The sequence below is a fragment of the Argiope bruennichi genome, chromosome 5 (genome assembly GCF_947563725.1).
Source record: "Argiope bruennichi chromosome 5, qqArgBrue1.1, whole genome shotgun sequence".
Lineage (NCBI taxonomy): Eukaryota > Metazoa > Arthropoda > Arachnida > Araneae > Araneidae > Argiope > Argiope bruennichi.
The window spans coordinates 75,533,261-75,600,471 of NC_079155.1; the positions used below are offsets into that span (position 1 = coordinate 75,533,261).

Here is a 67,211-nt window from a genome sequence, read left to right on the forward strand (position 1 = left end):
TATGGTTAATTTTTGGAGAATTATTTTAATTAAAAGAATAATGATTTTCATATACGTATATTTCTATTCATGAAGTTGTTTAAATATTAATACAGATTTTAAGAAATCCTTAACAAACTGATTGAGTTAAAAATGTCTTGAAACGTGAAATTAAATTGCCCGATTTTTAATAGAAAATTTTCGTAATGTGTCCTGTCTAGGATCGCAAAATTTCTAAATCCGCCGTAGTTCACTGCTGCATTTTGAATGTTTATTACTCCATACCAAAGTATTTTAAAACATTATCTTTTGGCAGGAAGGACTCGTCACTCTCGAATATTTATCCCTATTTCCCGCTGCCCTTAGAAATAAACCATAAGGTTTTAAAACGATTTATATATATAAAAAAATTGTTATTTATAAAAATGTATACATTTTTTAATGGTGACATATTATATTAACTGATATATTTCCTTATTAAGGTTGCAATAATTGGCTTTGGGGAACTTTTAAAATTTGTTTATCTTTTTTTTTTTTTTTTTTTTTTTTTTTTTTCCTCCCCGCTGTTTCTCAAGACAGCAAGGACTTTAAATTGATAATTGTTGCTTTAAATGATACCTAATGCAGTACACTCTTTTGGATCCGACACATATGAAACCGGATATCTGTCAGATTATCTATACTTATATAAAGCTCAATGTGTGTGTGTTGGCTCTGTACAGGCCAGACCGTTTAACCTACAGCAACCAAATTTGGTACATGTATACTTTGGAGGTCGGGAATGTGCACCTGGGGTCCCTTTTTTTGAATTTTTAATTAGAATTTTAATTATTAATTAAAAACTAACTTTCCCGCCAAAAAAAAATTCATTTTCCCCACCGCCAAATGAGTAAGGCTTCCGTTTTTTTTCCCCCAACAGTAATGAGGCTAGGCTTAAGATTTTTCGGCTGATTATTTCAAACGATTCTGTTTATTTTCTTAATGTTTGATGCCTCTAAAATAAAACGTTGTTCATTAATCGACCTCTCAGATTAATTCTGAAGTACTTTTGAATTAAAATAAAACAGAATAAAGGAAATTAAAAATTTATAATCTGCATAGCGTTACCCCAACTGGCGTAGAAAAATTCACGCATTTGCGTTACCGTAACTAGCGTTGTAAATTCACGCATGCGCATTGTGTTCTGATTGTTGACATGACAACCAATATCAACGGACGATTTAAATTATTTTTAGATTAGTTGCATGCTTTTGTAATTAAAGTGTATTTATGTTAGTTATATATTTTTTGTGTATGCTTATAGTTTTAAGACCATCGTCTTTTAAGTAGTTTTTTTAACCTGTTTTCAACCGATTATTTTAAACGATTCGTTTTATTTTTTTTTAGTGTTTGATGCATTTAAAATTAAACATTGTTAATTAATCAATCTGGTCATGATGAATCTGAGAAAATTTTGTTGACAAATTTTTGAAATATTACATAAATTAAGAAAGATATTCTTTAGTGCCCATAAAGTTTAAACACTCAGTGACTGTTTTCAATAATCATATTACAAAAAAAATACTTTGTTTCAGTAAAAAAATATTATTATATTAATTGCAGATTAATCCTTTCCACTTTAATTTAAAGTATAAATTTTACGGGAACTAACAGAAAAATAGAGAGATACATATTACGTTATGACTGAAGGCGTTTATAATATTATGAGTGAATTATATGACTATCAAAATTGGAAGTTTTAAAATATTTTGATGAAGAAGCTATTAAAGTACGAATTGCATAAAATATTTAATTATTAAAATTTTAACGAACATTAAGATTGGTGAACCGGCTGGTCGCCAAAGGCGGCTATTATAGAATAAAATGCACATCACTGAATTATACAATGGCACATTTTTCTAAGTATATGAAACGAGACAACAATATGCTCAGGAGAAAAATACTATCATAAAACGTTCAGTAGGAACATATTACATCAAATCTCATATTGAAAAAGTAAAGATTTCAAGTTTTAACAGGAAGGAATAGCTCATCACCAAATAACATATTCCAACAAAATGCATCTGTTAATCTACTGAATTAAAAAAAATCGATTAAAGCAGAAAGGTTAACCCGTAACTGGAGACGAGAGTCAAAATGACTCCGCGTTGTTCATTAGCTCTGATTATCACTTGGTATTTTCTCTTTGAATACCATCCTCTCCTTAGTACCTTCAAGTTGTTCTTTCAACAGTATGCTGGCAAAAATCTAAGTATGAACACGTGCGTATAACCCAATAATTATTTTTCAAAGTTTTTGTTGTTATTTCTAAGGAGTCATTGACTCCCATGTCTTTGAAACTGCTTTTAATTTGAATTATGCAAAAACAATAAAGAATTCTAAAATATTGTATTCTTCATTCTTGTTTGTTAAATTCTAACAGTTATTAACATTAGTGTACTTCCTTAATATATAAACAAAGTAAATACTCATTAAGAGATTGTTTAGGTTTTTCTTCTAACATCTTTTCAATATTTAATATTATAATAATTAACGTTTTTAATATTAATATTTTCGCTAACTCCATGATTTCCAGAATGTATTGTTTCCAAAATAAATTCTAACGCTGTTTTTAAAAACAAACAAAATAACAATGGAATCATTTTGACTCCATGTATTCGGCCGCGTGAGGAAATTCACGTTTCCAGTTACGGTTTAAAAAATTTTTTAAAAAAACATCTGCAATCAAGGTCGTAAAATGCCTGCAATCCTTTCAGGGGAATTAGCAGAATAGCCTCAACATAAATGTATAATGGGATTTTATTATTTACGATGGCAGAAAAGATCGAAGTATTAAATTATAACCGAATCAGGAATACAGACTCAGCCATTGGGGGGGGGGGGAGGTACCTTTAACAACTCCGATTCCAAGAACTAGATTGATTTATGTTGACAGACAAGACACATTAATTTATGACTGGATCAGGGTTACTTCTGTTAATTCTACCTAGAGTGAAAACAGAAATGAATTATGTTCGTTAAAAAAAAGACAAGAAAACATCAATTTGCCGTGAAATTTCGGTTACTGATATTACTATAGCGTTTGCTCAGAAAATTTATTCATTCCATTATATTTTACTATTTATATAAAAAAAAAAAAATGGAAGGAAATTTCAAAACCTAATATGGCCGAAACCTCCAAAAAGCTCTTATTCATTTTTTCCCCAATATTGGTTTAAAACAGAAATGTATTTTTTTTATAGATGGTGAAAAAGTTTTCTTTTACTACTGTTGTGTCATGAGAACATATTTAATCTGCATTATAATTAAAAAAAGGAAAAATTAAAACAGTAACAAACTTAATGCAGTATTACAAATTTTAAATTGAAGCATTTTTGTAATAAATTTTTCAATGTCCATAAAAGGATTAAATTGATTTTATTTTTCTACAGTAGCCGGAAATAAGAATTCGTCTTTTGATATTTTGAAGAATGTGTTCATTTCTCAGTCCAAATCCGAAAGAAAAAAACCTAATTATATTTGTCTTTGAACACGATATCCCAAAGGAAACGAGCATGACATATAAAATTCGGTATACGTATTTACCGTATATTCGGTGTATTATAAATCTAGATCACCAAAATTTTGAAAGAAGTTCATTAAGGCAAGACAAATCTTTTTCTTTTTTTCCGTCCGTGATCATGCGAACAGAATAACTTAACAGAAGTGGTCTTAACCTAATTTTCTCTTATACCCTAATAAAAGCACTTTTGCAATATTAACTGCATGGCATTGGCGAACAATAGTTATAAAAAAAGTCAGCGCACAATTTTTGGTGATTAATCATTAAGACATGGATAATGCATAATAACTAAAACTCCGAAATGTGTATTTTAGCCACCTTTCAATTGATTGAAACTAAAATTGAACGCAGAGTTGCAGTTGTAGTTACAAAATCACAAATCAAATTTCATATATCTAAGCTACAGCACTTTTGAGTTGCCACGGCATTTACATGCTTGTGAAAGTAAAACCGACAGGCGGTCAAACTCACAGTGAATTTCGTCCCAAATTTGATAGATTTCTATATTTTGGATGCTAGATCTCTGTACCAAATTTTAATCTTCTATATCTCCTTGATTGTAATTATCGTATTCACTTATATTTGGATAAGCTGACAAATAAACTTTCTCTGAATGCTTTTCATTCAAAATTTGATAGAAACATAAGAATTTGGTGTTAAGATCATATAACAAATTTCATAGCGCAGTGAAAAGTGTTTCTGAGTTATGGAGTTCACAAACCATAGGACAAACATAATGCTAAAAATGTGTTTTCAAATATGGACCTGGAGTTCCAATTTTTTGATGATTACAATATTTTTTCTATATTTCGTATAAGAGAAAGTAAAAAATAACAAGTGAATAAATAAAATCGGAAAAGTGGTTTGAGCATAACATGAATTTTAACTGAATTTTGCAGTTAACTTCTAACTAAATAAGAAGAGAGTCTAAAATACTTTAACTATTCTGTTCTCTATATTGTAACAAACCTGTGATGTTACTTCCCAGTACGGTTAGTTCCATTACTGGAAAGACCGTTTTACGATCAGCTCTGTTGGATCACGACCTTCGAAAACACGAAGGTCGTGGTTGGATGCCGAATCAGTGATTCCAGGGCTTGGAGACCATTTGGCGACAAAATAGATAATACTGGAATCTTCCAGAATTTTGGCGATAGAGCCGCTAGGAACCGAGATATGCTCGACTGTTCGAGAATCTTCTCTGCCATGTCTCGGGAACTATAAAAGGCCACGCGACCGACCTGGAGGCAGTATTTGGAGTTAACGTTGGTTAACAGTTGAACGAGTTCTCTCTTTGAATGCTTCGATGTTGGGCTGTTTGTGATAAGTGCTGCTGTGTATTGCTTGTGTGAATCACGGCAGTGAATTTGTTGTCTGCGTGCCCGTGACTTCATGTTAATAAAGTTATCATTTGCAACCGAGGATTGTAGACCGTGCGTCTCCGTACACCCACTACAAGCGAACCCGTTAACTTTACTACTTAGTGGACGAAGTTCCGTAACAATATAAAAAGGTGGACGTAAAATAAATTTTATAACGGGAGGAAAAATAATTTTTGTTTTTATCTGTAAAGCAGTTGAAACAATTTTTGATATTAATTATTCCGAAGAATAATATAATACAATTTAGAATAAAAAAATATTTATTTTCAAAAGCAAATTGTTCTCCATGTTATGTTTAGCTCAAATTACCTTAAATGCAATAAGAGAAAGTTTGAGATAAATATTTCTTCAAGCAAATCATTAGTTAATATGCTGTACATCCCCATTTAAATATTGTTCCTATTATAATGTTTTTCAATTAAGTTTTAATCGGATGGAATTACATCTTATTTCTTTATTCAAGGTAAAATATTTATTTCTTAAATTATCTATAAAGTTTTGAGCAAATAATTTGACAAATTTTCTAAACTAGAATATTTTTGTTTTTTCTCCTTTTTTAACAACAAAAAGAAATCATTACAATTTATTTATGGATTTTAACTTATTTATTTTTTGTTTCATATGCGGTTTTTTTCCAATTTATTTTATACAAAAATGTAATTGTCTTATAATATTTTTCGAAAAATTAATTTGGAACGGTCACATACTTTAAAACAAACAAACAAAAAATCCTCTTGAGAGTTTTATCCTCAATTTTCTACTCTATTTCTTTATAAAAGTGCCATTTAAAAAATGTGATCAAGAGCAGTTTCATCTAGAAGATATGTTAATAAACGTTTCAGTGTTTAGCAATCAGGATTATTTTAACATCTACACTATTAGAAGATATCGATCAGATTAGAAACGAACTAATAAAAAAGCCCTTGTATATTACTCAGTTGGAACCTGATACTGAATTTAACACTAAATATGTCATTTCCTTATAGCATTCTATCTTCCTGAAGCTACGGACTACATATTAGACAAATGTGATATCTTGTAGTCACTACAGAACGTGACTAAGCTGATCGTCTAGTCGAATGGTATTTTAACCCCCCCCCCCAAAAAAAAACCCCCACTTTTTTAAATTTATTGGTTTGAGTTGATTATCCAAAATAAACCTGAAATTTAAAACCTGTATAAGAAGTAGAGATTCAAATACCGTTTTCCCGAGTTTAAATAAAAAAAAAATATTCATAGTAATCTGAGATGAAGCGTTTAAATAAAAAAGTTAAAGGTATTTAAAAAAAAACAACTTCTAAAATGAGCTATCGAAAACTGCAATAGCTGTATTAAGATAGAAGCAAATTTTTTAAAAATGGCAATTTCAAAATATATTTCATTTTTTTTTTTGAAAAATTGGAGTAAAATATTTGGAATTTTACTTAAGTATATAAGAAAGAAATAAACGGTAAAAATGTATTTCAGGTCGATATATGTAGCAATTTTTGAAAAATTCCGTTTTATTCAAAACAAAGAGATTTATTGAAAAAATCCTGTAAATACTTTCTATTAATCAAACTTTGCGAACTAAATAAATAATAATTAAAAAAAATCCTATTCTAAAAATGTTGCTCTACGCTTTCAAACCGCATCAAGAGGTCGATTTTCTCAAAATAGAAGTGAAAATTGTAGTTAATGTGTCTCAATTATTAAGTCCAAATACATTTTCCGATTTTTCTTTTAAATTTAATTTTCGATGCTTTTTTTGGGCGGGTGGAGAGAAATCAACCATTGTATTACTATTTAAATTTACAGACTATTTAAAATTACAGAACGCTTTTAAAACATGATTTTTTTTCTCATATTAATAGATTTTTTTAAATTTCAGGATTAAAAATGTTTGGTGTTTCAATTTCATTTATCCCTTATCCGATAACATATCAGAAAGAAAATTTAGAGGTCTAATTTGGATAGCCAATTCAACTTAAACTAATTAAACTGTTATGGATTTTTTTCTCTGAAATTTGGAGCTTTTCAAGATAATTACACTTGGTTATTATTGTATTTTCTTAGTCTACACAGCTTCGTAATATCCACATATCAAATTGCATAAAAAATATAGTTGTGGAGATATAGATACTGAATTCGAAAAATTTCATATGACAAGAAACGTAAACAAAAAGCTGTTCAGTGTAATCAGTTATTTTATTTCTAACTGCTAAAGGAAAATTTGAATTTATAACTGTTTAAGAGCAATTATTTATCATTATCATTACTTAACTGCCAAAAACAAGATGAATTATTTTTCCTGTTTCGTATACAAAGATAAAGAACTGAAGTCGTCAAGAAATTCGACCTCGATATTTAAATGAACATTGATGTTTGAGAGTCACTTATCATCACGAATAATGCGAAATTGTTACTCTCACGAGAAACGGACTTCTGTAACAAAAGTAACACACACAAAAAAACTTTTTAGCACAATAACTAGGTATTATTTTTTAATAGTCTTCTTCGCAATTAAGTAGTTCTACGATTAGAAGATTTACAAATATTAAATAGAATTTTATCAAATATATTCTAATATTTGCCACGACGTGATGATTATTTTGGTGGAGCACCTGGATTCGATGGTCCTTAATCTCCGAAACCTTATAGCTGATTTAATTTAACCTTGTTTAAAAAAATAATGATCTAAACCTAAATATTTTACTGCTTGATTAGCTGTTGATCTGTAAAGGAATTATTGTTAATTAAAAAGAGAGAGAGAGAGAAATAATATTGATAAATAAAATACATAAATAAATAATAAATAGATAATATTAATAATTATAAACAGTAATTAATTAATAATTAAATAAAAGCAAAATATAATTAGAATAAAATAATCTGGATGAATAGGGTGATTGCTTAGTTGTCCGCTTTAAATGTTGTTTGCACGCCTTCGTCGATTCTGTCAGGGCGCTGCATGCAGGACCTGTACGGTTATTGATCATTTACCTTTTGTTGTTACTCATTTGTATTGAAAAAGTTTGATGCTAATTTTTTGAAGTAATCCGTTTTTGTTTGTATTTTGAGTTCTTTGAGTATGTGTTTGTTTCTGGTATACCATGGTGCTCTGGCCATTTCTCTGGTTAATCTATTTTGCGTTGTTTCTAGTTTGTTTATATGAAATTTAGCTGCCGCCCCCCATACTGGTGACGCGTAGCTCATTAATCGCCCGATTATGGTATTCTAATATTTAGCAAAATTAATAAGAATTTTAATTCTTTTTTGCTAACTTCTGAACTTGAGCTGAACGCGAGTTAAACGGACAAAAAACAAACATAATTCAGTTTGCTTCACAGGTTTTCTATTTTAAAAAAAATCTTTAAGCAGATTTGTTTTCAAGCCAATTTAAAACGAAGAACAGACGATATTCAAGATAATGTTGCAAATCTTTTGTAAATTTGAAAATGAGTGCTGTGAATTTCAGACTTCAATGATATCAGCTAATGTCACTAACTGTAGAAGAAAAATAATTTGTCATTTCACGGATTTTAAATTTTTTTTTATTGCATATTAATACTGAAATATCAAAGATTTACAATAAATAAATCTATTGAACTCAGTTGATTTACTATGTAATGATTTACTCTAAAACCAAAGGGAAAATAATTTTTATGTAATTCTGTGTGAAAGCAGCTATTTCACAAAATAGTTATTTTAGATCCGATTATCAGATGCACATTTCAGCAATATGATATTTAATTTATTTCTATTACAATATGGAACATATCACATTCGCATTTTGAACAGTTAATTTGCGATTGCATGGAATAGTATATAAAACTAGATGTTAGATGAATTACGAATTAAACTGTTATCTGTAAAACTTAACAAGTTCATGACGAGTTTCAGCTCTCAAATGTACCCAAGGAGTTAATGAGCTGAAACGTATCAATTTACATATCATAATATGGGTTTTACTCCAAATCTAGTAATAGAAAAAAGTGCCACTAAGAGGCTTGGCAAAATATTTGTTGCAGATTGAAAGCGTTTATAAATTTTGAGATTTTTAGATATTAAAAAAAATACTTTACCTTATCTCTACTAATAATAAAAGCTAATATTTGTGTCTTACAGGAAAGAGTTGCCAAATGTTTTAGATATATACTTGAAAGGTGGAAATGTACAACCTCGGTGCAATATAGTTTGAAAATTTTTTAATAATTAATATTAATATTCTGTTTATACTAGTATTAATTCGTTGATAATTTCCACAAAACTTGCTTTTTAAAATCCTTCTTAAAAAATCTTTTTCGTATTATCAAATAAGCTATTGCAAAATTTTGTTAACACTTTTTATTGTTTTAAGAAGAGTTGAACCTATTTAACTGTTCCTACAAATATTTAATCTTATGTCTTTTTCCTCACTATTAAAAACTAAGAAATAAAAAAATATTCATTTTTACACAATCCTTAATAATATTATACATTTTATTGCATCATTTTTATTAAATATACTAACAAAGCTTTCTAAGATAATAGTCACTGCACCCACAGCTGCGCCTGCGTTTATTCTTCGTGCATGCATGCAAGAAAAAATGCATACAATTTTACATTATAGTCTTGGAATTCTATTTTCAATCCTCTAATGTTTTACAATTCTGAATCCTAACTAGAATAATAAATAATTACTATTTAAGATTGCGTATAAATAAAACTCATTTATAATAATTTGACACATATACTATGTAAAGGTTCTTTGGCGCTTCTTTTTTAGAACATTATAACATATATTCGGTCACGAGAGAAATATGAAAGTCTGTAGATTGATACTCTTAATTCTAAATTTAAAAGACTAAATTTTACATGAAGTCTAAAAATTAAAAAAAAAATGATAGTCATAACTTCAAAACTGAACGTTTTTCTGCAAATTAATATTAAATTTGACCTATTTTTAAATTCAGAATCTTGCGCACAGTAAAACATAGATTAACATTTTGAAAAAATATCCAATTTATATTTTTTCATAACTTTTTTTTTCTTTTCTTGAAATTATATAAATACTTGAGTAATAATGTAATTGTGTATTAATATTTGTTAATTAGATAGGTTAAAAACAAGAGTTTTTGCTGCCACAGGTAATCATTTGTTAAAGAGTTCCGAGATCCCGTAATTAAACGTATTCCTTTATTTCACATTTGTGTATTATGTTCGCCATTTTAATAAACAGGTCATTTCAATCTACCGACGAAAAGATAGCTTGCAGTTTTACATTGAAAGCAATTAAATTTTTATTAATTTGTAATTAGCAATATTTCATGGGTGTACGTTTTTAATTTACTTAAGTTTACGTTCGGTGAATGTCATAATTCTGCTTTAATTCTGTTTCTCACAATTGGTTTCAGGTTTTTTCTAACTTAACTTCACTATAAATCATTCAAATCTATATTAAAAAAAACTTACACAGTATCAATGTAGAAAATATTTATTGCCAATTCGAATTTCCAAGCAACAAAAATAATAATTAGAGTTTATTAATATTAAAAGGACCTTTTAGAACTATTAAACTAAGAACTTTAGAAAGAATTGCATGGCTGGAGAAATCTCGTGAAACCTATCAGTATATAAGAACACATACATAATAATGTTAATGTAGACAAATATTTATAATTAATTTCAATTTAAAAAATTACAAACAACATTAGAAGAAATTAATAGTAAAAATAAAATACATAAGTTTGGACACAAAATAAAAGGTCCAGTTAATTCTCCAAGAGTTATGGAACTAAATATCTATCCAATATTTTCTCAATGGGATATAGCTGAGGCTTTGTGTAATTCAATGCAATCATTAATGGCTTGTATATTTTTGCTTCTTTTATCACTTCTTTCACAGAAAAACGTACACAATCCCAGAATTCTCTAAGGATTTTGAAATAATCAGCATCTTTCCAACCTGCTTGAATCTTCTTAAGGATATAAGTTATTATCCATCTAACAGTATGCTCATTTAGTACATATGGAATGTATCTTATTTCATCAATAAGTTTTGGGAAGACGTTTTGCAATGGCCAGTCAAGATAGGTGGAATAAACTTTCCTCTCAAAATGAATCGCACTTATTTGTTTTCGCCATTCTATACGATTAATGCAGGACCGCAGATCATCACGATGGATTTTATCTACCACATGACAATTTTCAAAATAATCTGAACTGACTAACCAGTCTATCCTATCGAAAAAGGCACTCACTCGAATACGATAGTCATTTGGCCAAATATTTTCAGTGTCGAGACTTTCATTGGCAATTTGAAACCAAGTAGAAGGAATAGCGCCTTCTCTGATCCAATCAGTCCAAAAACGTACTGCGAGGTTGGCGTTTTCTGTGAACAATTTTCTTTTATCATGAACTTTCATTTTCGCCCATAAGTTCAAAATATCAGATTCCAAAAAATAGGTACATGCCAATAAGAAGCATTTATGAATATCCATAGTTCCACCTCGAACCCATTCCTCAGCTGTTCTTGGCCTGTCAATTGTTCCTTCCGATTTCCAAATAAGAATGCTCTTGTAATCTTCATTAACTGACCTTAAAAATACTTCGTGGTCTTCTATCCAATCCTTTACTTCTGAATGTATGGCTCGTAGAGATCTGGCTACTTTCCTTGCCAGTGAAGTGGGCAGATATTGGTGCATTTCCTTCTCAACTTTTTTCTCTATTTGTGCCCACTTTTGTCGTATTCTGCGGTTCGCGCTCATTCTGGGGGCCTCGTCCACTATTTCCAATTCATCTATCAAAGCACTGATTCGAGAATTATAATAAAGAGCTACGGATATTTTTACTATTGCTAAGTGTACCAAGGAGGGTAAGAGAAACAATTTTAAACCCATTTTCAAGTATCCCTAGAATTTAATTATAAGCTGCCTATTCGTATCAAGTGCAAATCTGTTGCAACAGTTAAATTGAACGTAGGAGAAATAATCTTCAATATCTCCGAACGATCTCTCTTCTGTTTAAAGTGAAAAATAATAACAAAGCAATTATTCATAAGCCATATTTGAATTCTTCTCTTTATTTTTGCATGGAGATGCAGCCTAAAAGAAAAAGATGACATTTTTAATTTTTAAGCAGTAAGAGAGATTGGAAAGAAAAATTGTTTGGTTTGAAAACTAATGATCAGATTTTAAATTTTTAAACGAGTATTTCAAATAAATGAGTATGTTTTTCTTAACATATTAATTTGCGTAATAAAATAATTCTTAACTTTATAATAAACACCTTTACCATAAAAGAACTCGATCATACGAGATTTCGATCTCGTAAATCTTTTGCCATCCCATTCCGAATATTTCCCCTTTTAGAAAAATAATTTGCTGAAATTTGCTTGCTCTTTTTAAAAGATGGACGAATACAACCCAGAAATTGAGCAAATCTTGCATATTACAGACGTTGTTGTCGATTTCGCTAGGCAAATTACATTTGGAAGTTCATACAATGAATGTTGGGAACTATTAGACTCGACAACAAAAAGTGACACTTTTCGAAATAATACAAACATATGTATCACTACAATAAATGCCAACACTTTAGACCCAGATCCATTAATAAAAAAAATAACTGATGATTGCAAGCTTCATGGTATCACATTGAGTAAAAAAAAAAAAAAAAAATGTTGCAAAAAAGAGATTCTAAATGAAACATGTATTTAAGCTGTTGACAGGTATAACAAATATAAATGAAGAAATTTTATGAGGAAAAGAAAATTGTTGAATCATTATTCGAATTAGTCAAATTTTAAAAAATTCAATTGATATCGCAATAATTTTACATTGCGCAATATTTTAATTTTAATATGAAATATTTTGTATCAATATGTTTTGAAAAGTGCATTTCTTATAAAATATTTTCCTTTTGAATAGCAGTTTTCTTAGCAATTATTTTGAATTAATATTAAAATTCTCATATATGCAGAAATGGGCTATGATTCACGCACTTTTCGTTAGCGCAGCTAGCGCGGACATTCGGGGTAATGCTATAAATAAATTATATTTATTCATAAACACTGAAATCGAATCACTGGAGCACCTACATTGAGCCATTTCTTTTTCTATTCTAATTTGGAAACATTTAAAAAATGGATATCTTGAAAATCGTGTCATCCACAATGCTCACAACATCTTGAAAAGAAACTGGCAATAGACTAACTTTAATAAGAATTTATGAACGAGGGACTGAGTTGCATTTAATATCACAAAAGTCTAATTTTGATGGAACAAATAAATAATCTTAACTTCTCAATAAAGGAATATAAAAAGTCAACATTTACTTCTATTCAAAAACTACCGTCAGGTTGGAAATGAATGCTATAATGACAAATAGAACAGTAAATCTACTTAAATAGAATTAAGTTAAATTATTATTATTTTTATGAATCTTGAATAATTAATCTTGAATCTTTTATACAAATTTATCGCTGATTCAAAATTTTTTTATTCCCTTGAATTTTCTATTGTTTCTGGACTTAGTTACTCGATTCTTTTGAATAAATAAATTTTTAATACCATTAATTTGCTCGAGAACTTAAATGTATTTCAATGTGATGCATTTCAAACAACAAATTAAATACTTCACTTTGTGAAACTTTTATAAATTTCAACTTTAAATATTCAGTAAAAACTGCTGAAAAAAAACTGATATTAAAACTGCTAAAATTAACAATAAACATTACTTTATTTACAAAAATTATATATTATTGTTTGTATATTTATTAAAACTGTTAAATAATAAAAATAAACCTTTGCTTTTTCAATTTTTAGTTCAAAAGTTGTTTTCTTTTGTGGATCATTTTTAGGCAGTTTTTTTAATTCAAATTTTGGATAATCCGAATTTGGTACTCATTGGCTTCCAATTAAACAATCTCCTTTGCTCTTCTTTAATGCTTTATCTCCTTTGCTTTTCTTTAATGCTTTTATTGCATTAATTAGTTACTTATGAAAAAGCAAGATTTGCTTTAAATAGATCTAATTTTTTTTCAAATATAACGTTGGTATAAATTATCAGTAGATGTTCAAGTTAAAATATTTTTTTTTTTTTAAATTTTCAGATGAAAAATCAGAGAACTGATTCTGTTTGAATATTACACACTATCAGCAGTTCAGTCGAAGTGTACATTTTCTGGAGAAAAAAAAATAATTTATGGATTTAAGTTGTTAAAAGAAATATTGTGGGTCTAGAGGCCTATTTTAGCGTACAAATTTTGCTAGACAGAATTCAAGGACCGAAAAAGAATGCAATTCTAAATATGTTGTTCTATGACTTCAAATTGTATCAATAATAATCAATTTGGCAAAAAATAAATTAATAAATATTTTACCTCAATTATTTAGCCTGAATTCGTTTTCCGAAGATAGTTATGCTTATAAGTCTTATTTTTAATGTTTTTAGAGAAGCAAACGCCACAGAGTTAAGATTTTTTTCTCAATTTTTTTAATTTAAAAGCATTTTTATATGATCATTGTTTTTTTAACTAGGACAAATGTTTCATAAATAATGCTGCATCTTGATACGAAATTTTTATTATTTATTCTCTTATATAACATTTACTTTAATGGAATTCTAAAAATTTCACTTGGATTAAAATAGAATAAAAATATTTTTTAAAATTTGAACTCTTTTAAAACTTGCACCTTAATTTTAAGTTATAACTATATTTTACAGTTCAATGAATAGATTTTAACAATATGTTCAAACTATTTTAATTTTTATTCTGATATTAACAGTTTTTAATTAAATGTGTAAAATCAATGTTAAAAAAATTTTACTCTGATATTAACGGTTTTGAATTAAATGTGTAAAATCAATGTTAAAAAAATTTCTATCTCCACCCTATTCTGTCCAGGTGCAAATTTAGAAGCCTGTTTTAGATAGCTGGATCAACAACATAAATCAGCAAAACTGCTTTTACGTATTTTTTCCAGTTTTTGCTATTTTTTATGGCAGTTTAACTGGACTATAAATAATATAGCGCACCAAGGTAGAATCTCATGACCAAGCTTCAAGGAAGACGAGAGTCCATGCCATTTACCAAAAGCTATGGCCCAACTCCCAAATTCTACGCTACTACAGGAGATAGCTTCTTGATGAAGCGGGCTCTCCTTGAACTGCACAAGTCTCCGCAGGTAGAATCTCATGTATATCTAACTCTTTAAATAATACTCATTTTTAAATGGTACTCGTCCCTAGAACTGTACCAAATTCCTTACAAGGCTCGGTATTTTTAGCGTCTCACAAATCTCCAGCATAACAAGCTAACGCTGTTCTTGTTCAAAATGCGTACTCGGCTTTCTTCATTACTGCGAAAAAGCATCCTACCGTACATGAAAGGAATATATACTGTTTCTAATTATATAGCAAATGACAAATATTTTACAAGAGGAAATTTTAAGATTCAAAAATATTTGAAGTAACGTAATGCATATTACTTCTAATATAAATCGTGATGCTCTATCTAAAATAAAAATAAATTTTTCAATGTTCTCTGATTAAAATTGCAAAAGACAATGCACTAATGACAATTTCCAACTTCTGAAACTAAAATTTTGCTTATTCGTTCAAAAAAAAAAAAAAAAAAAAAAAAACCCAAAAGGGGGGGGGGGATATGAGAAGCAAGACATAGATAACAATATATGAAATAATATGGCAGATAAAATATTCGGGTGGATCCTAGCACAAACCACCTCTTGGCGTCTTTTTGAATTCTCACCAAGCGAGTGGTGATAACGTCGCCAATGTGGCAACCTAGACGGATTTTTTTATTTGCTTTTTATATTTATTTCATTTTATTTATTTATTATTCATTTTTATTACTTATTATTTTTTTTTTATTATATTTATTATTATTATTAATTTATTATTATTTCTGGCGACTTATTTGAAATCTCGCCAAGTTGACTGCTAATTGAATATTAGTTATTATTATTTTTCAATTAAAAAACGATACTTGAAGGCTAGAAATAATAAAATAATAATAATATAATAAAAAAATAAAAATAAATAAGTAAATAAATAAAATGAAATATAATAAAAAATTAAAAAAAATTCCGTCTAGATTGTCACATTGGCGACGTTATCACCCCTTGTTTAGCGAGAGTTCAAAAAGACGCAAAGAGGTGGGCTGTGCTAGGATCCACCCACAACGGTAGGTTAAATTATAATTAATGAAATAATTAAGAAGATATATGGTCAGCAAGAATACACAAATGTTCAGAAAATATGAAATAATGGATTAGAAGATGATAAAAACATGTTAAAAAAAAGTAAAAAGTATGCTTGACATTCTGCAACAAACTAAAACTATTTGCTAATAATTCTATTTATTAAATCGAATTAAAACTTTAAAGTCAATCAATTCTGAATGTATAACTTAAACAGAATTGGTTGATTAAAATTAAGGAAAAGAGAAAAAGCATTTAAATATTGTTCAAACATCAGTTATCTCAAGCATTAATATAAAGAAAGAAAGATAAAAAACCAAACAAGTATATTATGACACACAGACTTAGAAGCAAACCGATAAGCCATGTGAAATATTGAAGTTCATTTTAAATGAGAAAACAGACACAATTGGAAATAATTATTTTGAAAAATGCTCATTCCCAGAGAGAAATTTGTTTACTGCATTGTTTCAAATCTGAAATTATATGAAGAAAAAGAAACATGTAAATGCTAATTTTTTGATTTATCAACGATCCAAAGAGTTATATTAAGAGAATGATGATAAATTAATAGGAACATTAAAAGCACGCATATAAAACATATCGCACCAAACCGAATAAAATATCATTCATGTGCCATGTATCTAATCCATGTATAAAACTAAAACAATCGATGGACATTCAAAAATGAAATAGATCATTGAGAAAACAGAAAAAAGAAGTAAAACATCGTTTTTATTAGATTAGAGAACACAGAAAAAAGCATAATAAAACAAAATCAAATTCATGTTTCTTCTGTACTAATAGTCCAAAAATGTTTCAAGGAAATATAAACCAATAAACAAAATCTTCAGTAAAAATATGGCAAAAAGAAGTTAGTTGGAAAAAAATTACATATGAAACCGGAGTAATTCCGGTATGCATTCATTTCAAGGTATCATATTTTAAATGATAATGTTGTGACATTCATAGACATTATCCAGCTATAAAAATAATTTGGTGGAATCCATAAGCACTTCCAATTTTCTATGAAAATAATGAATCAATATAATACTTTCCTTCGAAAATATTTCATACAGATTATATAGAAAATGGAATTGCTAATGTCGCTTTCCGTTTTATTCCTATCTTTGATTTTATAAATGACAATTACGAAATTTAAGTATAACAGTAAAAGCAGCAGTTTTAAGTTTAATCATGCATAAAAATATCTTACATTTACTTAAAACAGTACATTTTACTTACCTAAGTCGCTCAAACTGATTTCGTCTCCAACAATCGGTTTCGGTTCTAAAATTTCGAATACTCTCAAACCCAAATTCCACGTCTGCAATGTCCAGACGAAACAGGGAAAAGAGTATTCTACAACGCATGAGTTCGGAGAAAAACAGAGGATATACCGGATGAATACCTTAGATACATCCAATATGCTTGTGACCTTCGAATTATAAATTACGATCATCATATCTTTTCTGTGAATCATACTGACAGAATTTTAACCAAAACATATTCCCATCTGCCATTCGAAGCAATTAGAATTTACGTTCTTTTTTTTTTTTTTTCAGGTTCATTTTTTTTCTTTTTATATTGAAACAAGTGAGTGCATCCAGATGTTTGTAGCATGTGGAATTATTACTTTCCTTCCACTAATTTCATAGTTATTGCTAAGGCTTACAAGCTGCCGATTTATTTAAGAAAGCATTTGAAAGTTATACGATACTCATTATACTTTATTTGGAATGTTTTTTTTGAAAGGTTAAATCTATTTCATATTTTTACTTTTCCTTCAAGAACAGAATCATTTTAATTATAATTTTTTTAAATTAAAAACACTCTTTTATTACTGTTCTTAAAATCGGAAATATTTTTAATTCAAATTATTGAAGTCAAAAAAAATAATTAAAAAGCATGTTATGCCGATAAAAATATTCTAAACGAATGATCGTTTAATAACAAATATTTAAGAATTTACTTTATTATGATTCTATTATGGTTTAATGTATTGCTTTGAAAGCATGCGTATTTTTAAAAGCTTCAGTTTCATTAATTTTCAAAGTCATTTCAACCTTTTAATCTTTAATATATGTATTTCGCAATTCAGTATTATAATATCTCAAAATCACCTTTTCTCAAATTCATTATCTGATTCTATAACTAATGTTCAATGAAAATTAATAAATAAATTTATAATTAAGTCCTTAAGCTGAAAAAATACTGCGTATTCATCAGAAACACACAACTATATAAAAAATTTTAAGTTCTTGTATATTAGAATGGCAATAAAAATTTCATTTAAAAAATCCATCTTTACAAAACAATTCGAAAGAAACCACATTAAATTTCATTAAAAATAATTTTTAAAGAACATTTTTTGTTTATCGAATAGCGATACTTATTTTTTTATTTTGATTAGTTCCCACTTTTTAATCTTGAGATAAATTTTTCTTAAACTCAGTACCTTATGTTGCCATTGGTGTAGAATCAAAATTTAATTTAATTAATTTATTAAATAATAATTAGATAATTAAATAAAATAGTGAATTCTCATAAGGGTAGGTCATGGATATATTCCACTTCAGACAAGAAAACTGTACAAAATTTCGAAACAATAGCTCATCAGAAAATTAGTGTAAAATATATAAAAATGCTCTCTTTAAAACATGATACAATTTGAAAATAAATAATAAAAAAAATCATTTAATTATTAAAACAAACTGATTGAAGTTTGTAATAATAATAAAAGTATTGATTAGAAACTTTACTAAACGCATTTACTGACAATTGATTAATTTATTTTGATTGCTATAATAGTTTTTGATTCCACGTACAACATTAGTGTTCAGTCAGTGCATGACAATTCCATAAATGACGAAGCAGGAGTTGAACTTTCATAGGTTTATTTTCACACATATATGGACACGGACATTTCTAAGCTACCACACAAACACATCACAACACAAAAGACGGGAGGGAGAGTATGTACATGTCGCAGCGTCGGCGTCTCGAATACATCTGGTTAGGGGAACAGAATTTCCCCTTTTCTCCACCGGAGGGAGTCAAAACTCTAACAATTAGAGATATGAATAATGTCACACTGAACTCTTTATCAATATTGGCTATGTTCTCCAAATTCTTGCGGTTAATCTTAAAGTTCGTTAATAACATGCTGTTAGTACATAAATACCGAAGTAAAAAAAAAAAAAAAAAACTGAACTGAAGTTCTTTTATTCTAATTAATAGCTATAAATAAAATATTCAAAACCGGAACAGATAAGATCTTAATTCCAACATTAATTTTAAAAAGCAGACTATTTTCCCAATAATATAATTGAAAGATCAAACGATAAATTTGTACTTTCTATCATAAAATGGTATTCTCTGCATTTAATTAAAAAAGGAATTGCAAACGACAGTTAATTTCTTCAAATGTGTTTAAAATACAGAGATTGCCAACTGATACAAACCTTTGGATTTGCTTAAAAACTTCAAAGCTTTTCAATAATATAAATTTTGTAATAAACCTATATTTGTATATTATTTTTATAATATTTGCAACTTCAATCTTATTTAATTTTTATTAAATGCAGAATTATGTGACAGCAATAAATTCCTTATCTATGTTTGCTTCAAAATTTTTATATTTCATTGTCTTTGTCTAAAATTGAAAGAGCCTCCCAGTTTGACGAAAAGAATTTTTTGTATTTGAAATAAAGAAAAAAAATTATTGTTTCTTTCCGCATACTATGGTAAAAATAAACAAAGCCTGCTTTCGTAGTAAGAATGCAATTTAAAGAATGAACGATATTGTCAGATTTATGTATTTATTCTCAATTATTAGATAGTTGTATAATGGGAGTCCATCTACGAAGCACACATTTCAAGATATTCTGTGCTTTTCAGAGGCGGAAATCTTCCGAGTTCTACGCATGCGCCAGGTGACGGATTTTCACCAAGATGCAGGTGAGATAAAGGGGGAAAAAAATTCTCCTTTTACAAATCAATATGCAAAAATATGTTATTTTTATTTATTGATTTACCATAAATTTGGAATGTTTAAAAATATTATAGTATATATATTTACATATACGTTTGAATATTGAAGAGGCGCTCTTCCTGCTCAATGCCACTGGCAGATGTCCAACTAGGAAGGCGCTGATATTTTCCAGATTGAGAGAGTGTGTGTGTGGGGGGGGGTGGCGGCACATGCAAGACGATTAACAAATGTTATTAATTTATTTGTCAAATAAACAAATTTGTAAAAAATGTTAGTTCTCATATTTTAAAATAGTAGGATACTATTAAAGTTTTGTCTAATATAGTTAATCAGGTTTTTTTTAAATTTCACTGCGTACCATTAGTTACTGCAGCATTTGTAAACCCCGAATTTCTATTTAAAAGTATTGTATAAAAAATGTGGATGCCATGATTTCATAAGCAGTGACAAATAGTAAAAACATGCATATCCTCAGAGAATTTATAAAATAAAGAATAATAATCTAAAATAATTCATTAACATTTTGATTAAAATAAAAATATGTTGAAATGTGAAACTGAATTGATTAGTTTTTGAAAAAAGGGGTTTCATAATATGCATTGCCTAGGGCTGCAAAATAACTAAATTCGCCATTGTTCACTGAATATTACAACTTTGAGTAATTTTGATTGGATTTTACTCTCTTTGGGATATGTATTTGAAAGTATATCTTTTGAATGTATTTAATTATTTATTTATTTAAATGTGGCAATACAGATCTCGCTAAATATTTATTTTGTAATAAATGCGAAATTATTCCATATCAAGAAAGTCACTATTTCTGGTGTGATATTATGCAATGTTTCATGGTGTCTTCTTAAAGATTGAAAGGAATTTGAAAACATTACATTAGATCATAAAGAATCCACCTTTGCTTTCAAGCTAATCTTAAATTTAATCCATTTAACTATCTTTTTTTTTCTTATCAAGTCTACATGCATTTGGGTGAACAGATTGATAAATTTCCTGCAGATGGATTTTATTTCAAATTGGATAGAAATCTGGAGTTTTGTTTTAAAGACCACTTACTAAAATTTCACCCTTTTAATTCATTGCATTTCTTAGATAGACGATTGATCAAAGAAGATACATATTTTTTCATGGATTGGAAAATATAAAATGTGAAGATTCATAAAAATGTCGAATATAAATGTGGTAAAAGAAAAAATTGCGTGGAGCGGTTCTGAATGGCCGACCGTAAAATTTAGATGCTATGAGTTATTTTGCTTGTTATATGATTTTAAAGTCAGGTGAAATGATTGATCTATGCAATTCATTTATTCTTCTGAGATTGAACTCTGAACTGATTCGACTCAAACTGATAAAAAAAATAACAGTGAACTTCAGTGTGAAATAAAGAAATGTGTCATTTGTACACATTTATTTAATGTTGTTGAGAGTATAATATTACAAATAATAATGATTTTAAACATCTCAGTATGATAAAAAAAATCTTTTGGATACAATTCTTATCGCAGATTTTCTTTTCAATGAAAAAATTGGAATTGAGAAAAACCGTTATTTTAACTACGCATTTTATTTCAGCAAATGTCTCCCAATTTATGAGATTCCAAAATTTTATAAATGTTCTATGGATGCTTATGATCAAAAGAAGTATCAGGAATAGGAAATTGAATAATGAGTTGCGGAATGATAACATGATAAAGTTTTTGAAATCTCGATTTTATTAGTGTACTAAACGAAGAAAAATACTTTTATATCAAAAATAGGCACATATAAATAAAATCACAAAAGCTTGAAACTTGAATAAAAATACTTTAATTGAATTTAATAATTTAAACTTTTATTTAAAGTTTCCTTTACTTTTATTTTATATTGAATTTTCTAATGATATTCATTTTGAATTGATTTTTTTTTTGTTTTCAGCTTATCGAGTTTTTATGATTTTATTTTGACGCCATTTTTAGACAAAAAAGTTATTTTTCTCTTTTTATTACCTTAATTAAAGCATATTTAGAAAGCTCTTTAATCAGACCTTGAACTATATCATAATTAATTATCATAAATGTGATTGAATTTTAAAATAATTTTTTCTCTAATTCTCGATAAATATTACCTCTTAATTGATTAATTTTAATTCCATAGAGTTATTGAATAATTTTTGATGATATGATAATATCGTAATAATATCGAGCACTAGTTTTCGAAAATTCAGAAAACTAGTGCAACAAGATGCGAGTTGAAAAATAAACTGTAAAATTACGTTTCTGCAAGAAGGAAAATCTTCTGTCTTCAGCTATCTATAAAAAATATAACTTTAAAGCAATAAAACACGATATATTCGTTTTCATATATTTCTTTGAACTTATTATGAAATTTTCGCATTAAATTAATACTGAGAAGAGTCGGATATGTCCAATTGTTTGATATTTACATCTGCAAATATTTAAAAAAATATTATAAAGTATTGTTTAAACGTATAAGATACTGCTTTACTTATTAGTATTTATTTCATCTTTGATAAAACATTTTTTCTTTCAAAAATTCTTTAAACTTCAAATTAATAAACTATAATAAGCATGAAATTCAAACACTACAATATGTTTTATCTCTTTTCTCACTAAAATATTACATAAAATATTATATTTTTTGTTCTTTTTTTTATTATTATTAATTCTACTTTCTATACATCATTTCAGTATAAAATGTTATTTCAAAGGAATTTTATTTGTTCTTTCTTCCAATTTAAGAACCAGTTGTTTAACGTGCAGAAGTCCTGGCCCCAGTTGAAACTCCAAAGGAACCTATAAATAGATATTTGGTGTACATAAAATAATTGCTTAGTTTTCAAATGCTTGTCTGGTTCTATAGTCTATAATACAAATACAAACAAATAAAGAATTTTGTTTTTGAGATACAGATGCAATTCATGATGATAAATGATATAAATGGTTATCAATATAATAGAAACACCTATTAATAAAAGTGACATTTAAAGAACGCGCATCGTAAACATTAAAATATGATCTTAACTATCAGTTTTTTTAAATATAATAAGTATATATCATGGTAATGTGAGTTAGCTTTACTATACGACTTGGATTTTTGTCTGATCTCACAAACTTTTAAAGAGACCAGATTGTAGAAGCCGATAAACTGAAGCAACTGTGATTAAAACATCCCAGCTTTACGATGCTTCTAAAGGTACATTGTCTAAAGCGATGACAATATACACACAGCGTGACAAGACAAGTTCTGCGAAGCAAAATAGTAGACGGAAGGAGAAGCTAAGAGACCGACAGATACTGAAGTGTCTAAACAACGGCAGTCAAAGATATTGTCGTGTTCAATTAGCATTTGGATTCTCCAGTATCACAAATTGCAGTTTCATACGGTTTCTCGTTTCTATATGTTATATTTAGCAAAAAAATTGCCGGCACACTCAAATATATACGATAAAAAAATCCATCGTTTTATGACTAAAATAAATCAAGTTGCACCTGTATAACCTAATTGAGGATTGTATACAAAATCCATCGTTTTATGACTAAAATAAATCAAGTTGCACCTGTATAACCTAATTGAGGATTGTATACAAATTTAATTTAAGCAACATTTTGAAAAAATAACGCAAATGTAAATAATTTAAATTTCCAAACGATATCTTAAGATCTCTATCAAGGTTCAGATTTATTAGCGAAATTCTTCTGAAATGGTGATTTTTACCATTTTATAAGTCGATCAGTTTTAGTCGCATTAAAATTGATTTTTTTTTTGTTATGTTTAAAATGTTACAGCTTTACGAATATTTTAAGTAAATATGATTGATGGGACCAAGGGACTGTATAAAAATTTCGATTCCTCAATCTTTTGAGAAATATTTTTATTAACTCAAACAATATAAAATATAATTCTTCCTATTATTTAAATCAATTTCCTAACTGAAATTATAAGCATATTTTTTATGGTTTAGAAATCAGCTGTTGGACCACAACAAGAAAGGACACAATATTATATTTCTATAATATTTTCGGAAGTAGTGGTTTTCACCACTACTTCCAGGGACAGTTTCTCTTAGTTTTTAGTAATTAAAATTAGAATAAAAAATTAAAAAGAAAAATGCTTCTAAGTGACTATTTTTGCTTTCAAAAGTATATTTGAACAAAACTTGATAGCTCTAGGTATAATAGCCTTTCCTGTTGAGTCACGTGACACACGCATGCTACTGAACTACTACTAAACATTTTAATGATTACTTAATATTTGAAGGAGGGAAGCACATAAGATACATTATTCCTGGTCTTTCATCAAATTTCTCGTGTCACTGTTTATTTCCAAATTGTTATTTCACTATAAGAATAATTAAAATGTTACCTTAGTTTCTGGGCTTCTTTGAAGCTTGAAATTGGCGATAACATAGGCAAGACATGCTTTTACTTCCATAAGGGCAAATCGCATTCCGACGCAGTTTCTCGGACCAGATCCGAAGGGCAGGTAAACATAAGGATCCCGTTTCCCACGTTCCTCTGGCGTAAACCTTCAGAAGAAATGAAAAGCGATATAATAATGAGAAGAAGGGGAAAAAATGTGGGGGGACGTAGTATTCAGAATATATGGTTCAATATGAGATTTTAACTCTTCCTGTTTTCTGTTGTATACCAAAAATGTAGGAAATTATTATTTTGTTTTGACCTTGGTGCACATCTATCATGCATATAATTCGAATATAAATTGTAGAAGAAAGTAGAAAACACAGAATAAACCCAAATAACATATAAGAGTATGATCGGAGACGCCATCTGAATGAACTAGAAGGCATTGTCCCTGTCAAATTCGATTTGTCGAGATGTCTTTCAAGAAGCGGAAGGCAACTTTTCAGATATTAGTTATCAAGAACTCAACATATAAAAACAATCAAAAGAACATTTAAGTGTTCATATTTCAGGATTAAGTGCACAATATTTCTTTTCATATCCTTGCATTGGATTCTTTTTCTGTATTTTGTGTATAACATCCGAGGTAAAATTCCTGAGTTTGTCACTAAGGTCCAAATTAAGCAGTTTCACTTTGCCTAAACTAATCACATACGTATTTACAAATTGCCCCTTTAACAGTTTTTTCATGGGTAATCAAATCAGATCTTTAATCACCATTACTTTTGTGACTAAAGCTTTCGGTGTTCCAAAATTGCGGGGATGAATAAAAGCGTTACTGAGCTTCCTATAAGACATCGTTGCCTGTAAAAGCATCTAGTACAGGTAATAGTGTTCATAGTACTAGTGAAATTGCAAACTATGAAAAGTTTAACTTAAGCCGAATTTTGATTTGTAGGAAATTTTTGTATGTGAAAAGAAATAAAGATTTTTATTCGATATTACTTTTTTCACTTTTTAAATTGCTTACGTGAACTTTTTTTGACGCTTTGAGACGAAGAATTCGCCAATACATTTAAATATGAATGTATTTGTTTGTAAATAGTAAGTAAGACTAAGAAAATTATTCAAACCAGAGCTTTAATCTCAATTTCTTTCGTGACTAAAGCTTTCGACGTTCAAAAATTGTGCATTACCATTTTTGTTCGGGCAGAATTTTGACAGATCTATTATCATAATGAGATGCGAATTCATCAGAAAAGGGCAAAAGTTGTTGTTTCTGAGGACACTTGTCATAGACAAGCCCACTGACTATGTTAGGGAATTTAAACCGAAATTTTTGCGTCTCTTGTATTTCAGTAGTGCCATCTAGGGCCAAGAGTATAAATTAGTTACTCACGCGTCACAACCCTTTTTACGGGGCGGATTTCTTTTATGCATTTCATTCATTCAACCACAGATCGTAGTTTAGAGCTGAACCGATGAACGATCACCTCTTTTCCGGTACCCCGAGTGGTATTGCACTCGACATGGAAGACTTTGTGACCACGACGGATTTATGCGTGCACCAGCCACCACCACACACGGAGAGTCTTCGACTAGCGGGTTCGAACTCACAACGAAAGGGATGCGAACCCAACGCTCTACCAAGTAAGCTATCCCGGCCCTTAGGCAAAAGTAAATCACGTTAACTTCATGGTTACATGATGGATTGATATTCTGGTTTTAAACAATACGAAAACACTTTAGGATAAAACTCTTGAAACATGATCAAATACAGCAGCCCTCTGACCAAATTCCCAGGTCACACGAAAGGGAAGACATCTGAGTCTCGATGTCAGATTTAACGTAAATCAAACTAATTTACATGGTTCCCCGATCTTTGGTTGAATGAGGTTTTAAAACTGAGAAACGTGTTTGTGGGGCATTGTCTCCAGGTTATCAAAGTATCAGAAGAGAGAGTTAAAGAGAATAAATGTGCATATTTAAAGCGGATGACAAAGACATCACGTACACTTTACATTCGACATATTCTATTTTTAAAATTCATGGACATAAAATGTCAATTTTTAATCCTTGATATTGTATTGAGTGTTTCACAGACCTTCAGAAACGACAAATCCTCAACGAAATGAACCCTGACCTAGTAATTTTTCAATTACGAGGTGGGATTCTGCTATTGTAAGGATTCCATAAGAAACTTTCTACCAAATTTTTCGAGAACATATACAAAATGGCAACATCGCCCTTGAAGAAATTTAAATTTACAATCTGATGCTTCCGAAAAAGGCTAAGAGACCTTACCATTTCCTTCTACCTAGGATTTCATCATAGCTGTATTAAACCGACTTGACTCTGGCCAATTTTGCCGAAAAAAACACTTATGTAAAACTTTGTCTTTAGCTTTTTATTTCTGAAATATAAATTATAATCAGTTTACTATTCTACGAAAGACTTTCTCTTAATTAAGCATAACAATTTACTTTGTAATCTAAATGCCATGTTAATACTCATATCACTTGTTCAATTTGAAGATTCAGAACCTTGAGTTCAAGCACTCCATGACACATCCCTCAAATCAGCAAATTGGCGATTCAGTTAATAATGTTATGATAGGCATAACAAAGAACACGAATAAAAGTTTACCTGTCCGGGTCAAATTCCTCTGGATTTGGGAAGTATTTGGGATCGTTTTGCAAAGCGTGATTTGGAATAGTGACAACCATGCCCTTAGGGACTGTTATACCAGTGTCTCCTAATTTACAATCAGATGTTGTCAACCTTTCCAATCTGCAAAAAAAAAAAAAAAAAAAAAAAAAAAAACATAGATTACAATTATAATGGAAAAGATGCATTTGCTTACGAATCGATCTAATTTAAACACCACGAACATGCATACATGCCATTTTATTTGCTCTTACACTTTTTTAATTCACAACCGCGTTCACTTATGTTTTAACCATATGGACTTAAGGTATGAATGTTACGATTATGTGAATAATCGGTTACTATTAATAATATTTTTTAAAGTGATTAATCGATTTATCATATCGACTGTTTGATATTAGTAATAACAGATTAATAGTATTGATTGTAACATATATACAAGGTATTCCGGAACTCCATATACATACTTGGAGGGGAGGTAAAGAATATTGCTAGGAATCATAATCACTTAGGAAACCATTATCGCAAATGTCATTTACAAATGATAAAGAAGTATTGAGATACTGTGAAGGCACAATGCAGAAAGCAGTATAAAGCACTTTGTTATCTTCAAAGAAAGAGTACAGTAGTAGCTGCGAGAATCACAGTAAGTCTTCAAAGTTTCATCCATAGACTATGATGTACATTTGGTACCTACGCCACATGTAGTGCAGTGCATTTCTTAAGGATACCACGCATTTTTCGAATAGAAGCAGCAGCAATGGCGATTTGTGCCACCAGGAATGTTTTACAATCTACCAGCATTTTGTGACCAGCAGCCTTCAATGCACTTTAGAAAAAAATAAACTGGAGATAAATCAGATGATTTGAGAGGAGGAGGAGGAGATAGGGGGGGAGGGTCCTTGTAACGGGATCACCATGCTCAATCCATCTACATCCAACTGAGAGACCCAAGAAGTTACTTGCGGTAAATGCATGTTGAGATGGAATCTCATCAAACTTTGAGTCCTTTTGGAGACCTTTTCCCATACAATCATACCGTAGCGCTTCTATTTCCGCTTATTATGTCATACACCACGCGAACATCAACCGGTTTGATTTTCATCAAACATTTCGTGTTAACCGCACTCAATCATCTAGAATGAAGAACTTGCACATACTGATCTTAGGAGGCCACGTAGAGTTCTACAAGACCGTTTCCGACTAGGTTGAAATGTGAAACTAAATGAACCAATTTATTAAAAGAAGTATCTCATTATGTAGTCTATTTTAGAGTTGCAAAATAGGTAAATTCCCCAGTACATAGAGTTTGAAAACTACTGATTTAGAGATCAAAAATCGATATTACCATTTAAGCTTATCAATTTTTCACGAAAAAGTTTATGAATGTAAAAGGCCATTACTTTTAGTCAATTCAGTCTCTTATTTTAAACACTCATATTTACCTGGTGACTGGCGGATAAATCCGTAAAGTCTCGGATATAATGTTATCAAGATATTTCATTTCTTGAAGTGCTTCATAAGTCAGTTCACCCTGGAAAATGTGGATGAATTTGATTACATGCAAAATGAATAGACATACTAACTCATAATTTACTTTTATTTAATAAAATTTCAAGCAAAGCAGAACAAAATAATACTGAGAATTTTAAATAATAAATAACCATAAAATTCCTTATTTTCTCACTCAAGAATTGCAGGACATATTATACATGTAATTATATACATGGAAATATATAAACGAGAAATGTAACTTCTTGAAAAATGAATTAAGGAACACAATTCAAACGGCTTCATGAAGAAGACTGTTCGAAAATGAAGAATATTGAATTAAAAATACCGATTTTTCAACTTAATCTCGTATCTTAAGTGAACTAAAATTTTAATGACATTTATGATACATTTTTAATTTCTCGCAAACGTAGTTTAGAGGAAGAATTATAATTTAAAAAAAATTCGAACTCAAAATTTTGATGAATTTGCATGTTTTGGACTTCCTTGAGTTCGAAAAACACATTTTTAGAAAATATGCTTCGGTCTGTCCGTGAGGAAGATAACTATAAACGCTTTGAGCTAGACTGGTGAAACTTAGTATACGGCCTTCATATCAGATTTCTAGATTTCTGTCAAATTTTGAGCAAATCCGTGAAGAGAAAGTTTATCGATCCGTCGCTCGAATATAACTTAACGTGATAATGTGGTGAAAGCTTATAAGCCAGTTAACAGTTACGCTGCACGAGCAATTGCTTTTGTATCGCGGTCATGTTACTCGGCTGCGAACCGCAAGGTCCCAGGTTCTATCCTCGCTCAATCCGATTCGCCACATTGGTGACCTTGGACGATGATCCTTCAACCTTCGTACAGCTGTTGTGGCGCCATCTATCCACAGCAAACCAAAGTCGTCAGACTCACTTGACGCAGCAACAGCATCCACTCACCCATATATGCTCGCCATAATGCTTAGCGCTACTCAAATGCTCAGCCATATCGTGCGACTCACTGGAGGGAGAGTCTGTGGTGAAAGCTTATAAGCCAGTTAACAGCTACACTGCACGAGCAATTGCTTTTGTATCGTGGTCATGTTGCTGGACTGCGAACCATAAGGTCCCAGATTCTATCCTCGCGCAATTCAATCCGCTACAATAACTACTCGACAAAAAGAGATAGATAAATAAAATTCGGCAGACAAATTTAATATCTATGACATAGACAGGTGACAGTGTTTCAGTCAGATCTGGTAAGAGGTTGACTGTCTCCTAGTCAACCAAGTAAAAAAAAAAAACATGTAAAAAAAGCATGTAAATGCGATAACTCAAAAACAGAATGACTTAAATATATCAAATTTACCACAGTACTTTATAACTACAAGTGCAGTTTCGTGTCAAATTTTTGTTTCAACCGGTTGTAAAAAACGAGTCTAAAATACAATTTCGAATTTTGGATACTGTTAACCGCATGCCAGGGATTATTCGTCTAAAAACTTGCCAAGGTTGGCTTGATAGATTCAGTAAAAATACTAAATTCACGCCAAAGGTTAACATTTCTTTACTATTACATCCAATGCCATGTAATGCATTCTCTCGGATAACGCTTTTATTAGAAATCGTTTTGGAGAGACCACTTCCACTGATTTTATTTTTAAGGAATGTTTAGGAATTTTCATTCTTAAGATATTTATTCACTGTACCTTAATTCAGTTATAGTATTTCTTTTTTAACATCTCAGGCTTTTACGATTAGGTATTAAATTGCATATTTTTCAAAAACATCCTTTAAAAATAACGAATTATTTATTTTTTTTAGCATGTTAATAAAAAGGTTTTTTTAAATATTATTTTCTATTGATTAGAATTTAATATATTTTACAATTCATTACTGTAAGTATAATGAAAATTCAAACATACATTTTTTTTTTCAAAATTACTTGCAGAGGATACTTTTGGTGGAAACAAGTTAAATAAAATTGACCGAATTTGAAATAATTTTGAAAAGATTTTATATTATATCATGGAGATCACAAAACTTGAAATTCTACATCAGAAAAGGAACGAAAATTCATTTACAATATTCTGTTCTTACGAACAAAAAGCAAGAACGACTAAAATAAATTACGCAGCAGTCAAAGATTTTTAAGAGATTGAAATACCTTATGTTTTTCTATAACTTCACGGATCTCTTCATATGCTTTGCTTTGGACCTCGGGATGCAAAGCAAGAAGATGAGATGCATGAGACAGAGTCGTTGCAGTAGTGTCATAACCAGCTAGGAAAAAAATGACGCATTGCGCTACCAGTTCGTCCAGTGAGAGATCTACAAGAAAAGAAATGGAAATGCGGTGAATATCAAAAAATTTTATACAAATAAGTAGCGGGGGGGGGCATTCTTATCTCGACATTCTCTTACACTTGTACAATAAGGTATTTTTGTATTTTGCCTCGTGGCATAGGCAAAGCTTCTTACCTTTTGCTGAATAAGTTCAAAATTTAATGCATTATCTACAGTTTTAATATCAAGATCATGCAAATTCATATACAAATGAAAAAAAAAAAAAAACCCAGAGATTGTGGTTTCCCAAAAACTTTCTCACAGTCTCTCAAATAAACTTGCCATGCCAGAGAACGCCTTACATGGCACTGGCACACATAGTTACGAAATATTTTTGGAGTGAATTTAGAATTTTTATTAATATATTTGTGTCATCTTTGGCGAGTTATTTGGCAATTAATCCCTGACATGCATTAATAGTATCCAAATATTTAATATGTGTTTTAAATGCGTTTTTCCCAATCGATTGAAACAAAATTTTGTCAAAAAACTGCACTTGTAGTTGAAAAATACCATGCCAAATTTGATATATTTAAGCCATTGCGTTTTTGAATTATTACATGTTTCTAAAAGTACAGTCTAGCATTGTACTTTAAGAAAATACGAGCATTGATTTTGTTTTTGATGATTACGATATGTTTATTTCCAGTAATTGAAATGTTAACACTTTGTAAGTTGTTTACGAAAGTAGTTATTTTAGTAGCTTTATCAAATTACTGTACAATTCGTACTTACTTTTATTGGTGACGCTCTTGGCGATATGAGTGCTCTCGTCTTGACCATAATTAGATGTGATATCATCTTTGTCGCTTGCCGATTCCCATTTCTGTCCTTGGCTGACTTCCTTTACCGTGTCCATCAAGAGTTGCAGGAAATCATTTCTGGTCTGTAGAAAAGATGCATATCTGTATTATTCCAGTCGGAATTTTACATCATTTTATTACAGTGCAGTACAAAATGATGAAAATAATAGGTTAAATGAAATACACATTAGAAAAAAATAGCAATTTTTAGTTCTTGGGATTTGAATAGAACCAAGAATTGGGATGAAATACATTGCAATTCAAAAGTCCGATGCAACTTTAAGAATAAATAATTCGCCATCACAGATATTCCTTCCTATACAAATAACTATTTTGCATCAAAAGGTACGAAAATAAAACCGATTTTTTTTGTTATTATTCCTTTGGTGAAATCAGAATTTATTGGTAATAGATTTCACAATTTGAACTAGCATATGTCTTTACAGTGGAATGACACGCTATGGTGGATAAGATGATGAGTCGAGTGAAGGTTTGCAAATGATTAATGTGTCATCCTCGATTCAGAAACATAAATGTCAAGCAAAAATTAGTACTTTTCGACAGATGGAAGTAAACTTTCTGTTTGCTCATTTTCTGTAATACCATTTAACAATAAGTCACTCCATCATCATCTTATCCAACATGATTCTTCAGTTCTCCAAAGACAGAGCTGAACTTTTCAAATAATAAATTCTGGTTTTTAAGACCAAAAAAAAATAATTTTTATTTGAACTGTTTCATTCACTGTTTTTATATTGTACGTACTAGTTCTTGTTGTCCGAAAATCTCAGTTTTAGAGGATTTTTTGGACGACAAGGTTACGTACGATACGTGATTGGTCAATGATTCAAGTCACGAATAGACAATTTTTGGACTAAAGTCAAATCATTCACAGGGAAAAATCTCTGATTTAAACCCTGCTTGAAACTGACACTTATTAAAACCTTCAGGCCGAATTCTCATTTTTCTTTTAATTTTTTTGTATTTAGTTTTTCCTTTTATTCTATTCTAATGCATTAAAACTTAAGGTTTATTGATTATTTCTAGTTTGTTAAAGGAATTGGATCTTTGCGACAACGAAAATCTTTGAAATTTACGCTGTAAAATAAGGAGATTTCTTCCGAATCAAATATTGTACTTGATGTAAGGTTTATTACATATAAAATATTGAACTGTTTTTTTTTATTAAGCTTATGAAAAGAGTTGTCTCTTAATTTAATTATTTTTTATAACTATTGAAAATACTTTGTTATGTGATAATGAGCAAATTCATAACCTCAAATCGATCCATTAAAAAAAACAATTCTGTATAAAATCATTCCAAAATTCCCATTATATTGGAATAAAGTTTCAGCAGTTGCAGTGAATTTCTCTTCAGTTCAATATACTTCAAATAATTTTTTAAAAGAAGCATTGAATATCACGTAACTTTAAAATCTGAAAAATGTGTAATATTTTTCAGTATGAATAGTCTCCTAAAAATATACTACGGTCCAGAACTGAACAGAAATATGTTTAAGGTATTCATAATGCCGTATTATAGTATAAAATTTCATATAAATACAATAAAAAGAATTTTATATATCCGTTTCGAAATAAAAAAAAACATGTTTAAAAAATGTAAAAATCTGTTTCTTTTTATCACAAGGGTTCTTGTTAATCAGGGTTTTGAAAGTTAATTTCTGAGCTTTTGGCTTTTTGAAATCTGTACATGTTGCATATTTCTGTAAATGTTAAAATATGCCAGATTTTATGAGAATTAATTTGAAAAAGCGTTTTTTTTCTCAGAGTACAAATATTTCCAGTTTCTATGAGGGAACCACGAATATTAAATTATACATAAGGAATTCAGTTGAAGTTAAAAACAATCACTATTATGAGCGAACAAAATGGTCGCCGAAGGCGACTACTTTAAAAATCCATAATACCTGGCCCGTTTTGTTTCTCTGTTCTATCAACTGCAGAGTGAGGTCCTTGAAGAAATTAGTTGGTGTTGAAGGAATAAAAGGAATCCCGAATGCTTGCATCAGCCTTGGAAATAATTCTGCAAATACATATATAATATAGCATAAATAGTAAATAGAAATTTCTTTTCACTTCAGATAAGATAACTCATTATAAAAAATAAAAATTAAAAAAAGTCTCAAAAGCATCCAAAGTAAAGAGAACATATACAAATGCCAATTCAAAGCGATGAAATTCTTTGAATGAAAAATACAATGCATTATGGTTTTTCTTTATCTTTTAGAATTAAGAATAATGATAAAATTGATTAAAAAATTAAATGCTTTTAGGTCCATACTGCAAACTTAAATTTATTAATTTATAAAAAATGTAAAGTTTTTTTCCATTTCAATCTTATTTATATATTTAAAATAACAAGGGAAATCAATGGACCATTCGCCCACCTATAAAAATGGAATGATTTTGCCAGTTTTTTTTTTCATATTAAAGCTTATCACCTCTATATAAATCATCAAAGGTCTTTCTACAACTCTTTACTTTTAAAGAAACAAAAAAAAAATATTTAGAAATAGCAAAATTTTGTAATGTATTCTAAATGGAGAAATCTTGCGACAGAATTCGACAACCAAAACCGCTGAACTAATTCCCATAATTCTGATTTCATATGAAAGCTCATGATTCTTAAATATGTTATCAAAGCTAATTTAAGGATATTATAAAACAGAATCCTCCTTCTTTAGCTTTCAAAAAGAGAAGAAAATCTTGCGATTAAATGTTTGATGAAACATTGAAAACGGTTTGAATTTTAGAGCAACAATGTATTCTTCTGTAAAAAATCAAGTGAAAAAAAATGTTTTTAAAAAATTGGAAAAATACGGCAAAAAATTCACACGATTATTAAATTAGTATCATTAAAAAGATATACATTTTTAATTTTGGGACGGTGTAAAATTTATTTTTGTGTGATAATATTTTAGGAAGTTATCAAAGAAAACGTGAAAATTGAACTTAATATTTAATTTATTGGAATTTTAATTAAAATTTCAAAAAAAAAAATCTTTATACAAAGTTATTCCTACCTTGCAAAGTACATATGTGCCAAATATGATATCTGTAGATCAAATGGCCTGGCTTGTAGAACTCGAGCACACATATTCACCTTAATAATTAGCAGGGAGAGAAATAGTGACAAAGATATCTTGTAATTGTTTTGCTTGCATTTATTTCGTATACCTAACCCTATGATAATTGTAGATCTCCTGATGTCATTCAGAATCTTATATTATTTCACAGACACTCTTGTGTTTTGATACCTTTATTATAATTTACGAATAGGTTGAACTGATCAATACACGAGCATGAAGATTTCGAAAGAGAGCATAGGGAGTCTCCCTGAAATTTTCTTGCATACACCCTATTAAATTTTTATCCCTTCTCCCGCATAAACTTTTGATGCTCGATTAAGGTCGCGAATGTCTTGCATGCCATTGGTGAATGATATTTATGATATACAGCTTTTGGTACTTACGTATTAACGCCACCTCAGCTACAGATTTGGCGGTTTTTGCACTAATGCGCCAATAAAGAGCAATCCGTTGGCGTTGAATTTTGAAAGTGATTAGCGGCACTTAAAAACCGCCAAATCTGTAGCTGCGGTGGCGTTAATTTTAAGTACCCAGCTTTCGCATAAATTTGACAATTTTACTAAATCTATCATGAGAATTTGTATTTTCTACATCATTTTTCCGACAGGTTGACTCCAAAATTTAACCTGAACCCAAATTTGCGTCACAAGATAGCGCAACGAATATCATTCATTTAAGTCGTTATGTTTATAAATTGCAGTGTTTACATGCACGCTAAAGTACAGAGAGATAGATTGTTAAATGTCTGACAGATATGGGTCTAAATTTGTAAAGAATTTATATTTTAGATGCTAAACCTGTGCTCCAAATTTTATCAATCTAGCTCTTTGCGTTTTGTAGTTATAAAGTTCATTTATATTCAAACAGACAGACTTTTATTCAAAATTTCATTGAAATCTAGAAATTTGGTTATAAATCCATATGCCAAATTTAATCTGTCTGCCTCAAAGTGTTTTTGAATTTTCGTGTTCACAGCCAAATAGAAGGACTGGCGGACGGAAAGACATATATAATGCCAAAAATGTGCTTTTTCACATCATGAAAGACTGAAACTTGCAAATTCGCCAAAATCTCGATGACGATTATAACGTTTTCTCTGTATTTAGTATTACGAGTTATCGCATTTACATGTTTTTGAAAGTACAGACTGACAGACAGTCAACCTGTTGCTAGATGTAGATCAAAATCTGGGAGGTGTCTACACTGTAGATTTTAAATCTGTGTTCGAATTTTGTCTATCTAGGTTTTTTGCGTTTTGTAGTTATCAAGTTCAGTTGTATTTGGAAAGCTGGATGGACAGGCAGAATTCTTCTGATTGAATTTTGCAAAAAATTTGATAGAAATATACAGATTTGGCATAAGACCGTATGCCAAATTTCATTCGTCTATCTCAAAAAGTTTTAGAATTATTCTTATCAGAGAGAAGCAGACAGACATACTTTTTTCCAAAAACGTGTTTTTCGAATTGAAGTGAGATCTAAAACGTGGAGACTCGTCAAATCTGGAGTTCCAGTTTTTTAAAGATTACAATATTTTATCTACACTTCGTATACGAGAAAGGAAAAAAAATACTATGTATAATCACAAATGTTTATGAACTTACGATATAAAGCAATTCTCCAAGTGAAATTAGTTGAAAATCCTTGTCTAGCAGCTCGAACAAATTTATTATTTGGATCTTTGTGTGAATCCAATTTAGTTGAAAAAGCGGAGCTTGCTATAACATCAAGTGTAAAGGCGCCATAAAATCTGATAACAGAAAAATAAAAACCTTCAATAATTGTGAAATTATTCTATTAATATTCATTTCCGAAATAAAAGGGAGGGGGCTGTAAGAGGTTAAACTATCGTATATGTAAAACTAGAATTTACATTGTAATATTTAAAATAGTATTAAAAAATTACTATCTGAAAATGAACTTAAAAATGTAAAGAATGTAAAGTTTCGAATAAGAATTAATTTACTACAATAATATTTTTAGGACATATGCGTAATACTAAGAGACAGCTAACAGTAAACTAACATAGCAAAAGGAGTAAAATTGTTTCAAACATTAAAAAAAAATACTAAAATTTACTAGAATTTGAGATATGATATTTCAGAATGGTCCAGCTAATAATTGGCACGGTCATCTCGCAAAGGTTTACTAGCTACACAATGGGACTTCATGATGTAAACGATGTTGTTGATCAAAGCTTGTGGCAACAGATCCCATTCTTTTTATAGCGAAGTTTTTAAAGTCTGGGCAAATTTCTGGAGGTAAGACTCTTGATTGAACATCCCAAGCATGCTTTATGGAATTGTGATCCGGAAGTTTAGCACTTCACACCATTTGATGAATGCCCACTTCATTCAGAAGACCATCAGCACTTTCAGTTTTATGTAGCCTCGGATTGCCGCTCGTAAAAATAAAATAATCGCCAACAGCTAGTTTGAAAAGCTGCGATAGTTTTTTTCAGCATCAAAAATATGCCTTAGGTTTACAGTCTTTGATCAAGAAACCCTTCCAAGAAATTTATATTCATCTGTAGTATTTGATTTCGGTTTTGGAAGAATGATAATAAGCAGCACAACGATCTCTAGTGGTGAAGAATTATAAAGAATCATTACATGAAATAAATTTTTACTCATTATTGAAGAGTTTATGTTACCATTCTTGCTGTCTCCGAAAATGGTTACTCTGGCTCCAGAAGAAACGGATCCTATTCTATAAATATTGAGCAGAATGCATGCCACTGTTCTCAGTGCCGCACATTCTGTTCGCAATCTAGGTATCTGCAGAAGTTTTCCCATCTATACATCTTTAGAAGATTCTTCATCTAGGCATCTATAAAAATTGGTCTAAAATTTATTTTTCCAAACAAAACAACGAGGTCTTGAGAAAGTTCATAAGCCATTAATTCTTTATGATGCCATGCACTTAAAATCATGGATCAACATTTGCTTTGCATGGATCCATTACGAGATGACTATGCTATTGATCCATATTAGTTTTCGGGTAATTTTTAAATGGTCTTCCTGTAGTTTGGAATTTATTCCATAATCTTGATACCATTATCGTTCGAAGTACTTCTAGCTATCGAGCAAAGTCCGTTTTAGACTGGCAGTCTTTAAGCAAATAGCCAAGTCTCCATCATAAATGATTCTGTAAATTCATATTTACAGTAATCAATACGTGGTGAGAATTATTTTCTAATGATAATACTTTTACAGGCGAAATTACCAAATAATAAGAGTAGCCTCATTTTAATTTAAATCAACCATATTCATTTAATTAAAAATAAATGAAGCTCATTTATCCTTTGAATGCTTAAGAGGCACCTAATGTGATATAGATGTTTACTTTGTATTAATTATTTTTAATTATAATTAATTTTTTTTAGATTTAGTGATTGTTATATATAATTTCGAAAAATATGCAAACAATATTTAACTAACTCGTTTTAAAGCTTGTCTTTTTTATCATATTAGTCGTAAGATCAAATCTTTTGTGCTTTACTTGTTATATTTCAATAGTAATAATTTTTTAATTTAATTCAAAAATTTGAATTTGGAAATCTTTCCATGGAAAGCTTTAATATAAATTTTAAATTTCATTGATTTAACTGAATACTTTCTACTAATAAGATTGGAAAATTAATCAATCATCAAACGCAACTTTTTTAAATAAAATTAATCACTCGAATAAATTTAAAATGGCAACACATTTAATTACGATCTTCTAGCATATTTCTGGTCCAAATAATATTGTAAAGCAAATATTTGTATTTCCAGTATCTTTGATAAGGACTAAAAGTATTGTGAATAATAAAGTCTTTAAATAAATCTATAATTATATAATTAATAAAATTAATTCTAATGAGCAAGGGGTTTGGAACTAGCCAAGTGAAACAGAGTAATGAAGATAATAAAAGTTTGCGGAACTTACTCTTTAGCATTAAAAGATCTACCACTTTTTGCAATGTTTTTGAAATTCTGCATCAATGTCTCACTACACTCTTTAATGATGTTTACCATCTGAAAAAAGGAAAGAAAAATGTCAATGTCAACTTAAAAGATTAATTTATCACCAAGAAATTACAAAATAATACGTAAAACAAGCTTAATGTTGAGAAGGCCATTCGTTAAAACTTCTACTATTATATGTATCAATTAGTTTTAAAACGAGATATAAAATTTAAACATAATCACAACAATAAGATTTGATAAAAGCCGTTATTGTTGTTCTACCTCATCATTCGATTTAGAGAAGCGATTATATGCAAAATTGTTATGAAATAAATTTGCTATTATATTATCTTTTATATGAATTTATTCATCCAAAGATAATTTATGACTCAGTGATAATATCTTCATCTTATTTTTGTTGCTATCATAATATCATTCTCTGAGTAGCAATATAAGCCTTTACATACATTTTTTGTGACATTTGCAGTTTTTTCACACAATTAACTTAGATATACATTATTTGTCAGATTACTGTATTCATTTTTATAAAAGATATTATATAGCTTTCATAACAGTAATAAATTTTATAAAGAATGTGAATGATGAAAAACTCGATGATAAAATCCAGGGCCACCTCGGGTACTGAGGAGTCCAGGTTCAAGTTCCAATTCTATCGAAGAGTAATGGTATAAGTGCGATTGGTAAACCGCTAATCCGTCAATGGCCAAATGGTAATCCGCTATGGCCAAATACTCTTTCCCTGCACATAAGCTTGGAGAAAAGAGAGTTGACTCAGCTACCATTCTCCTCATTTGACTACGATTCAATTTGTCCCAAAAGAACCCTAGTGATACCTCAAAATGAAATATTGATATAAATTATGAAATGAATAAGACTTTTTTTTAGTTGAAACTGTTTCTTTCGAGATTCAATATATGAATTTGGAAAACTAGTCTTTTTAAAGTAAAAAACATTCAGAAGCACAGTGCCATTTTTATTGTTTGCTAAAATGTTGACTTAAACAGAAGGAAACGAGTGTTTGAAAGGGGAACTTAAAATCTGCGATACATTGACTCATGTAAATACTGTAATTTCAAGATTATACTTCTGTATGTCCATGTTCCAGAGATAAGAAATAGAAGTTAAGCTTGAAATATTCATTTTCAATGTTTTTTTCGTATTGGCCCCTTTTAACAAAATATATCTGAGAATGTTATCTTACTTAAACTGTGCGCATTTATACGCTAAAAGGCAAACATCTCGCAAATTCTATTCTTTAACAATGTGAAAGTAAATAATAAACATATCACGATACATTTTTCGAATTGCTCTGATCTTCGTGATTGGCCAAGCAACTCAATGCACGCTTTAATACTCTCATTTCCTAAGATAATTCGAGTTTAAGTAAATCAAAATACTGGAACGCCTGAGTTTGTTTTTACAACACATGAAAAATTCCCTATCACCCTCAAAAATTTAAATGATAATCCGTGACCTTAAGGGATTATATACAAAAGAGACCACGCTTATCTAATGGCTATTCAATAATTGTATGTTCGGACATCTTTTGAGAGTTGTCAAGAAATCTGCTTGTTAATCAAACTCATCTAAATAAGCATATCTAACGAAAAAAACACGCGTCTTGGGTATTCAATCAAACATACACAATGAAAGGGGAAAGAATTTCGTAGTGATATCCAGGCATCTCGGGTACCTATCGAAGTTTCGTTGAACGGGTGTTTTTGCCTTATCAATATTGATGGAGTTAAGAAATAAATTAAAAATAACGTTACCCTTTTTATTTTACCGGTGGTGAAGGTTGGTGAAACAACGCTTCTCACCCGCTTCCAGTCCTCTCCGGTCAGCGAGGGTAACATCGAGTCTACGATAGCATTCCCAGAGAGAAAGTCCTGAAATAAGAAATAAACTTTTTGAAAAAGAAGAAAAATTTGGGAAGAAATCCTAATACATGAAATGATAAATGATAAATTGGATACATAATTGATATATTCTTTATTTCATTTTGAATAATAAGTAATAATGCCCCATGTTCTGAATTTGTTCCACCAATAACAGGTTATGAATATACCTATAAATTTTAGTTAGCAACAATTTCAGCAATTAATACAAGCCTTCATTATTACACAAATCAAAATGTTCATGCATAGGAAATAAATAGAACCCATGCAAAAAAAAAAAAAAAAACCCTCTCTAACACTTTTGGCTAGAAGAAGGACAGATATTGTAAATCAGCTCGTTTCATATAATTTTACTGTAACTGGGACAAGAATATTAAAAGCGAAAACATCTTCACAATTTTAGAATGAATGAAAGGTAATCATTTGTTTATACTATTCACTCTATCACCGACGGAGAAATGATCCTTATCATTGGGCAAAAGAACTTCGATTGAAGGCAACTGGCCTTTTAACACTTCACAGTTAAGTTCAGATTTACTTTTGAGAGTGCTAATATGGAGAAAAAAGTAGAATCAAATACCAACCAATTTAACCTTGTTGAAAGACATAGTTTTAGAAGAGATGGAATCATAGTTTAGATTGAAATCTGTCTAGATTGTCACATTAACCTTCACATGTGCTCCATGGAGAAATGAATGTAGAGAAGAGATCCTTTACTGGTGTTATTGGTGAACACTTGCTGACAAACTGTGTATGCTAATGATATAGGCAAGCAGTTCAACTTAATGGGTGATAATGCTGGATCTAACGAAACAGGGCTTGTTGAGGAATATGTTTGAGGTTTAGAGTGAGTGGATTGGGCTGTTCAAATTCCGAATTTTAAGTGGGCACAGTATTCATGGGATTATCTTGGAATATAGCTGGCTTCTTCAAGTAACCCTTGGAAATCTTTAATGTACTTGAACGAGCGTTGTTTCAAATGTGCTTACAAGAATTGCTTTGCTTCCTGTTTCGATGTCTAATAACTTAGTTGAAGTGTAGAAAATTGACGCCATCAGTGTCTTAAGAGAGGAATATGACAAAGTGCAGATGCTACAACTGACGTTTTTGTAAAATTAACATTCATGTTTCAAATTTTCTAGAAATTACATTTTATTGTTTACCAATCGTCTTTGGCTATCAGATGATTCGCTTGGGATATTTATTGTGCTTAGTTTCAATTAAATTCAAATGCATAACTTAGTATTCGTGATTTCTGAAAACAAAGAAAATTAAAGCATTAAATTATAGTAGACATAAACCCTATTTCTTTTTTAAAAATATAGCCTTTTCCCAGTTTTATTTATTATGCACATAAAAATTCTTAATGAAATCGTGATCATTCACATCACCCTACTTTTGAAGATCAGCGCAAACTTGGAATTTAACAAGGAAAATTATTTTAATTAAGTGCTATTATCCACTCCGTAATTTATTTTATAGAAATTATTTTTTCAGAATACTTACAATTATTTCTTGTGAAAAATAAAATTTAATTATACTGCTAGATTAAATATGTATTTATCTACTAAATTTCAAAGAATTTTATAGTTCTGAATTTATTATTTTTAAGTCACTAAGAAAACACCAACCGTGAAATATTTTGTCCAATCAATGTAAATTGTTAGAACTGCATAGTTCTGGAAAATTTACTGAAATATTTACCTAAATTTTTTTTATTTGTCAGTGAAACATCTTTAGAGTGAGTTAAATTGAAAAATGTACTCTCCGGCAATATCACACAGTTTTTTCAAGGCTAAACAACGGCGAAATGAAATTTAATTAATAAAGAAAGTAAGCAAAAATAAGATGATCCTGAAAAATCCACTCACGATGGATTACTGGAGAATGCATTTTCCAATTTTTGGTCGCACCCTTTTTTTAAACAACGGCGAAGTGAAATTTTGATAATAAAAAAAAGTAAACAAAAATAATTTTTTAAAAATCTGAAAAATGCCCTCTTGAGAGAATACCGGAGAACACATTTTTCAAATTACCTCCAACCTTTTTAAAAGCACAGAAAATTCCTAATTTTAATTCCAAATATTTCCCTCAATCTTCACATAACTCCACGAACCTTTTTCCTGTGTCTTTATTATGGTATAGCGTGCAGTTTTCTAACTTCACTTTTTGGGCGATTTTTTTTACTTATTTTTACAACTTTTTTTTATTTCGTCACTAGGGGCTCTGTAATTTTCCTCAATAAATTCAACATAGTTACTTTACTATATGTATACGTTACTTCCTTGGATGTATGAGACGCCATTTTGAATTTAAAGTATTTAAAGGGACTTTACCGATAACCTGTATATATAAATATTGTGGAATTTATTTCTCAGATGGAACAAGAACAACGAAATCTTTTATAGGTATCTCTGTAGTTGACTATAGAAATCATACTTACTCTTCTATTGGCGAACGATGGAAACTCTTTCACAAGAATCTCCCGGATAAGTTTAGGGTCTGCAACTGACAAGAGAGGTCGGCTGCCTTCAAAGAATCTATGAATCAAAAGTTTAGACAGGAATTTTGTAGAATATAAAAATTTTCATTGATAACTGAATATCTTCCCGAGTTCTACGAAGGCTATAAAATAAACGTTAAATAATGTGTTAAAGTTTAAAATTTCCAATTTTTATTCCAACTTTTATTATTTCCAACTTTTGTGTCAGAATTAATGTGATAATAGAAGCATTGAGTTGACATCATGACACTCGCAGCAGTCCTTTCCCCCTTTTCTTCTAATATATTCAGAACAAATTTATGCACTTACTGAAAGAAACGCTATGGATCTGACTTTTCAGAATATTATACAGCTAATAACCTATTATAACCTACCTAACTTTTGAATATCAACAATTATATTTAATTTCTGTTTAATAATTCAGATATAGCTTCATGTACGTTAAATTGCAAAGCAATAAAGTTGTACTTTTTATAATTTTTATGCTTAAATTCTGTTCTTTATGTACATAAACTTTTTTATTGGAGACTAGTCCCATGATATCATAGTGCTATTAAAAATGTAAATATTCATTTTATCCATCTTCCAACTTTCGTGGTACTATATTTCACTGATAGTAAATAGAATTCTTTTTTAATTTCCAAAAATGGGAGAAGATTACAAGATTAAACATTTCATGAAATAAATGTTTAATCTTGTAATTTTTGTTTTCGAAAATTTGTATCTCAGAGCAATAATGTAACCTAGTGTTGGAAATCAGATAAAAAAAAACAATTTTGAAAAGGTGCTAAAACTCAGAAAAATTTTGCACGACATTTAAATTAGTGGCATCGAAAAAACAATTTTGTAAATTTTCAAACAATGTAAAATTCAATTTTGTGAAATAATATTATATGAAGTTAGTGCGGAAGAACTGCAAAATTCAGCTAAATTTTTAATTAAGGAAAACTCAAATAAAAATTTCAAAAAATATATACAGGGTGCTGATTAAAAATTTCAAGATACATAGGTGCCAAATCCGATATCTGTAAGTCAAATGGTCTGATTTGTAGAACGCCAATACACACTCACACGTACATCCTTATTATTAATAGAGATAATAACAATTACAATGACAAAATGCAAGTTGCATTATAAATGCATATCATTTTATCATCAGAAATAAAAGAAAAATGAGTAAAATTTTGAAGCTGAAAAATGATGTACAAGAAAAAATTTAAAGAATATGTAAAATAGTTAAATAACTTAGTTTTAATTAAATTTAATCATGGATTTGACGTTTTCGTCACTAACTTTGGATGGTATAATTCTACAAAAATTATATTTTACAATTACAGTAGACTCCCGATTATCCGCGGGCGGGTTATCCCGCCTGCTACACTAAGGTTTTTTTTTTTTTTTTTTTTGCTTCCAAGCAAAAAGAAAATGCTTACAAAGCAAGAAGCAAACACAAATGATTGATTTCTTCAATTTACAGTTATGCTTTTGTAATTACATAATACATTACAGTATTAAAACAGTACATATGTATTAATTTTTCTGTGTATCCTTGACGCCTCTCGTAAGTACAAAGCACCTTTCTGTTTTCACTAACAAAATGCATTTTAGGTTCGTTTTGAGTGATATACTAAAATATTAAGCGCCAGTTAAACATTTCCTGCTGATTATTTTACGTTTTATTGTACATAAAACCATTTTTCAAATTGGAATTACTGTTTTCTCTTTTGCTATACCCGTTTTTAGCTTTTTTCGGATTATCCGTGATTTTTGTTATCCGCGGCTTCCGCGCCACCCAATTCCGCGGATAATCGGGAGTGTACTGTATATACAAAAATAATTTCCAATTATTCTATCGGAGATCATTATTTGACCTACAATTTTGCAATTATATGCTAATCAATATTTGTTAATGAGCTTTTAGAGCTGCTAATTTATTTTCTGTTCGATTTCATTCACTATTTTTAATAAATTCTTAGAAGTATTTTTAAATACATTAATATTTTTCATCCCTTTTTATGGGATTTATATTCACTCGCAGACGATATTTATAATTTATACATTTTTCATGTTAATGTTATCCCTGCCATATAATGAAAAATAAATGTCGAAAATGAAATAAAGATTTGTTATAGGAAGACTATAACAGTGGTTTAATATGATATTTCAGACTAGAAATTTAAATTTCCTTTAAGTATTTTTCCCAGATATTGTTGTTAGATGGGTAAAATATATTTTATTTAATTACTTGCACATCTCTAGAATCATTGTAACAAGCCCACATTCAATATTTTGTCTGCTATTGAATCATATATTTGTGTCTCGTTTGCATATAAACTATCGGAGAATGCATCATTAACATATAAAAAATAAATAATTATTAATTACTACAATTTACATATTTTAACGATAATTAAATAAGTCAATCTATACTTATATAAAGCTCAATGTGTGTGTGTGTGTGTGTTGACGCTCTACAGGCCAAACCGTTTGACCTACAGCTACCAAATTTGGTACATGTATACATTGGAGGTCGGAACCTGGGCACCTGGAATCCCTTTTTTGAATTTTTAATTAGAATATCAATTATTAATTAAAAACTAAATTTCCCGCCAAAAAAATCTTTTCATTTTCCCCACCGCCAAATAAGTAAGGCTTCAGTTTTTTTTCCCACGCTAATGAGGCTAGGCTTAAAATTTTTCGACCGATTATTTCAAACGACTCTGTTTATTTTCTTAATGTTTGATACATTTAAAATTAAACATTGTTAATTAATCGATCTTTCAGATTCATTCTGAAGTACTTTCGAATTAAAATAAAACAGAATAAAGGAAATTAAAAATTTCTTATCTACATAGCGTTACCTCAACTGGCGTATGAAAATTCACGCATTTGCGTTACCAACTGGAGTTGAAAATTCACGCATGAACATTGTGTTCTGATTGTTGACAACTATTATCAACGATGCGGACTTGATTTAAATTATTTTTAGGTTAGTTGTATGCTTTTGTAATTAAATTGTATTTATGTTAGTTATATATTTTTGTATATGCTTATAGTTTTAAGTACAGTACTGTTTTAAATAGTTTTTTTTACCTGTTTTTGACGGATTACTTTAAACGATTCAGTTTATTTTCTTAGTGTTTGATGCATTTAAAATTAAACATTGTTAATTAATCGATCTGCTCATGATGAATCTGAGAAAATTTTGTTGACAAATTCTTCAGATATTACATAAATTAAGAAAAACATTCTTTAGTTCCCATAAGGTTTAAACGATCAGCGACTCTGTTTTCAGTAATCGTATTATAAAAAAAATGCTTTGTTTTAGTAAAAAAGTATTATTGCATTAATTGCAGATTAATCCTTTCCACTTTAATTTAAAGCATAAATTCTACGGGAGCTAATGGAAAATTAGAGAGATGCATATTTTCCATTAGCTCCCGTAGACGAACCTGGAGGTTGAACCTGGAACTGAAGGCCTTTATAATATTATGAGTGAATTATATGACTATCAAAATTTGAAGTTTTAAAATATTTTCATGAAGAAGTTATTAAAATAGGAATTGTATAAAATATTTAATTATTAAAATTTTAACGAACATTAAGATTGGCGAACCGGCTGGTCGCCAAAGGCGGCTAGTACTTTTAATAATGAAAAATGCAGTAAAATATCAAAAAAAGCAGCATATTTTACATATAATTCACTCAACTGTAAAATGAGTAATTTTGTATTGCTTTTTTTTATAAAATATATTTTAAAAATTCAATAAATAAATACATTTCTGGAACGCATTAAGAGCCTTAAAAATTATTTACTAATGATGCCAGAGGATATAAAACAGTAGCTATTTAATTAACAAACACATTAATTAATTAAGTACGCTCATGTTCAAAAATATTTTAGAGTTGACTTTGTATTTTAATTTTGATAAACAAAACAGGTAAAGTTAAAGATGCAAAATTTCGCTCTGCTTAACTGGTAATAAATATAAGCAAATGTATAAAAAAAAGTATAAGTTAGCAAACAACAAGAGAATTTGCATGTAGAAAATTTAAAAACGAATTTGAATTAATTATCTAACAGACTATATACAGTTTGAGTAAACGATCTATAAATAAGGCATGTTTTTTTCGGGGGGAGGACAGAATTATTACATTGTTTTAAATGGACGAAGAATGCTTATTAAATTGTTGATTCATAAAGTATACATAAAATTGGAAAGGTTTAAATTAAAAAAAAAAAATAAAAAATATCCAAAATAATAATTTTGTAAAATTTTATGCACTTTTTTATTAAATGCACATATATAATTACGAAATAAATTTTTAGAAATAACGCACTTACCCATAGATTGGTCCTAGCTTTTGATAACGTTCCCATTCTATTTCATGAAATGGCTACAATATAATAGAAAAATGTAATTATACATATAAGCATATTTCGAGTATAAACGTGTTATATATGAATTGCTATACATATGAATATTATTTTTTATTATTAGTAGTACTAAAAGTTCATTATAAATGTTTATAAATAAAAAAACATTCGCCATCATTTTTAACTTCCAATTCATAAAATCAAAAAGTACAATTAATTATTAGTAGATTATTTGCTGTTATTGTTTGATGCGATTAATTAATTATAGATTTTGCATCTCTTTCTATAAATATTATTATCCTTGCTTTCATTAAATTTAAAGTAATATTAGTCGCAGACGATTTTGTAAAATTTAAGTAATTTTATGTTGTTACCTTCGTTTCAGTCACATTTTATACAGTATAAATCGCAGTAGATTTTGACAAAATTATGGCATCTCTCTATGTATAAATTATTATTTTCATTACAGTAAAATTTAATTTTTCCAGGATGTAATTGCTAAAAATATGTAGATTATAGAATGGAAAATTCGGGAGGAATAAAAAAAAATTAATGGAAGTTTTTAGACGATTCAACAATAATACTAAATAATTAAGATTTGAAATTGAAGTGAAAGCTGTCTTTTATAAAATTTAAAAGCAACTGAATTTCTAATTTGAATTTTTTTTGTAATGTCAGAATTTTACAGGCAACGTGCGAAATTTAACCAGTCTATGAAATATCTATGGAAAAAATATGCTAAAAAATACTAATACTACTAATGCAAGAACAATTGATCTAAAAAACTTTCTTCTTTTTCATCGATTGGATGAAAAGTTTGATACATACATAAATGTTGGCCTAAGAATGAAACCACTAATAAATGATATCCTCTTTTCTAGATCTGTCCAAAATTTAATACACATTTATAATTATGATGATAATTTAACGAATTTTATGCATATACTTCCTTATGTTTTTAAGTTATCGTATTACATGTGAGCGTGACGGGTTTCGCCTGCCCAAATTATTAAAGAAATGAACACATTTGAATTAAGAATACATACCGAATTTCATCGCTCTAGCTCAATGCAGTTTTGAATTATCACATTCACAGATAATTCCAAAAACGTGCTTTTTGGACAGATGTCGATCAGAAAGATGAATATTTCATAAACCTCAAGATCAAAATTTTTTGATAATTACAATATTTTCTCTTTAAGAAAAATTAAAAATACTGTAATTTCATTTTTGTTTAATTAGTTGTGTCATTCTATAGTAGTTGTCTTTTTCATATCGCAATTCTTGTCATAATATATAATGCTTAGATGCTCTATGGAAATAAGGAAGATTTCAAAATAAATTAGAAATTTCATATGTTAGAACGTTTGAAGTTCTTATATTATTTTACTTGATTGCCAACTTTTTTCGATGCCGGGTTTGCACTTGGCCTGTTGTAAGATGCCAGTTGGCAGCGCATGCGTAGGAAGGCTGAAAACTGCTGTTCAGTCGATGACAAGTAATTGTCCCGATGGGACAACAACAAGCCAATGCACTATTATTATTTTTTACTGCGCATGCGTTTGTAGACTTTGGTGGCTTTGTTTTTTTGGCGTGAAAAAATTGGTCACTTATCATAGATTAATTCCGACATTTTTTGCTCTTTTTCCTTTTGGTGCAAAGTTGTGTGTGTGTATTTTATTTAATTCGCTATTTCTTTTCTATAATTTTCCGAATTTAAATTTGTTGACTTCTTAAAAAAAGTTTACTATGTTTCCTTGTGTAAATATCCACCATCTTAATACGATACGCAGTGAAAAAGAAAAAATACAAAGACGCCAAAATGTCAATTTATAGCCAAGCACTGAATGCCTGAATCTATCTTATGGAATTGTGACAAACATAAATCAGTCCCTTTCTACACATGCGCTGCCTATTGGCCGTCTTATAACTGGCCGGGTGTAAACTCAGCATGATTATCAATAAATGAAAAAATTTACAGTAGAATGTTTTATCTTGAAACTTAGGAGTAAACTGAAATTACTATGAGTTACTGATTTTTTTTTATTATTTGAAAAGATTGTTTTTATTAGAATTTATTTAACTGCACACATTTCAAGTTTGTAAAGAGGAAATTTTGCAATCATTGTTTTGCTTATTTCTTAATGTACTAGATTCTCGAAATTTTACGCATTTGTATATTTTCAATGACACCACAATATTTCAATGTTTGTTGAATTTAATTACCTGTTAATAAATTGTAATTAAATTATACTTTCTCACAAAAGGTACTAATTTTAGAAAAAAAAAATAAGAAAAGAATTCCTTAATATTTATAAGGATGAATTAGGAATATATCAAAGATTAAAAAATAGAAAATAATACGATAAAAAAGTTTTTTGAAACATGCTTTTATTTTCTTATAATAAAATAGAAAGTAACTTTATTAACACAAATATGGACGTCAACATAAAGTCATGATAACGCGAAGAGCTAAAGACAATACTATAACAAATTAATCCTTAGTAAGGATTTTAAGAAAAAAAAATCCATATGCATTCACAATATGTATGTATATACAGAGTGCGGCAGAAAAAATCGGACAAACAAATTTTAATATAAATTGATTAAAAATAAATAAATTAACAAAATAGAACAAATAATAATAAGATTAGACATACTGATAAATAAATTTAATTGGTTTCAAAGTGGCCGGCTTTTGCAGTGATGCAGAGGCGCAAAATCTTATTGAAATTTTCAGCAATGGGCCGCAAGTCTTCTTCCATTAATCTATCCCAGTCCCGCAGAAGCCATTGCTTTAGACAGTCCAAACTTTTATGCCGTATAGTACAAGCCCTTGACTCCAAAATGGACTATACGCTTTAATCATGAGATTGAGATTCGGCGAGTATTGTGCCCATTCTCCAGATGATACCACATCCAGAAAATTTCTCTTCCATCACTCTTCTGTCTTATTAGCCTTGTGAACTGATGCAGAAAGTTGTTGAAACTCCCACTTTACATTGTCTAAGTGCGTTTTGACCCACGGAAATATAAAAGCTTCTAAAATGTCCCACTGGTACACTTTTATTATTATTTTAGCTCTCACATCCACAAAAATCAGACATGTTTGGCAGCTTTCACACATTCCGCCCCAGACACTGACAGACTTTGGATTTTTGCAATGTACAACAATTGCTGAAGTGCTTAGTGCGTCTACAGACCAGAACCCTTAATTCTAGGAGTTACGAGCTTTTGGACGGTAAAGAGCTTCTCATTAGTGAAAAGGAATCTCTCTCAATGCTGACATGCGGCCTGTTTCAAAAGTTTTCGGCGTCTTTGGAGCCGTACGAGTTTTTTTTCTTCAGGCAGAAACTGAAATTTCTGGATCTTGTAAGGCTTCAATCGAACTCTGATTTTGCCATTTGTTGCACTGATCGGTCCCTTATTTCCAGTCACCAGCGATCTTTCTCATGGAAACCTTCGAATTTCATTGAACTCGTCTTTTGATAACCTTGCGGTTACTGAAAGAGTTCACCCTACGTTTTAGTTCACTTCCTGGACTTTGAACCATCAATGCCAAGCTCTTTGAAACGATAGATTGCTTCAGAACACTATTTGCCGAGACACATTAAGCAAACGAAGGACTTCATATTGTTCGTTTTCCAACTTTAATAGCATATCTTTTGCGTGGCATTGTAAAAAGGCAAAAAATCAGTACACTGAACTAAAAGATGCATTATAAAATATGATATAATTGAAGTGGTAGACAAAAAAATGAACAAAAATAAAAAAAGAAATGAATTAACTTTTATTCTATGATGTAATAACTTCGCTCGATTTTTTGTGCCACACCCTGTAAAGAAATGAAAATCTATTGCAAACATAAGTATTATCTTATTTAAAGTATTTATATTAACGATCAGTGTTTTTTCAATTTTCAGTTTATTTCCAAATTTTTAGTGGCAAAATTATTTTTTATATTGTAGAACATGAAAAAACCGTGATTTTAAAAAGCATTTTCTTCATTAATTATAGTCTATATTAAAGAAAGAAAAATTATATTTGATAATCGTGCCGGCTTAAGGCACTGAATTCAAACTGGTTCAATTAATTTAAATTTAATTGATTCTTAATATGAATAAAAGTCATTCCAATTAGGTATATATCTTCGAGTTCTCGTTCTAAATAAATGAGTTGAATTCAACCAAACTTTAAATGGTTATTATATAAAATAAGAGTAAAAAATATTGTCAACCTTTTAAAGGGTAAAAGTTAATTACTATTCAATTTATTAGAAATTAACCGAAATGTCGCTATTTTTCTGAAGTAACTCCAGAGCAATTTATCACATAAATATATTTTCATACCATCTTAAAATTCAAACTTTCACCTTTTCAATGATACCAGTTTTATTTTCATGTAAATTTTTTTCAATCCTGATTAATTTTTCAAAAAAATTAATAAATAGTTGAATAGAAACAGACGATTTTGAAATAAGAAATTAAGAAATATTCAGATGCCAGATGAAAATGCGATTTTTTATGGTTCTATATTTAATTTTTGATATTTCTGTATTATTTTAAAATATTTTAGCATCGTTTTTCATTCGTTTTAGAAGAATATTTAAGATTATTTAGTTAAAATAATACTGCTGGCTACAGAAAAATGTTGTTTTCTATAGTACTTTATATAAAATAAGCTTTTGTATTAAAAATAAATTACTTAAAAAACATTCTCTAAATAATGCGTTGGAAATTTTTCGCAAATGACACAAAAATAAAATTTCAGTCAAAAGTACAGAGGTATGTCTAAAGTTTGAATGAAGTTTTTGCGACAATTAACTAAATCGTAAAACTTTTAATAAGTAAAAATCATTAATAAAATATTTCATCCTGGGTAACATTAGATATTTTATGTAGAAATAAATTAAAATTTCATGCTGCATTTTCTTATTTATTTGTCATGCAAATTTGTTACTTTTACTACAAGCACAAGCTTAGTATATCGTAAGCTTAGTATATCTTAGTATCTTACTTCCTGTTTTCTAACAATCGTGATCATCAACATTTTTTTTTTCCATCAGAAAAAGTGTGGCTAGTGCTAAAAGCTTAAGAATCTTCAGTTTGTAAGGAGTATTCATAACAAAGAAATAATTGCACATACTTTGAACAAAAAAGCAAATGTTGAGCCAAAAAAAGGTAAAACTGGTTTAACGTAAGGGATTCCTCTCTTCTTCCAGTAATTAGCATTTCGAGTGGAGTACCTGCAATTACAAAAGATTTTACATACAGTAAAGATATTTCATATCTTTGTATTAATTCTATTCATCACGGCAGTGTATACTTGCATTTACAGAAGACATTCAGTAATCTAACAGATATCAAACCAAAAAGAAAAAAAAAAAACTATCTTATAACAATAATTCCTTTTTAAAACGAATTTTTATTAAAAAAAATTCGTTTAAAAAAATTACAAAATGTACCAAAGTTTATAGAATATTATATTATATGTAATAATACATATAAATTACATTTCTAAATCGTGTCGTTTAGAAGACTCCAAGGTAACTGAAATTTGAACTCAAAAGGCTTGCTTATTTTCTTTTTGGCACTCCTCATTCACCCTTCTTAAAACGCCACTGAAATTATTTTATTTTATTTTAAATCAGCCTCGTTCGCAATCAGTTAGCTCGCGCATCAAATAAATTGCATTCATTTATTGATACCCACCAACTTTAATTTAATCACTCAACATGAAGATCCATGAAAATTCCGAAGTCTATATTTTTATCATGAAATTCATGTCGACAACTTGCAGTTGAATGTTGAGACGGGCAGTTACTTGATTCCATTAGGAATGTTCATACAGACAGTAAATAGAATGCTATAAAGTTACTTTAAAAAAAAGATTCCGAATGTCTTTCATAATTTAACCTGTAACTGGGGACGGTTGTCAAAATGACTCCGCGTTGCTCATTAGTTCTGATTACCACGTGGTATCTGTCCTTGAATGCAGTCACCTTCTCAGTATCTTCAAGTTATTCTTTCAGCAGTATGCTGGCAAAAGCCTAAGTATGAACAAGTGCGTACCACCGAGTTATTCTTTTTCAAAGTTTTTCTTGTTATTTATGGAGTCATTGACTCCATGTTTCTAAAATCTCTGAATTTGAATAATGGAAAAAGCATAAAGAAATATTCTTAAAATAATCTTTTAAAATATTGTATTTTCCCTTTTTGTTTGTTAAATTCTAACAGTTATTAACATTAGTGTAATTCCGTAATATCTAAACGAAGTAAATACACATCAAAGGATTATTTAGGTTTTTCTTGTAACATCTTCCCAACATTTAATATTATAAAATTTAACATTTTTAATATTAATAGTTTTAGCATTTTTTTGTAACTACATGACTTCCAGAATGTATTGTGTTTTCAACATAAATTCTAACGCTGTTTACAAAAGACAAATAAATAAATAACAATGGAGACATTTTAACTCCATGTATCTGGAAGCGTGAAGAAATTCATGTTTCCAGTTACAAATAAGCAAAAAAGAGTAAAGAAAGTAAAAAGAGTGAAAAGTAAAGTAAAGGAATTTAAAAAGAGAACAATGATGATCCAATGATCCGTATCTACATGATTTCCAGAATGTACTGTGTTTTCAACATAAATTCCAACGCTGTTTACAAAAGACAAAATAAATAAATAACAATGGAGACATTTTAACTCCATGTCTTTGGCCGCTTGAGGAAATTCATGTCTCCAGTTACAAATAAGCAAAAAAGAGTAAAGAAAGTAAAAAGAGTGAAAATTAAAGTAAAGGAATTTAAAAAGAGAACAATGATGATCCAATGATCCGTATCTACATGATTTCCAGAATGTATTGTGTTTTCAACATAAATTCCAGCGCTGTTTACAAAAGACAAATAAATAAATAACAATGGAGACATTTTAACTCCATGTCTCTGACCGCGTGAGGAAATTCATGTCTCCAGTTACAAATAAACAAAAAAGAGTAAAGAAAGTAAAAAGAGTGAAAAGTAAAGTAAAGGAATGTAAAAAGAGAACAATGATGATCCAATGATCCGTATCTACATGATTTCCAGAATGTATTGTGTTTTCAACATAAATTCCAACGCTGTTTACAAAAGACAAATAAATAAATAACAATGGAGACATTTTAACTCCATGTCTCTGGCCGCGTGAGGAAATTCATGTCTCCAGTTACAAATAAGCAAAAAAGAGTAAAGAAAGTAAAAAGAGTGAAAAGTAAAGTAAATTAATTTAAAAAGAGAACAATGATGATCCAATGATCCGTATCTACATGATTTCCAGAATGTATTGTGTTTTCAACATAAATTCCAACCCTGTTTACAAAAGACAAAATAAATAAATAACAATGGAGACATTTTAACTCCATGTCTCTGGCCGCGTGAGGAAATTCATGTCTCCAGTTACAAATAAGCAAAAAAGAGTAAAGAAAGTAAAAAGAGTGAAAAGTAAAGTAAAGGAATGTAAAAAGAGAACAATGATGATCCAATGATCTGTATCTACATGATTTCCAGAATGTATTGAGTTTTCAACATAAATTCCAACGCTGTTTACAAAAGACAAATAAATAAATAACAATGGAGACATTTTAACTCCATGTCTCTGGCCGCGTGAGGAAATTCATGTCTCCAGTTACAAATAAGCAAAAAAGAGTAAAGAAAGTAAAAAGAGTGAAAAGTAAAGTAAAGGAATTTAAAAAGAGAACAATGATGATCCAATGATCCGTATCTACATGATTTCCAGAATGTACTGTGTTTTCAACATAAATTCCAACGCTGTTTACAAAAGACAAAATAAATAAATAACAATGGAGACATTTTAACTCCATGTCTCTGGCCGCGTGAGGAAATTGATGTCTCCAGTTACAAATAAGCAAAAAAGAGTAAAGAAAGTAAAAAGAGTGAAAAGTAAAGTAAAGGAATTTAAAAAAGAGAACAATGATGATCCAATGATCCGTATCTACATGATTTCCAGAATGTACTGTGTTTTCAACATAAATTCCAACGCTGTTTACAAAAGACAAAATAAATAAATAACAATGGAGACATTTTAACTCCATGTCTCTGGCCGCGTGAGGAAATTCATGTCTCCAGTTACAAATAAGCAAAAAAGAGTAAAGAAAGTAAAAAGAGTGAAAAGTAAAGTAAAGGAATTTAAAAAAGAGAACAATGATGATCCAATGATCCGTATCTACATGATTTCCAGAATGTATTGTGTTTTCAACATAAATTCCAACGCTGTTTACAAAAGACAAATAAATAAATAACAATGGAGACATTTTAACTCCATGTCTCTGACCGCGTGAGGAAATTCATGTCTCCAGTTACAAATAAGCAAAAAAGAGTAAAGAAAGTAAAAAGAGTGAAAAGTAAAGTAAAGGAATTTAAAAAGAGAACAATGATGATCCAATGATCCGTATCTACATGATTTCCAGAATGTATTGTGTTTTCAACATAAATTCCAACCCTGTTTACAAAAGACAAAATAAATAAATAACAATGGAGACATTTTAACTCCATGTCTTTGGCCGCGTTAGGAAATTCATGTCTCCAGTTACAAATAAGCAAAAAAGAGTAAAGAAAGTAAAAAGAGTGAAAAGTAAAGTAAAGGAATTTAAAAAGAGAACAATGATGATCCAATGATCCGTATCTACATGATTTCCAGAATGTATTGTGTTTTCAACATAAATTCCAACGCTGTTTACAAAAGACAAATAAATAAATAACAATGGAGACATTTTAACTCCATGTCTCTGGCCGCGTGAGGAAATTCATGTCTCCAGTTACAAATAAGCAAAAAAGAGTAAAGAAAGTAAAAAGAGTGAAAAGTAAAGTAAAGTAACAATGAATATCAATAATACATGAGATTCCAATGTAATTAAGCAAAATCAATATTCTCGGTGGAAAAGTTAATTTCCAAAGGCAGATAATTAATTTAAAATCTGAGAAACTTCTAATTTTTCTCCTTACCAATATAAGGACAGGACGGATACTAATCCAAGAAATAGCGTGATGACGAAGGGCTCGTACAAAAGCTCCTCTCCAATCATGTCGGTACTTTCGTCCGAGAACTCTTTCCGTCTCTATCAAGTTCACTTGTTCCTTTGACAGTCAATCAAAGCATATACGGGAAGATAAATTCGATTTAAAAAATACATTGACGTGAGTGAAGGACGAACTTACAATCTTATCTAATTGTAGATATTATCTTATGCTTTCATATAAGAGAATAAAAGCTAATCGATTACGTCAAGGAAAGTTTTTAAGCGAAATTGTTTATTTTTTTATCAGGTAAAAATGGAAAGCAATAATCTTCTGCTAAAAAATGAAAATCATGATGATTTTGCATTTATTTTCGGAACAAAGAATAATACTTGTTGAATTCTATGGATTTTATTTTCTTAGATAAAATTCAGAGATTTAAAAGATTGAAATGAATAATGTAATTTCATTTAATTCCAAATAATAATAACTAATTCTTATATATCGTTATCATATGTAGCTGTAACCTTAAACAGGTTACTCCGACCCGCCCGAAGACACACGGAAAAACTTGAATGACCGGACCACCATAACAGCAAACGTTGGCGAGAACTGTGGTTGAGTCCTATGGATACAACCTGTCCCTTGGGAATTACGTGCTGCATTGGTGGGAGGAGCTAGACTCCCACCTTTTTCTGTACCCACCAGGGTGGTGAGAACCAACCACCATGCCGGAAGCTTCTCATCCTCAATTACGAGGTGTCCCCTGGGAGGATTGTATGTAGTTTCAAGTTTTTCTGATGAATGAAGCGTACAAGAAGACTTATGGTCGTAAAATCTTTTATAATTTTAAATTAATTATATTAAAAACTATACTACTTTTTAAAAAAATTGGCTTAAATTTAAAAAAGGGAAAGAAAATAACATTAGCAGGATTTTTTAAATTAACTGCAGGCAGTAAATGACATTTGAGATGGTCGATTATAATTAATTATGATTCCATATGAGAGTTGCTATGGTGGCCTAATCAAGGGATTGGTCTGGCCGCTGTGGGTAAACCATATAATAAATTTGCTTTGGAATTTTTTTTTTACCTCGCGCAAGATAAATTTTTATTTCCATAATGAATATCACTACACGAGATGAATGCTATATTTCCTTGTTTTAATTTATTAGTTTTTGCATTAACTACTATTTTTTTTTCGTTAGTTGTTTTAGTTTAAAACATTTTTTTTTTTGCTTATATATACAACATATATTTGATAGATTTTGCATAGATGCAACTTATATTTTTGTTATCGTTTTGTTCCACCCGATGATTTTACAGTTTCTGATTTTAATCAAACGAAATACACTTTTATTAATACATTAGTTGTCTGCTTTCATTTCTTCCTGTACATCCAAGTTCAGGGGTAAATAGAAATTTGAATCATGCCTGAAATGAAAGGGACCTACTTAGGTCAATCTTCAGTTACGAAAAAAAGGGAAGTCAAACCATCAGAAACCGAAGAATAAAACATACAAAATCGGACAAGCGCTGAAAGGAAAACATATAAAAAGAAGACCACAAGAAAATTCTATAAAAAATGCAAAACGAAAAGAAGGAGAAAAAGCAGTAAAATGCAGATACAAGTCAAACGTTGAAAGGAAAGCTGATCGAGAACAGCGGGAAACTGAAGTGCATCACAATATACAAGTTCAAGGTGAAGGAAAATAATCTTGCGGCTTAATGTTGCGTAATGTAGGATGAGTATTTGTAATTCCAACTGTGCTTAAGAATCTGGAAGTATTGTGCATTGTGAGAGGGTGGTATAGAGTCACTTGGCTCACACTATTAGAATAGAAACGAACTTCCTTTTGCTTAGGATTATTTCACCTTTTGAAAAATATATTTAAAAGCGAGATCTAAAAAATTAAATTCACCAAAAAGGGACTCAAAGGAGATTTATATTTATTACGATATATTTGGGACTCTATATATAGAAAAAGAAATGGAGGATCAAATGAAAAACATTTTGCATCATGTCGGATAATCAGCTCTTTGTTATTTAATTTATTTTGTCTAGTTTCAGAATATTTATGATAAAAAATTTAATTTGATTTTTTTTCCTCAGTTTGATCAAAAAAGGGAAGGAACCTGTTGCGACATAGTTGTAAATATTATTTTGCATCATTACAATAATCGCTCACTAAATATTTGCCAAAATAAAAGGCAAAACAAACCGTTTATTACTTTTTCGTATACGTATTATAAAGAAAGTATAATCATTGTCAAAAAATGCAAACTTGAGATTTTGACGAATGTCTGAGTTTTAGACTTCTCTGAGTTCGAAAAAGTCTGTCTACGACAAAGAGTACTCAAAAACGCTTTGAGCTAGCCAGATGGTGTACGGTCTTCCCATCAAATTTTCCGATTTCTGTTCAAATTTTGAGCAGAAGCCGCTCAAAGAAAGTCTAGCTTTCAATATCCTTTTTCGGAATTTAGATAAATTTTAACTAATAAAAAATTAAGCGATTTTCGGTGTTTTCCCCGATAGCACCAGAAAATATTATTTCATAAATTTGATTTGTATATCATTTTAAAATTTAAAAAATTGTTTTTTTAAAGTACCAATTTAGGTGTACGATTTTTCTGTAAATCTTAGTAATTTTTGAAAATATTTTTAGTTTCGTTTTTAATAATAGATTTCGTGGTTGTAAAAAAATTCAAATCGTTTTCATTGTTTCCTCAATTATTTAATCGCATCGTTGTTGTAATCTAAGAAAACAAGATTATGTTTATCTTGTTTTTTATCTAGTCCGTTTACATGAAGAATCAGATAGTGAAATTATAATATCGCAAAAAAAAGAAAAAAAAAAAAAAAAACAGCGTGCATTTATTAAATGGATTACACGGGAAGCGGCGTTCATAATGGCATTATCGTGTCAAAGGACTTGACTCCAAGAGTGAGGGTATTAAAAATAACATGGTTTTAATGTCCATCAGAATTTGACGCTTAAATATGCTTTTTAGAGGAATCCTCAAGGTATGAATAAGAGATTTGATTGAAATTAAACAATAATTATTTTCGATGAACCATTTTGTCTCCAGAGGTGACTAGTAAATTAAAAAAAAAAGGAAAAACATTTTTTTATTGTTAAATTATCTATGTTTATTACGTAACTTTAAATGGACTTGCAATTAATTTTCTCAAAACTGTTATAAACTGCTTGACTTTATTACGCAGCTTCAAATGGATTCAAACACTTTTTTATTCAATTTAAATAATTTTATTATGTCTGGTATTTCAAGCTTAATGCTTGACTTGGCTTCAGTTGACATTTTTAATTTCTTGTTGGATATTTACTGCGTATTTATTCTCTCTACGAAGCACTATGAGCCATTATTCTGCAAAGTCATATCAATAAGTATTTTGCAAATTCGGAGACACAAATATTTTCATTCTAATTTTAACGTACTTAAAAAATAATATCCATATAAAAATTTGTAATAACTTTGATCTGTATATATGCATTATTGCATATATCGTTTGTGCATTCGTATTTTCGATGCACAGACAAGGTTATTCGCTATTGTGAACTGTTCATATTCGGCCTGGCAAGGTCTCGCCTTCTCTACTTGAAGTCACCACATTCCAAACCTGATTCCACCTTAAAAAAACGCCGTGTAAGAGGGTCCAGTGCATATTAAATCTGTCGGGGTTAAATGTCATCCCGTTGAAGTGGTGCGGAAGTTTGGAGAGGGAGGTAACAGTTTAAATGTCGTCCTCTTCACTTGACCATAGTTCAATAATACAACGCTCATCCTCAAATAGTTCTAGTGCTGCTTTAAAACCGGACGTTAATGTAAGTAAAACTAAAAAAAAAAAACAGAAAAAAACCCCGCAACTTTGAATTTCCAAACAAGTGGAAATAAAAAAAAAAAAGTTATAAAAGATTTAATCAGAAGAGGATTTAAGAAATTTGATATCTTTTTTCGAATTCTAATAGATAGAGTTAATTCTGGAAATATTTATAGTGCAGAAAACTAAGTTGTAGAAATCCAAGAAAATACTTTATATGATATATGGAACTATAGTATATAATCCCATTTTGAATCAATATAATAAAAATGTTACGTTTTATACTGTTTCAATATTTTAAAATAATACTGAAAAATACTGTTTATCCAAATTTTACATACCATACAGTATAGTACTTTATTTGGGTAGTGAATTTATTGAAACACATAGTAATTTGATCAATTATAGTTAATAAAATAATAATTTTATGCTAATAGTATATAATTCATTTAGAAAAATATTATTTGAAAATTGGTTTACTTAGAAGTTAAATTAACAAATTGTTGTTAATCAATCTCCTTAACTATATATGAAGAAATAATAGCGATTGTCAGAAGGTTTGTTAGTATCATTTGAATAGTTGGAAAATATTCATCATCGGTTTTAAAAATAAAAGTTTCGTCCAGATTTCAATTAACAGCTTTTATAACAGCAGTCATTTTCTTACGTCTTTAATGTTTCATTTTCTTAACATTATATGAAACGTCTCGACGATTAGCAGAGCCACAGAGCCGGCCTTCTCTTCAAAGGGGCTTGGGTGCAGGAAGTCATTTGGGTCCCTAATTTTTCTCTAAAAGAAAAAAAAAAATCTGAACATATGTAGCGCATTTATGTACAGCTCATAAAGATCGGTTATTGTAAGGGATTATATTTCCGGAATGATTAATGAAGATTTTATTTCAAATTAAGATGAAACGAAACTATATCATGTCGACATATTTTTATTCCATAACCAAGCAACTCCTGCCGCCACTTTTAAAAGGACAAACTTGCATAAACAAGGATAATAAAATAAAGATATAACTGCTACACATATATTATTAATGCATATTTATTTAATGCGTGATGTTTTTTTTTTTTTTTTTTTTTTTTTTGCTAATACATCAATTACTTCAGAAAAATTACAATTTTTTGCAATTTCTTTTTCGATCTTAATACAGCAAGTACATTTAAGCTTTCTGAACACATGCTTGACTGAAGATAATTCATTATTAATTTTAATTTGCTGAATGAGCGCTCAGCACTTGCTATAGTAACTGGCAACGTAAAGTTTTAACGCAATTATTTAGAAATAACTCATTATAACTATCATTTAGTATGCATTGCAATATGTCTTGTGGGTTATTTACATCTCTTTCATTCAAAACCAAATCCAGAAAAAAGCACATTTCTTGGATTAGCTTTTCATCTACATCTGTGTTATAAAACTTTACATTTTGAAACATTTCTCTAATTAATATTTTGTATCTTGTGACAAAACCTGACGACAGCTATGCAAACACCTTCAATAGCTCTTAATCTATCACTTAGAATAAATTTCAATTTTTCTGGCGTCTTTGTGGTTTCTAAGGGTTTAAGACTGAAATCATGTATAAAGCTTAAAGGAAAATGTGGGAAGAAGGTATATAAATTATTTATATCATTATTTTTCAAAATATTAAGTTTTTTCATTTTAACAAATTGAATGTTGCATTTCACTTTCCAGGTTTTGAGCATTATTTGTGCCAATTGAAGCTTCAATTCAGTTTCTGGTTACTTTTTATAAGAAGTCATAGTAATTAAAGGTTCAGTAAGACTTAAGATTAATGTCCAGTTACTTGCAAAACATGACAAAATCGTGCCAACTGTCTGAAAACTTGTCAACAGTCAGTCAAATAAGAATGGGTTGACGGTGTGCCTAGCTAGGATTTATAACAGTTAAAAAATATAGTTTATATATAATAGTTTAAGTATAGTTTTATAGTTTGCACTTATAACAGTTTTAAAAAAATCGAACTTATTTTGACGAATCAACACGTTTTAGATCTCCCAGAATATGAGGAACTCATTTTTTAAAAATAAAATCACGCCTATGAGTAAATACAATTATTCAAAAGCGTTTTCAGTTTGATGGATGAAATTTTGTATATGATCTCTACTTCAGATTTTTAAATTTGTATCAAATTGGGAACGAAGTGAATTCAGAGGAAATTTGTCAATTTGTCATCCGAAAGTAATTTAACACGATAGCAACAAAACGAAGACCTTTAATTAATATTTAATGTACAGATTTAACTGATGATGTCGTGTCTGCGTTACAACGGAAAGAGGGGTCCAGTAGCTTCTGAGGGTAAAGACCCCTGAACACCCGAGGGCCGAAGTCTAACTTCCAGCTCATATGAAGATGGTAACCACACACTCGTTTGTAGAACCCCTTTTTACAGGGGGGCTCTTTCACACACCTCACAGATAGAACACAAGTGGAAGAACAACCATGCCCGAACCAGGACTCAAACCCGGGAAGCCCAGATCATGGGGAAGACGTACTATCCCTAGGCCAGGATTCCGGCGATTTAACATCTAAATTATTTCAAATTTGGATTGACCGTCTGTCGATCTGCTCGTTCACAAGCGTGTAAACGCAATAACGGCGGCTTAATCCGATAATTAATCCTTTCATTAAAATAGTTTGCTATGGAAGTTTGAGTTCTATTTGGTTAACAGATGAGCGTCCAAAATGCATATTCGGTTTTCTCCATTGTTCTACGAAGTACTAAACGCTCATGTAAAGGATTTTGAAAATTGGTGCTTAAATATTATTCAAACTATTTATTTAACTAATTTACTTTAATACTTAATTTACTTAATTTAATACTTAAGTAACGTGTGATTGAATTAACTTATCTGTTTCAGCTTACTTCTTAAATTTGATTTTTTTCAAAACTATTTATTTAATTTCTTTTTTGGAGTAATCCATTTTCTGAAAAATTTGAATTAAATATATATGTCATTTCTTTAAATTGTTTACTTTAGTTCTATAGTCTACCAATAGATGGCGCAGCAGTAAACAATATATGCAAAGTCAAGTCACAAGCAATTAAAAAGGATTTGTATGGAATAGTGCATCATCAAATGCGAATATCTGAAGGTAAAAATCACTCTCATGAAGTGGAGTGGCGACTTCACACTTTCCAGTAAAGTCACCGCTCCGATAAATTTCAGTGATATGCAATTCCAAGAATAACCGGTCCGTTCACTTTTCAAGCCATTTACAGATTTCTCCTTTTCTGTTCCTTTCGAGAGCTTCCATTGGACAGATAGTATCGATTGTTACTTTCCAGTGAATTCACCGCTCCGGTAAATTTCAGTAATATAGTATCGATTGTTACTTTCTATCGTGATCCAAAACCTGTAATCGAAATGTCACCAGTAAGATCGTATCAAGGATTTGAATCACACCCCTCTTTGAAATGTATTGATCACTGGATAAATGTATAAATCACTGGTATTTGTGACTTTTTGATATTGGTTACGTAATAACCGCTCGTAAAATATTCGTCATCCCTAACCACCAACTAAATAAGAAATAGGCGAATGAATTGCATATCACTGAAATTTATCGGAGCAGTGACTTTACTGGAAAGTGTGAAGTCGCCGCTCCACTTCATGAGAGTGATTTTTACCTTCAGATATTCGCATTTGATGATGCACTATTCCATACAAATCCTTTTTAATTGCTTGTGACTTGACTTTGCATATATTGTTTACTGCTGGCGCCATCTATTGGTAGACTATAGAACTAAAGTAAACAATTTAAAGAAATGACATATATATTTAATTCAAATTTTTCAGAAAATGGATTACTCCAAAAAAGAAATTAAATAAATAGTTTTGAAAAAAAAATCAAATTTAAGAAGTAAGCTGAAACAGATAAGTTAATTCAATCACACGTTACTTAAGTATTAAATTAAGTAAATTAAGTATTAAAGTAAATTATTACTATATAAAGTAAATATATTATAGTAATAATAAGTAATTAAAGTAAATTAAGTATTAATTACAATTAATGAATTTTATATTTAATATCAAGTAATAATTTTTAATTAATAATATGATTGAAATAACAGATATTTGGAACAAATATTTAAAAATAATAATAGCAAAATTATTTGTTATTCAAAAAATCGTGGATTATGCATCTCTAATAAGAAATAAATTAACAACTGTTGCTCTAGTGTGACAATGTAGTGAGTTCTAGTGTGACAATGTAGTGAGTTCTAGTGTGACAATGTAGTGAGTTCTAGTGTGACAATGTAGTGAGTTCTAGTGTGACAAAGTTTTGTACATATGCATTATATTTCGTGCATTTGCCAGCACAGCTCAACTCAACTTGTCAACTGTTTTATTTAACTTAAGCAAAACTTGTGAATTCTTTGAGGCTGGACTTTTCTTCTAAGGGATAAAATAAATTTTTGAAACTAACTATGGCGAATCGAACTGTGAAAGATGCACAATCAGTAAGGGGAACGAATCCCCAGTATCTCATCGAAAAAATTATACGATCTCGAATCTATGATGCCCGATATTGGAAAGAAGAATGTTTTGCTCTTTCAGCTGAATTGCTTGTTGATAAAGCTATGGAACTGAAATATATTGGTGGAGTTTATGGAGGCAACATAAAACCAACACCGTTTCTTTGTCTTGTTTTAAAAATGCTACAGATTCAACCGGAAAAAGACATCGTCATTGAATTTATCAGGCAAGAAGATTTTAAATATGTTCGGGCACTTGGTGCATTTTATATGCGCCTTGTGGGCACATCTTTAGATTGTTTCAAATACCTTGAGCCCTTGTATAACGATTATAGGAAACTTAGAATTCAGAATAGGCAAGGACAGTTTGAATTAAGTTACATGGATGAATTTATTGATCTACTTTTGCATGAAGAACGATTATGTGATGTTATATTGCCTCGTATCCAAAAAAGACACATTCTTGAAGTTAATAATGAGCTAGAACCAAGAGTAAGTGCACTGGAAGATGATTTGGACGAGCCTGAATCAGAAGATGAAGAATTGAAGGAGAATATAACAAATGTTGTTCACGAAAAGCCTCGTACTAAAAGTTCCAGTGAAGTCTCTCGTAAAGAACACTCTTCTCGCCGTAGACACAGCCCATCACCTCACCGACATCGTTCTTCCAGACATCAAGAGAGGGAAAGTAGCAGGCGTCATCACAGAAGTCGTTCTAGAGAAAAGCATCATCATTCAAAACGAGATGAAAGATCAGACAGAAAACATCGATCAAGATCTCCTCGCAGGAGGCGAGATCGTGATAGAAAAAGCCATTACAGTAAGCACTGAAAGTGAATATAAGGATTTTGTAATTGCCTTCATTGTAGTATACATAATGTACAAATTATTCTGCTTGTATGATATCACCAAATATCATTTAAATTCATGAGCATTTTGAAAAGAATTATTTGTGAAGATCCTTGCGATGAACAGAATTTAGTTAAGTGTCATTAATATGTTGTCATTATATCTGAGTATCATTTATATGTTGAAAATAACAATGTCATAGTTTCTCTAATGAGTATGTAAAATTTACGAAGCACCTTATTATTTCATGGATGAAATTTGTGTATATTTATATAATTCTTGATAATAATTAATGTTGCATTTATGCTTTGAATGGTGTAAGTTTTAAATTTTTTTTCATATAATAAAAATGCCTGTATATAATCTTCCAACATTTTTTTTTTTTATCATTTTGTATAATTATAACCACAACAAATAACAGAAAAATCATCTATAATTATTATAGCTCACTTATGGAAATTTAATATGAGTCTTTGATAGTGTAATAATTTTTCTTTTGCTTAATTACTCTTTCTTGAATTATCTCCTCTTTTTTAAAATGTTTTATGATAGTTATAAGAACTTAAGTAAGTTTTTTCTAGCTACTCATTTTGTTGCTTTTACGAGACCTTATTTATGTTTATCAAGGATAATTTGTTGCTTTAACTGGAGTTGGATCCAGTTAGATCAATAACATAACTACATTCGTATATTATTTTTTTCCATTAATAATTTTGGTTTTAGGTTTCCACAGTGTTATTATTGATATCTTACTTAATGATAAAACCGTTTTTAAAAATATTTGATAAAGTATATTTAATCCAATTGAAAAATAATAGATGTCACAATATTAAAGCATTGTTAATAATTATATTCTATTACAGTATTAGAGTTGGAATTGCAATGATTTAAAATCTTTCCTTTTTTATGTACACGCGATGCAACATTTAAGGAAAAGTTGTTCGATACTAAGCCAAAATGTTTGCTTTAATTCTGAATATAAACTATTCAAATTTTATAAATAACTTCAAATGCTAATTAATTATTATAGCAAATGAAATTTTCTTACTGTAAAAAAAATGAAAAACTGTAAATTTGAAGCTTTTAATACATTAAAAAAAATTTCTGAACATGTTCTTTTGTGTCTATTTAATTTAATTTTGATACATGAGCTTTGCTATCAGAATTACAAATGTTAATGATTTTTTCATTTATGTATCTAAAATTTTGCAGTGTCTTAAATTTTATAAAATTTCTTAATGATATTAATTTGATTAATATGTTTTATTTTTTAATTATTAATTTTGAGAATTTATTCTTAAATATAATTAGAACAATACTCTTAGTTGTAAAAATTTTTTAAAACTGCCTGAATTAAATGATATTTGTCC

The 67,211-nt window shown here is 29.6% G+C and overlaps 3 protein-coding genes across 3 annotated transcripts; 1 reads left to right on the forward strand and 2 right to left on the reverse strand.

The window, feature by feature from the left end:
- Positions 1-10,452: 10,452 nt before the first annotated feature.
- On the reverse strand, positions 10,453-17,506 carry LOC129969143 (uncharacterized). Its single transcript, XM_056083569.1, has 2 exons — positions 17,352-17,506; positions 10,453-11,987 (listed from the first exon to the last, which is right to left on the reverse strand). Exon 2 carries the CDS (start codon positions 11,781-11,783, stop codon positions 10,671-10,673), a length of 1,113 nt encoding a protein of 370 aa, XP_055939544.1. The 5' UTR covers positions 11,784-11,987; positions 17,352-17,506; the 3' UTR covers positions 10,453-10,670.
- Positions 17,507-22,000: 4,494 nt separating this feature from the next.
- On the reverse strand, positions 22,001-56,791 carry LOC129969389 (cytochrome P450 3A21-like). The gene is made up of 14 exons (XM_056083952.1): positions 56,628-56,791; positions 52,772-52,871; positions 47,594-47,646; positions 43,189-43,285; positions 40,620-40,736; positions 38,807-38,895; positions 36,481-36,626; positions 33,696-33,811; positions 31,700-31,850; positions 30,786-30,949; positions 28,586-28,674; positions 27,120-27,263; positions 24,475-24,637; positions 22,001-22,904 (listed from the first exon to the last, which is right to left on the reverse strand). The coding sequence occupies exons 1-14, from the start codon at positions 56,705-56,707 to the stop codon at positions 22,809-22,811; spliced, it is 1,605 nt and encodes a 534-aa protein (XP_055939927.1). The 5' UTR covers positions 56,708-56,791; the 3' UTR covers positions 22,001-22,808.
- Positions 56,792-64,865: 8,074 nt separating this feature from the next.
- LOC129968127 (pre-mRNA-splicing factor 38A-like) lies at positions 64,866-66,921 on the forward strand. The gene has a single exon (XM_056081947.1). It carries the CDS (start codon positions 64,945-64,947, stop codon positions 65,821-65,823), a length of 879 nt encoding a protein of 292 aa, XP_055937922.1. The 5' UTR covers positions 64,866-64,944; the 3' UTR covers positions 65,824-66,921.
- Positions 66,922-67,211: the final 290 nt, after the last annotated feature.

Bases quoted from the DNA above. Each gene is read 5' to 3' on its own strand.
- LOC129968127 (XM_056081947.1), top strand. From the start codon at position 64,945: ATGGCGAATCGAACTGTGAAAGATGCACAATCAGTAAGGGGAACGAAT.
- LOC129969389 (XM_056083952.1), bottom strand. From the start codon at position 56,707: ATGATTGGAGAGGAGCTTTTGTACGAGCCCTTCGTCATCACGCTATTT. The intron at 52,872-56,627 runs GTAAGGAGAAAA...TTGTAATTGCAG, and splicing joins TCCGTCCTGTCCTTATATTG to GTACTCCACTCGAAATGCTA. The intron at 36,627-38,806 runs GTAAGTTCCGCA...TTCTGTTATCAG, and splicing joins AGATCTTTTAATGCTAAAGA to ATTTTATGGCGCCTTTACAC.
- LOC129969143 (XM_056083569.1), bottom strand. From the start codon at position 11,783: ATGGGTTTAAAATTGTTTCTCTTACCCTCCTTGGTACACTTAGCAATA.